Raw genomic sequence first — 72,089 nt, 5'->3', positions numbered from 1 at the left:
ACAGAAATTTCTCTCTTCAGAAAACTGAGCCTTCCTCACTCTCTACCTTGGCCGAAACCTCTCTCCCTCTTTTCCTTCATCTTTTTCGTGACCCTAGTGAAAGAGTAAGTGCCCACACACAAAGAAGCGCAACTCAATCATAGATTGGAAGACCGTGAAGGATCAAAGCTTGAAGAAGAAGGAGATTCGGGCTCGATCTTGATTATACTCGCTACGTAAAGGAATCAAGGGTTAGAGATCTGAGTGGAAGGAGACATTTATTCCGCTGCATCAATGTAAGGTTTTCTTAACTTTATATGTGTTTATTTTATCGTTTTAGAAAGTTCATATTTAGGGTGTTAATAAACATACTTGTGAGTAGATCTAAGATCCTGGTAAAATAATTCCCAACAACTGGCCTTAGAGTCATGGTAATTGATTTACTTGCATGTAATTTGGACTTTAAAACGATTGTTTGTATGTTCTTTGGATGGTATCATGTTGTATTGAGTGTTATTTGATGATTGATTGATGATTATGAAATTTTCGTGAAAAATAATTGTTATTTCGGTTCTGGAATTATTTTTATTGGATAGTATGGAAAAAATTAAGCAAGTTAGCCTTTTACAGAACTCAATTTGGATTTTATTTGAATTAGTTATGATTTTTTGAAGATTTGACAAAATCGAGTACATTGTCGATAGTTTCATGATCGCAGAACTGTCCGTACAGTTTCGAATTTTTTCAATTTTCTTCAATTTTTCATACTTTTTCATGGAATTAACTTCCAATTTTTTGTATGGTTTTATATATATACTATTACTATTCCTAATTCAATTCTAATTATCATTTTGAATTAATTTAATTTTTTTTTAATTTAATTCAAGATATTAGTGTAATTTGAATTTGAATAGAACTACTATTTATCTTTTTGCTTAAAAATCTATCTTATTTTTAAATTTGATTATATTTTTTTAAAATTTAAGGTCAGATTTTTTTTTTATATTTAAAATATCTTTTAAGATATTTATAATATCTTTTAAGATATTTAAAAATATCTTATCTTTTAAGATATTTATAATATCTTTTAAAGATATTTATAATATCTTTTAAGATATTTAAAAATATCCTATCTTTTAAGATATTTTAAAAATATCTTATCTATTAAGATTTTTTAAATCTTTTTAGATATTTTGACCTTATTTAAATTTAAAATAAGATATTTATAATCATGTAATTTTAAATAGATATAAGATATTTTGCTAATTTTTAAATTTTGTTATTTTATTTATTTAAATTAAATTTAAAATCTGAAAAGATATTTTATTTATCTTTTCTAATTTTTATTTAATTTTTATTTTTAAAATAACATTTAATTTTTAAAAGTAGTTAGCAAATTTTGAAATGATATTTAGGTTGGTTGAAACCTAATTTTTCAAATAGTAGGTTTAATTTTAAATATTTATTTTTAAATAATTTCGAAATTTAAATTTATTTTTTTTTATTTTCGAAATTAATTAAATTTTTTTTTATTTTTCGAAATTAATTTAAATTTTTTTTTAATTATTTATTTTTCGAAATTATTTATTTAAAATTAAATAAATCCTACTTCCAACTATCCAGCTAACCTTGTTGCAGGAGTATGTGTTTTTAGCTTGTGTGTAAGTTTTAAAAACCTATTATTACTTGATTGCAAATAGCCATGGTTACTTTTTGCCAGATCTAATGATCTGATGGCTCCCTTGGTCAAGTAAATAATTTGTAACAGGTAAATTTTACAATCTTCTTTCATCTGTGTATGACCTAGCAACATGATAGGATCCATCCAAAGTGTGCCTGTGTGAGCCTATATGTTTATTTTATTATATAGATGCATATAGGTTGTTGCTAAATAAAATGTCACACCATGATAGATTTTATTTAGGTCCATTTAGTTTTTTGGACCTATTCAATTAATAACAGTTATTCATTTTAAGGTTAAATTCCTCTCTTTTGGGCCTTGTGTGAGAGTTGGGTGCCATAGAAGTGGGTACGACATACTGAACCCAGCACCCCCTCACATGAACTACCCCAATTGTGAAGGCCCATTTGCCTGATTTGAATAACTGTACTAGGTTAATTATATTAGTTTGACCTAATAAAATTGAATTAGCAACATAATTAACTTTTAAAATATATGAAATTTTTTTTTCATTTTAATATTTTAAAGTTAATTTTAAGAAAAACACTTTTAGTTTAGATATTATTTCTAGACAAACTATTTGTATTTTTCTTGTATTTAATTAAATATAGAATTTTAACTAACTAGATTCTTTCTGGAGCTTATTTAATTAAATATTCCTATTTAAGTTATAAATTAGTTGTATCAACTGATTTTTCTTAACTAACTTAAATTTGAATATTTGATTTAAATTTTAAATCAAGTTGAGGAATCTTAGGCATTAGTTATTAAAGATTCTTAAGATATTTTTTAAGTTAATATCTTTTCAAATATTAACTTGAAATGGAATATCTTAGATATTTTTTTGTTAATATCTTTTCAAATATTAACTTTAAAAGATATCTTCAAATTAAGTGGTTACAACTTAATTTGTGATATTTAATTAAATCTAGACTTGAAATTATTTAAGTTTTAGATTTTTTCTATATAACTTAAATTAGATATTTTTCAAATTTTGAAAAGATACTTAGTCAAATAAGATATTTTCTAGATAGTAATTTCTAGACTACTTATTATTTCTAATACTTATATAGGAAAATATTATACTTTTGTGAAATTAATTATTTAAATAATTAATTTTGGTACAATTTTATTAAGTATATTTTTCCTAATATTAAATAGAAATTAATAATTAAGGCTTCTCTACACTTAATTATTTATTTCTTGAATTTAATACAATTAATTAAGTTGAAAAATCTAAATATCTAAGTTGATTTTCATCATGATACTTAAATATTTATTGATTTTTCATGACACTTAATTAAATAGAAAATTATTTTTAGGTTGAAATTTAATTTTTCAACTTAAATTTAAATAATTTTCAAAATATATATTTTTCTTTATTTTATTAATCAATTTCGAAAATTGCATTATGCAATATTTTCGAATTTTTTTGAAAAATAGATTGAGTTGTAAATTAATTAATTATTTTAATTAATTCATGGACCAACTCAAGTCAATGATTTTTTTCATTTAATAGATTAATTTAAAATAAGTGAATTTAAAATATATATATTATTAGAAATTGAATTAACTAGTCAAAAGAATATCTAGATAGGTGATATTTTTGCTTGAAGTATTTCTTTTCTATTTTTATTATTTTTCGAAAATTGTATATTTTTTTTATACTTAATTTTCGAACCCAATAAATATATTCTCAAAGGAAATTTTTAAGTTGCTAATTATTTATTTAATTCATCTTAAATTAATTTCCTTAATATTTATATTTAAGATTATTACTAAGATGGAAATAATTAATTTTATTTCAATCACCATCTAGTATAATTTTATAAATATTATATTAAATTTTTTTTGAATTTTAATTCTTAAATAGAATTTAATGAGATTTATTTATTAGAATAATAAGAAAATACATTTTAAACAATGAGCTTTATTATTATTAAGATATTCGATCTCCATTGTGGGTTTTACACCGCGTTTGTTTTAGTGAGTAATCCTCCCTAATGGAGGAACGTTCATTAGCAATTTCGCACCGTTTAATCTCGCATGATAAGTGGTTTGTAAGTGTTTTATATGGTATAGATCACCCTAATGGTGGCGACCATATTTGACTTGCAAATTGCGAAACAATGGTAGAAGCTCATAAGATAGAATAGCCTTGACTCTCGCCTAAACGGGACAACGCTGGATTCTGATCTTGATCGAATAAAAGGTTGCTAGAATGTTTAACATTTTAGATGAGCTGACAACTCTATTCAATGGATGATAGCTTTGACTCTCGCCTAAACGGGACACTGATATCAGTTTGTTGAAAACCTTGGAAATTATTTAGGATTGATTTTTTTTTAAGTATTTTCTCATATCATTCCTACTTGCTATGTGCTTATAATTTCTGAATTGATTTTGTGTGTTAAACCATTATTAATTTCTATTTGTTGATTTTTATTATTTTGTAGTATCCTGTTTGTCAAAATGAATCCCATGTTATCACTGTTGACTGAAAATAAGCTGAATGGATCTAACTTTAATAAATGGAATGAGAACATTAATATTGCTCTCATAGGAGAAAGTTCCTTGTTTGTTTTAACTGAGCCGTCACCTGAAGTGCACAGGGATAATGCATCCAAAGCCGTGAAAGAAAAGTATGAGCGTTGGCATAAAGCAAATGACAAAGCTCTATACTTTATGCTTTCTAGCATGGTTGACACCCTCAAAACTCGGTTTTCTAAAGGCGAGAAGGTCCGCCGAAGTTATGACGAAGTTAAATGAGCTATTCGGTAAGGCATCACTACAGTCACGCTTTGACGCGACTAAGAAGTACATTAACGCACGGATGGAACCTCATCAAAACGTGTGTGATCATGTTCTCCTCATGTCCAGTTATTTCCAAGAAGCCCAGGATCATGGTGCTGAAATGGACAGTGCTACTCAAGTAAGTCTTATCTTGAACAGCCTGACTCCAGCATTTCTACCATACACATCAAATTATGTCATGAATAAGAAGGAAATTGACTTTCATGAATTAGTCAATGACCTTCAAACTTATGAAAATTTGATTGGAGGACCCAAGAAGAAAGGGAGTAAACCTCACAATCCTGGGAATGGTAATGGGACGATAAAACCTGAAGCAAATGTTGCCTCTGCTTCAAAGCCCAAATCGAAGAAGAAGTGGAAGAACACCAAGAAGCGAACAAAAGCCAATAAAAAGGCTGTTCCTTCTGGTGATGCTACACTAAAAGGAAAGTGTTTCTACTGCAATGAGAAAGGTCATTGGAAACCCCAATGTCCTAAACTTCTTGCAAAGAAACAAGGTATTTCCATTAATAAACTTTAAGAGTTTTAGTGAATTATTATCCAATTGGATTTATGATTCTGGACTAAACTTTGTTTATTTTCTTCTTCTGATAGGCCAAGCTACTTGAACTCAATTGAGTTGGATCAGAAAGCTGGACCAAGGGTGAAATCGTCCAGATGAAGATGAAGCTCTACAATTTATTTTTGAATTAATTGTTTTAGTTTAAAGACAATTTGGATTTCAAATTTTAGTTAGGGATATTTATCCCTGTTTCTCTCATATTGTTGCAATATTTTTTTTTTAATATTAATAAAGTTTTTTTTCGAAATTCCCTATTGCAATTTATGAGATTGAGCTTCATTTAATTTATCTTCATCAATTATTACCACATTATATTTATATGTTTGTATGTGTAAGTGTTTTTATTATTGATGCAAATTCTATAATATTTACAACTCTTCATAGAGTTATATTATATAAACACTAGAAATTATTTCTATGTTTATCAATAATTGTTAATTCTCATACAATTATTAAGAATTTGTTTAATAAAAGGATCTTATGATCTGATAGGGGTGGAGAAAAGTTAAGAAAACTATGCAGTTCAACGATCTTTTATATCTAATGAACTCTGGATAGTATTCAACTCCACATAAACTCTATCACACAGAGAATCATGATCTTTACAACCTTTAGGGGTGGATCATAATCTCTATATACTTAGGGGTGGAGATTTTCCATAGTACCCTATATGTATATTCTTAGGGGTGGAGTCTATTCCACAATTCCCTATGATACACATATCTTGTTTAAACATAGAAGTAATATAATGAGTCAGCTATTGTCAATATAAATTCTTGATCTTGATTGTATGTTCCATTTCGTTTTTACTGTTGTAAGTAAAAGTATGATACCTTTGAAAGTTCTTTGTTAAAGTTTCACACTACCTTAATTGAGTGGGAGAATTTTAAAGTTCTATACCCATCTTCATTAGGTTGATAATTGTGATAGGTACTTAAGAACACTACTGAAAAGCAAATCTATCCATTCACATGGATAGATATAGCTTATCAGAATTATGAGAATAAGATAAAGAACTCTAGTTCAGTCCGTTCGAATGACTTGAACCAAGAATTCTTAATCCTCATAAAATTTTATGGTATCTTAATTTTGATTACTTTAATCTCTGGCATGTATTTTTCACTTCAAATACTAGTCTGCTAAGTTGATGACTTAGTCTTGACTTAAAGTTTCAGACTAATACAAAAGTCACAACTAGGTAACTCTCTAAACAATCAGAGGTTAAAAGTATTATTTAACCAGACATCTGCTATTGAGTGGGAGCTATCTGAGATGTAATCAAATAGGGAACATTAGAAGATATTCAAGAAGGATTTATGAAAGTGATCTATATGTCAGATATTAAGGAACTGTGTATCAGTTGTCTTTGTATCACACCATCTAATTTCGAAATTCTTAAGATGGTGCTTACTTTGGGGGTGGAGGAATTATTGTATAATAATTCAAGCTCTACTCGCAGAAGAACTATAACTTGGTCTATTCGAAAATACCAGAAAGTTATATCACTGAAGAAAAGTCTACACTGTATTATCTCAATTACATATTTTAAAATATGAGAGATATGTCCTCTGTTAATTCAGATGTACTTTTAAAACAGTAAAGATTTCAGTATCCCTTGATGAGTAAAGCATATAGTAAAGGATGTTTCATAAGAGTATTTATGAACTAGTTTCCAGAAGTTTGGGTGGATTCAAATATACTACACTTGATCTGAAGATCAAGACATCAGATTGACCTATTTGCGCAGTTTGTTTTATATTAGTGCAAGTGGGAGTTTGTTAGGTTTTATGCCCTAAATAAAACTCTTTACAATCTGATTAGTTATCAATATAAGAAATTTGAAGTGATTGATGTTTGCATGAATTTTACATGCTAATGGTTTAATATGTTTAATATGTTTATTACATTCATACACACAAAATCGCTTAAATCCGGATCATATGTTTATTCACAATTACAGTATCGTCAACACAGTGGAATGTGATTGTGATCATATGAATCAAAAGTTTTGGTCCTGTTTCATCAGTGTTATTGGATTTACACTAATGTGATAATCAGCGATGATGTGTACTTACACTTGGAGTAAGTGTTATGTTCTTTCCAGGACATTAGTAAAGTATACTAGTTTCGAATGTATGGAGTATACATTGGACTGGACCGATATTGCAACTAAGTTAAGATATTACAAACTTACCGTTATACATATCTTTCCAAGTCAATATCAGTAGTTGATCTTAAGATTGAAAAGAATCTAAATCCTGATATGCTTGGGCTCAACTCAGGAGTGCTATTCATGTTCTTTGATTTATTAGTTAAGCCTACTTTTGGGTCAGGGTGATACGTATATTTTGGGAACATGATAGTATGATTGAGTGGGAGTGCTGAACATAAATATGGAATCTATAGCTTCTACTGGTGTATAGAAGTTAAGTGATGATTCCCTTCGAGCTTAGCAAATAGAAGTAAATGGATGAGCTCTTGTTTAACTGACTAATTATTAGATCACTAAACACCATTTACAGGTAGCTAAGTGTTTTAAGGGGCAAAATACATTGAGGGGTGAGAACGGTAAAGAAATCCCATCTCGATGTAAATCATCTATATAGAGGATCTTTAAATCACAATAAGATTATAACAATGGTTAAATGAGATAGTATATTGGTATCGTGAAACATACAATATGCTCTATATAAGTCTGAGAGTGCAATTCTAAGTTCTAAGAGTGGATTCAACGAAGAATTAATAAGTAGGAATTTACTTGGTAAATTTGGTTCACTTATTGGAAGCTCAGCATATAGATCCATGGTCCCCATTCTAGTTGAGAACATTCTGCTTGTAAGACTCATTAATTGATTCGTGATTGATCAATTATAATTCTAAAGTTAGACTATGTCTGATTTTATGAATTTTCACTAAGCAGGGGTGAAATTGTAAGGAAAAGAGTTTTCTAGGTTTATTTATTTATTAATAGACTTTATATGTCTAATTAATAATTAAATTAAATGACAATATTATTTAATAATGTATTTTAATTATTAAATAATTAGTTTTGGCATTTAAAAGGTTAGAATTGGAAAATTGGTATTTTTGAGAAAATAGAGATAAAATTTGATAAAATTGCAAAATTAAGTGGGGCCCATTACAACACCTATGGCCGGCCACTTATAAGGCTTTTTCAAATTATTATTTTCATTATTTTAATGCCAAATAATTCTAAACTTAAACCTAGTAAGTTGCCTATAAATAGAAAGTGATGGCTCAGTCAAAACACAAGTTTTCAATAAGCCTTTCTGACAGAAATTTCTCTCTTCAGAAAACTGAGCCTTCCTCACTCTCTACCTTGGCCGAAACCTCTCTCCCTCTTTTCCTTCATCTTTTTCGTGACCCTAGTGAAAGAGTAAGTGCCCACACACAGCAAGCAGTAACTCAATCATAGATTGGAAGACTGTGAAGGATCAAAGCTTGAAGAAGAAGGAGATTCGGGCTCAGATCTTGATTATACTCTGCTACAGAAAGGAATCAAGGGTTAGAGATCTGAGTGGAAGGAGACATTTATTCCGCTGCATCAATGTAAGGTTTTCTTAACTTTATATGTGTTTATTTTATCGTTTTAGAAAGTTCATATTTAGGGTGTTAATAAACATACTTGTGAGTAGATCTAAGATCCTGGTAAAATAATTCCCAACAAAAATATCATTAGATTTAATTTTAACTTTAATTGTTTAAAGAGGGGTAAAATAGTCTTTTGTGCGGTTGGATTTTTTCTTATATGGTATTGATTTAGGCTAAAATGAAATTAATAAAAGGTTTATATTATTTTATATAATTATAGAAATTGAAAGATTAACCTAGAAACTAAGAAATCACAAAATATCACTCTCTCATTTCCTTCATCCCCTTCGAACCCTGGAGCCAGTAGCTACAAGAAAGATTTCTTCATCAAATTCTTCAATTTCTAGCATAATTTAACCTAATCTAAGGATTATTTAAGCTTTGATCATAACATATTTAATCATAATTGAATCTCTGAAGTGGTTCTATATAGGTACCTATAAATGATAAACATATTTAAAAAAATATGTAATTTAAAAAGATGTCAATATGGGAGAAAATTATCATATATTAAATTTTTTATCAATAATAGATGTTGAATGTGTGCATATGCAATAAACTAACATGAGATAACTGTTGGAAATATTTTACCAGGATCTAGATTTACTACCATGTATGTTTCATTAACATCCTAATATGAATTCTAAAACAATGAAATAAACACATATAAAATTTAGGAAACCTTACATTGGGTGCAGCGGAATATAATGACTCCTTCCGTTCAGATCTCTAGCCCTTGATTCCTTTTTGTAGCAGAGCATCACCAAGATCTAAACCTAGATCTCTTTCTCTCCTTCCTTTGATGTTGATTCTCCTTCTTGTTGATTGGATTCTTCACAATCTTCCACACTATGATTGAGATACCACTTGATGTGTGTGGACACTCACTCATTCACTCAAGGTTCGAAATTGAAGAGGAAAAGAGAAGGAAAGTGGTTCGGCCTATAGAGAAAAGAATAGGAGGCTTAAATTTCATCTGACAAAGCTGAGTGTGAATGAGAGCCATCACTATCTATTTATAGGTAACCACCTAGGTTTATGTTAGAATTATTTGGCATTAAAATAATAGAAAATTAAATGATAGCAGCCATTAAGTGTGGCCGGCCATGGGCTTTCGATATTGGGCCTCACTTATGCAATTTTGCTGTTTTATCATTTCTGCATCACATTTTCTCAAAAATGTCAATTTTTCAAATCAACCATTTAAATGCCAATTCTAATTATTTAATAACTAAAAATAATTATTAAATAATATTGTCATTTAATATATTTATTAATTAGACATATAAAGTCTCTTAATTAACAAATAAAACCTAGAATCTCTTTTCTTCACAATTTTGCCCTTGCTTAGTGAAAATTCATAAAGTAGACATAGTCTAACTTTAATATTATAATTGATTAATTAAAATCAATTAACTGAGTCTTACAAGTAGTATGGTCTCAACTAGTATAGGGACCATGGGCCTATATAACCGAGCTTCCAATAAGCCGAACTGAATTTACCAAGTAAATTCCCTAACTTATTACTTCCTTATTGAATCCACACTTAAAACTTGCAATTGCACTCTCAGTTATATAGAACGCTCTATATGTTCCACGATATAGATACGCTATTAATTATCCATTATTATAACCCTAATTTGATCATTGACCCTATAATAGATGATCTACATTGAATAGGGACTAAATTACCGTTACACCTTCAACGTATTTTATCCTTAAAACACATAGCTTCGTATAAATATTTCAGCGAAGTGAAATGAGATCTCAACCATTTATCTCTGTTTAGCCAAGCTCGAAGGATATCATCGTTTCACTTCTAAATTCCTATAGAAGTTATAGATTCCATATTTATGTTAGCGCTCCCACTCAATTATACTATCATGTTCCCAAAATATACGTATCACCCTGACCCAAAAGTAGGCTTAACTAACAAATCAAAGAACATGTATAATACTCTTGAGATCGAACCTAACCATATCAGGATTAAGATCATTTGATCTAGGATCAACGGGTGATATTGAATTGAATAGATATTATGGTAAATTTTAATATATCTAATCAAAATTCAATATCGGTCCCTTCCGATGTATACTCCATACATCCGATACTGGTAAATTTTGCCAATGCCCTGGAAAGGACATACCACTTATCCAAGGTGTAAGAATACCTATCGCTGATTATCATGTCAGTCTAAATCCAGTGAACTGACAAATCAGGGAATAAACTTTCGAACATATAATTAAGATTATATTCCACTGTGCTGACAACACTATAATCATTAACAAATTCATATGTTATGGACTTAAATAGAATTCATACATTATATGTATATAATCATGAAATAAATCATGTGAAGCATGCAACATAAAATGTTATTTCTGATCTTTATTAATAAGTAAATCTGATTATATTGAAATGAGTTTTATTTAGGGCACAAAACCCAACAAACTCCCACTTGCACTAATATAAAACAAAATGTGCATTTGAAATAATCTCAACACCTTGATATACAAATCAAGTGTAGTAGTAGTATACTCCTCGTAATAGGATCTGACAGGTTGAATTAAACACAACCTTTTCTCCACCATTACTCTTCCTTAGTCACAAAATCCTTGATATTGTGAAATTCCTCTCTATATGTCTACTCTCTTGTGATACTGGATTCTATACTTTCGGCAACTACTTTTTTGGTTAATCAGGAAGTAACACTAGTAGTTAAGAAATGTTGGAACGGTGCCAAAAATGTATAGAACTTTCCTTAGACTGAATAAGTACCTTTCCTGCAACTTTAACATTCAGTCTCTCTCTGGTAGACTTAGAGACTTCAGATAGGTTTTTACACTTCTCCAAAATCACTACTCCACCCCCAGAGTAATCACCATCTTATCAGCAGACTTTCTAGCACTAAGGCAAGTCTAGAAATCTGATTTGGTGTAGTCTAAGAGTATTAAATTCACCCTTATCGACTAACATATAGTTCCTCTTCTTGATCTTAAGATTTACTTGATTGTCTTCCAATGTTCCTTTCCTGGATTAATCTGATACCTACTCATTACTCCTACTCAACAGCAGGTGTCTGGTCTAAGGCATACTAAAGCATATCTGAGACCTCTCACTGTTGACTTAAGAAATTCTTTCATGGCTTTATCTTTTCTGGAATAGTTGAGACTTTTCCTTAGATAAATAAAATCTGTGTCTAGAAGTTGAGAAGCTTCTATAGATTGCCATTAGAAAAGAAAATGCTTCAGCATCTAAAGTAAGTTGTTTGCATTAGAGTAAGTAATTACCAGGTATACCACAAGCCATAGGTTTGGATAAACTCAAACCTATAATACTAGGAACAAGAAATTTTGTTAAGTCCATTGAATAGACTTATTAACAAGAATTTCCTTTCATGTCCTTGTAATAAAAAAAATTTAGGTTACTCCATGTGAATGGATTAAACCATAGTTCTCTTGGCTTTTCTTCTTAGTTTATTATATTGACAATCCATTACTTGTTTAAACTTACAATGGATTTTAATCACTGGTGTCTTCCAAGTCATAAGAAGGTGAGTTCCTAGAAACCCTCCCACTACGACAAGGTACCGTGAATTATGTCTAAGAAAACTAAATGGTATTGAGCTCTTCGGTTGTGTTAAAACAACAGAGGCAGTGGGATCATCATATTTCGAATAAGATGACAGAACACTTTTGGAATCAAGATAAAAATATCTCTTTTATTTGCTACTTTATTTTTAGACTTAGTCATTTTCTTAGAAAAGTAGTATTTGTTTAAACAAACACTTTTTTCTCTAATGACTATGGGATGCTCCACCCCTAATCACTTAGAATAGCTAACAAACATGCAAATCATGGTTAACAGTTCTAGCTTTTCTTAAGATTTCGATTAGGTCATCCATGAATCTAGTAATGGTTCACACTAAGTACCCAACCATTGCATCATTCTGAAATTTTTCTTTCACTAGGGTATTACCTTAGTAGGACTTAGGCAACGACTAGTAACTAATCATCAATATGCAAATCGAATTTCTAGGGAGGTAAGTTTGGATATAATTCAAAAATCAATTTAATGATCTTTGAACTGCATATCTACTAACTATTTCTCCACCCCTATCAGTTCACAAGATCTTTAACCACTTACCTTAATAGTTTTTCACCATTTCTAGAAATTCATGAAATTTTTCAAACATTTCAAATTTCTTTTGCATAAGGTAAAATCTAGAGTGATCGTCTTAAGAATATAACGAAAAACTCATATCCACCCCTCAATGTACATCCAGTTGCGAATGAGATGAACTTACTTTCAATGGATATAGGCATATTGTCTCTTTGCAGAGAATGATCTTGTCAAAACCACTATGAACAAGATACAAATGCCATAGATTTAGAAAATGTGGTTGTAGTCTTTTGATGACTTGAGTTTAGTTACATCATAGAGTTCTTAGAATAGTGCAAGTGGATCCTTGTCACAGAATACTAAACTCATATTCCATACAGTTTGAATCCATTAATAGAAAATGGTTATTAAACACTTGTGAAAGTGTAACTGTATTGTATTCTGGAAATAGAAATATAAAATCTCTATTTGGAATCTAAAATTTAAAGTCAAAGACTTAAATTTATACCAAATATAATGAGTAATTCTTTCTTGGACCACCACTACTAATTTAACTCTAAGTCTGATTTGCCCATACAAGTAGGAGATTTCTAAGATTGAGGATTTATATCAATTCGGGATAGAATTTCGGGAATATAATCAAAAGCGTCATTCAATTTCTAAGAAAAAATAGAATGACATTATATGATTTATAAACCATTCATCCAATGATATATTATGAGCTAATTCGAAATGAATAAGCTAAGAGAAATTATGATAATTTTGTATTTAAATAAGAATCCAACGATGCTCCGAATAGCGAGAGTCAAAGTTAATGTTATTTATACAATCTTCTTGTTTCATATTGTAAATACTAGTCTAAGGTGTCATCAATTGATGAACAGCTAGTTGTTGCATTTATAATATTTATCTTGCGAGGTCTAACACTATTATGTTTGTCTAATGGTTGACAATCCATTAGGGATTTATCCCATTAGAACAACAAACCAAGATAGACCAACAATGGAGATTCGAAATTAAACTACAATTTAATAACAGAAAATAACATGGTTCAATATAAATTCATACACATTTAAGAAATTAATAAACATATAGCAAGTAGGAATGACAAGTGAAAATACTAAAACATACAATCCTAAATAATTTCCAAGGTCTTCAACAAACTGATATTAGCGTCCCGTTTAGGCAAGAATCAAAGCTACCATCCATTGAATAGAGTTGTCAGCTCATCTAAAATGATAAACATTCTAGCAACTTTTTATTCGATCAAGATTGGAATCCAGCGTTGTCCCGTTTAGGCGAGAGTCAAGGCTATTCTATCTTATGAGCTTCCACCATTGTTTCATACTTATGTAAGTCTTATACAGTCACCACCATTAGGGTGATCAATACTAATATAAAAAACTTACAAAAATACTTATCTTTCGAGATTTTACGGCGCTAACTTGCTAATGAACGTTCCTCCATTAGGGAGGATTACTCACTAAAACAATAGCTATGTAAAACCAACAATGGAGATCGAATATCCTAATAATAATAAAGCTCATTATTTAAAGTGTATTTTCTTCTATTATTTATTTTAATCAATTTATTTTAAACATATATTTATTTAATTAAAATTTCCAATTTAGAATGAAAAATTCTAAATATAAATTTTAATTTAATATTTATAAAATTATACTTAGATGGATATGAAAATAAAATGAATTATTTCCATCTTAGTAATAATTTCCAATAAATATTTAGAAAATTATTCAATTTAAGTTGTTTCAAAATTACTTTAAATTAATTTACAACTCAAATTCAATTTTCTATGATATATTGCATTTCGAAAAAAAAAAATTGAAGTATTTTAGAATACAATTTTCGAAATTGCTTTAAAATAAAATAAAATAAATCAAACATTACTAGAAAAATACTTCAAGCAAAAATAATATCTATCTAGACCTTCCTTGACTAATTAATTCATTTTCTAATTATAATATATTTTAGTCCATTTATTAATCATTAAATGAAAAAATCATTGATTTAAGTTGGTCCAAAATTAAAATAAATAATTTTCAACTTTAATCTATTTTTCAAATAAAATTTGAAATTTCTATATTTAAGAAATGAAATTTCGAAATTGTGGGAAAAAGATTAATAAAATAAAATAGTTTTTTTTTTTTTTTGAAAATTATTCAAATTTAAGTTATTCTGAAATAAGATTTCAAACCTAAAATAATTTTCAATTTTAATTAAATAACATGAAAATAATAATATTTAAGTATCATGATGAAAATCAACTTAGATATTTAATTTTCAATTTAATTAAATGTATTAAATTCAAGAAATAAATAATTAAGTATAGAGGAGACTTAATTATTAATTCTAGTTTAATACTAGGAAAATATACTTAACTTAGATTGTACCAAAATTAATTATTAAACAATTAATTTTACAATCTAAAATATTTTCCTAATTTAATATTAGAAAAAAATAACTAGTTCTAGAAATAACTATCTAGAATATATTTCAATAACTAAGTGTTTTTCTAAAATTTGAAAAAATATCTAATTTAAGTAGTTATAGAAAAAAATTTAAAATATCCAACTTAAATATTTTTTAAATAAAATTTAATTAAATATCAAAATTAAGTTGTAACCACCTAATTTGAAAAATATTCCATTTTAAGTTGATGTATATTTAAAAAAATATCAACTTAAAAAATATCTTAAGAATCTTCAATAACCAATTCCTAGATTTCTTCAACTTAATTTTGAAATTCAAAAGATATTCAAATTTAAGTTGATAGATAAAAATTAGTTAGAAATAACTAATTTACAACTTAAATAGGAATATTTAATGAAATAATTAAAATAAGCATTAGAAAGAATCTAATTAGTTATAATTCTATATTTAATTAAATACAAGAAAAATACAATAGTTTATCAAGAAATTAATTCATTAAACTAAGTGTGTTTTTCTTAAATTAATTTTAAAAAAAAAAAACTTTGAAATTAATTATGTTGCTAATCAATTTTATTAGGTTAAACTAATTGAATTAACCTAGCACACTTATCCAAATCAGGCAAATGGGCCTTCACAATTGGGGTAGTTCATGTGAAGGGGAGCTGGGTTCAGTGTGTCGTACCCACTACTATTGGCCCCCAACTCTCACACAAGGCCCAAAAGAGAGGAATTTAACCTTAAAATGAACAACTGTTATTAATTGAATAGGCCCAAAAAACTAAATGGGCCTAAATAAAATCTATCATGGTGTGACATTTTATTTAGGAACAACCTATATGCATCTAAACATAAAGTAAACATATAGGCTCACACAGGTACACAGATTTGGATGGATCCTATCATGTTACTAGGTCATACACGATGAAAGAAGAATGTAAAATTTACCTGTTACTAATTATTTACTTGACCTATTGACAATTGAACCATGGGTTAAAATCATATCATTGGATCTGTCAACAAGTTAACCATGGCAATTTAGATCAAGCAATAATAAGTTTTAGAAAACTTACAAACAAGCTAAAACACATACTCCTACAACAAGTTGAATTGGATAATAAGATGAAGGATTTATTTAATTTTAAATTAATTAATTTATTAAATAAAAATTTCGAAAAATAAATAAATAATTAAAAAATATCTTTCAGTTTTTTTTAAAAAAAATTAAATAAAAAATGTAAAATTAAACCTAAAATTTTAAAAAATTAAGTTTCAACTAACCTAAATATCATTTCAAAAAAAAAAAATTGCTAACCATCTTTTAAATTTCATGTTATTTTATAAATTAAATATTCAATAAAATAAAAAAAAAATGATAATTAAATATCCTTTTCTGATTTTATAATTTAATTTAAATAAAAAAAATAACAAAATTTAAAAATCAGCAAAATATCTTATATCTATTCAAAATATCATGATTATAATTATCTTATTTTAAATTTAAATAAGGTCAAATAATTTAAAAATAGAATAATTTTTTAAAAAAATAATATCTCACCTCAAATTTAAAAATAAGATAAAATAATCAAATTTAAAAATAAGATAGATAATTAAGCAAAAAAAATAGATATTTACCTATTTTCAAGTTCAAATTACACTAATATCATAAATTAATTTTAAAAAATCCAATTAATTTAATTATGATAATTAAAATTGAAATAGGAATAGTAAATATTTAAATACAAAACTACACAAAAAATCGAAAGTTAATTCCATGAAATAGCATGAAAAATCGAAGAAAACGAAAAAAATTTGCAAGTGGTACGAACAGTATTCATTGCATACTGTCCGCGCGCGCTCGAGGGGCATCATGGCCGAGATTTCTTGGCGTTGGAGGCTGCAAGCAGCCATTCCGCGCGCGCATGAGGCCATCTTCAGACAGCATCGCCTGTCCTGACCGAGAGAACTCGGACAAGGCGTGTCTGAATGCACACACGTCCGAGGAAAATGGGGTGATCCGCGCGCGTGTGGGGTTGATGCAACCCTGATATTTTCCGATTTTCAAAAATTCATAACTAATTCAAATAAATCGAAATTGAGTTCTGTAAAAAAGTAAATTGCTTAATTTTTCCAAACTATCCAATGAAAATAATTCCAGAAACAAAAATTCAATTATTTTTCACAAAATTTCACAAGCATCAATCAATCATCATATAACACACAGATCAACATGAAACCATCCAAATCAACATATATCATCGTTTTAATTCATATTTCATGAAAGTAAATCATTACCATGGCTCTGAGGCCAGTTGTTGAAAATATTTTACCAGGATCTAGATTTACTACCATTTATGTTTCATTAACATCCTAATATGAATTCTAAATTAATGAAATAAACACATATAAAGTTTAGGAAACCTTACATTGGGTGCAGCGGAATATAATGACTCCTTCCGTTCAGATCTCTAGCCCTTGATTCCTTTCTGTAGCAGAGCATCACCAAGATCTGAACCTGGATCTCTTTCTCTCCTTCCTTTGATGCTGATTCTCCTTCTTGTTGATTGGATTCTTCACAATCTTCCACACTATGATTGAGATACCACTTGATCTGTGTGGGCACTCACTCATTCACTCAAGGTTCGAAATTGAAGAGGAAAAGAGAAGGAAAGTGGTTCGGCCTATAGAGAAAAAAATAGGAGGCTCAAATTTCATCTGGCAAAGTTGAGTGTGAATGAGAGCCATCACTATCTATTTATAGGTAACCACCTAGGTGTTGGGAATTATTTTACCAGGATCTTAGATCTACTCACAAGTATGTTTATTAACATCCTAAATATGAACTTTCTAAAACGATATAATAAACACATATAAAGTTAAGAAAACCTTACATTGATGCAGCGGAATAAATGTCTCCTTCCACTCAGATCTCTAACCCTTGATTCCTTTCTGTAGCAGAGTATAATCAAGATCTGAGCCCGAATCTCCTTCTTCTTCAAGCTTTGATCCTTCACAGTCTTCCAATCTATGATTGAGTTACTGCTTGCTGTGTGTGGGCACTTACTCTTTCACTAGGGTCACGAAAAAGATGAAGGAAAAGAGGGAGAGAGGTTTCGGCCAAGGTAGAGAGTGAGGAAGGCTCAGTTTTCTGAAGAGAGAAATTTCTGTCAGAAAGGCTTATTGAAAACTTGTGTTTTGACTGAGCCATCACTTTCTATTTATAGGCAACTTACTAGGTTTAAGTTTAGAATTATTTGGCATTAAAATAATGAAAATAATAATTTGAAAAATCCTTATAAGTGGCCGGTCATAGGTGTTGTAATGGGCCCCACTTAATTTTGCAATTTTATCAAATTTTATCTCTATTTTCTCAAAAATGCCAATTTTCCAATTCTAACCTTTTAAATGCCAAAACTAATTATTTAATAATTAAAATACATTATTAAATAATATTGTCATTTAATTTAATTATTAATTAGACATATAAAGTCTATTAATAAATAAATAAACCTAGAAAACTCTTTTCCTTACAATTTCACCCCTGCTTAGTGAAAATTCATAAAATCAGACATAGTCTAACTTTAGAATTATAATTGATCAATCACGAATCAATTAATGAGTCTTACAAGCAGAATGTTCTCAACTAGAATGGGGACCATGGATCTATATGCTGAGCTTCCAATAAGTGAACCAAATTTACCAAGTAAATTCCTACTTATTAATTCTTCGTTGAATCCACTCTTAGAACTTAGAATTGCACTCTCAGACTTATATAGAGCATATTGTATGTTTCACGATACCAATATACTATCTCATTTAACCATTGTTATAATCTTATTGTGATTTAAAGATCCTCTATATAGATGATTTACATCGAGATGGGATTTCTTTACCGTTCTCACCCCTCAATGTATTTTGCCCCTTAAAACACTTAGCTACCTGTAAATGGTGTTTAGTGATCTAATAATTAGTCAGTTAAACAAGAGCTCATCCATTTACTTCTATTTGCTAAGCTCGAAGGGAATCATCACTTAACTTCTATACACCAGTAGAAGCTATAGATTCCATATTTATGTTCAGCACTCCCACTCAATCATACTATCATGTTCCCAAAATATACGTATCACCCTGACCCAAAAGTAGGCTTAACTAATAAATCAAAGAACATGAATAGCACTCCTGAGTTGAGCCCAAGCATATCAGGATTTAGATTCTTTTCAATCTTAAGATCAACTACTGATATTGACTTGGAAAGATATGTATAACGATAAGTTTGTAATATCTTAACTTAGTTGCAATATCGGTCCAGTCCAATGTATACTCCATACATTCGAAACTAGTATACTTTACTAATGTCCTGGAAAGAACATAACACTTACTCCAAGTGTAAGTACACATCATCGCTGATTATCACATTAGTGTAAATCCAATAACACTGATGAAACAGGGACCAAAACTTTTTGATTCATATGATCACAATCACATTCCACTGTGTTGACGATACTGTAATTGTGAATAAACATATGATCTGGATTTAACTGATTTTGTGTGTATGAATGTAATAAACATATTAAACATATTAAACCATTAGCATGTAAAATTCATGCAAACATCAATCACTTCAAATTTCTTATATTGATAACTAATCAGATTGTAAAGAGTTTTATTTAGGGCATAAAACCTAACACTAGGTTTATGTTATTATTTGACATTAAAATAATAGAAAATTAAATGATAACAGCCATTAAGTGTGGCCGGCCTTGGGCTTTGGATATTGGGCCTCACTTATGCAATTTTGCTATTTTATCATTTCTGCATCACATTTTCTCAAAAACACCAATTTTTCAATTCAACCATTTAAATGTCAATTCTAATTATTTAATAACTAAAAATAATTATTAAATAATATTGTCATTTAATATATTTATTAATTAGACATATAAAGTCTCTTATTTAACAAATAAAACCTAGAATCTCTTTTCTTTACAATTTTGTCATTGCTTAGTGAAAATACATAAAGTAGACATAGTCTAACTTTAGAATTATAATTGATTAATTAAAATCAATTAACTGAGTCTTACAAGCAGTATAGTCTCAACTAGTATGGGGACCATGAGCCTATATAACCGAGTTTCCAATAAGCCGAACCGAATTTACGAACCTAACTTATTAATTCCTTATTGAATCCACACTTAAAATTTTTTATATATATTTTGCTTCTTTTTTCTTTACTCACCATAATCTCTAAAATTTAACTTCCAAATATAGCAAATTTAAGATTTGTTTTTCGGTAAGAGCAAATTTAAGAGCTTGAAAGGAAACATTAAATTTTCCTTTTTTTTTTTTTTGTTATTTTAGGACACCTGATTTGCCAAAAATAGATTTTATTTTATTGGACATGATTTAATTATATTTATTTATTTATTTATTTATTAAATGAAGGTTCATTATTCAAAAAAAAAATTGTTGAGCTGAGGGACAGCAGTCATTATCGGACACATAAAAATGGCTCTTTTCTATGGCGTCCGTACCTCTGTAACCATCAAAATTAAAATCAACCCATTAATTGTTTCTCCAATGACCTCCATAATTTATATCAATTCTCTCCTTCAAGCTCCACAATCTCCAATCTCCATCTTCCTTCAGCCATTGGAGGAGAGAAGACGAAGAAGAAGGAGAGACCTTGTTCTTTCTCCATTGACAAAAAGACCATCATGACTTGGCCACTCGTCAGTTGGCTTTTATCTTCTTCTTCGTCTTCGTCCACATCCTCCTCCGAATACGACAACGAAGACATATTTGACGAACCAGACATTAATGACCCCAAATCAACAAACGACGACGACGATCATGATCACAATCAAGAAGACGATTACGACGGCGTTGATTCCGTTACCGTAGCCGTTACAAGAAACGCTGATCCTTCTTTCTCCACTTCGAAACGACGCCGTACCGACGACGACGACGACGATTACTACCCAAACGCGGCGGCCGCTAAGAAAGTTAATTTGCAAAAGAGAGTTTGGAGCGAAGAGGACGAAATCGAGCTCTTACAGAGCTTCCTCGACTACACCGTAACTCGGAAACTCGGTCCGCACCGGAGAACGGCTAACTCGTTCTACAATGACCGGGTTAAGCCCGAGTTAAGGGGCCGATTCAACCAGAACCAACTGGCTGATAAGCTGAGGAGAATGAGGAGAAAGTACCAAATAACCTTTAGCAAGTTGAAGAACTCGGGTGTGGATTTCCGGTTCAGGAATCCGCACGAGAGGGGCATTTTCGAGATTTCACAGAAGATATGGAGTTGCAGAGGTGGTGGCGGTAGTGGTAGTAATGATCAGATGCTGAGTCAACAGGATTATGAGATAGAGAAATGGATATTGAAAACGGCGTCGTTTGAAGAAGAAGAAGAAGAAATGGGAGATGAGAAATGGAGGGAAGAGAAGATTAGGGGTTTGGAGATTTATTCAAAACGGCTTGAGTCGATTCAGACTCATATTAAGGCTGCTTTGGAAAAGTTAAGAAAAGGACCAACCATAAACATTGTTGATGAGGCTGCTCCTGCTGACGTGTGATGACTATTTGTTAATTTTATAATGATTAGATTGTGGTTGGTTGGTCAACGGTTAGGTTGGGTTGGGTGATTAATATTAATAATAGAGAGTAGAGAGAAGAAAGTTGTGAATAGAATTATCATTAATTCATTATTATTATTATTATTGTTAATTACCGTTATAGTCTTACAGAGCATAAAGAAAGAAACAAAGTCAAGTGTACTTGTTGTTATGCTGTTTGATTATCTATGCTATGTTTCAAGCAGGGGTTGTGATTCCTGACAAAATGTCAGCTGAATGTTTTGATTCGTAGTGCTAAAAGGCAATACCAGTTGTCAATATTATTAGTCCAATTAAGTATACTTCTATATAATTTATAATAATTTTTAAGGAATATGCTAGTCAATCCAAAGGTAATATGTCTAAAAGTGTTAAATAACACTGATGTCCAATAATAATACTCTGCTTTCACTTTTTATTATAGTTAATCACTAATATAATTGTTTCTTCTATGATCCTCAAAGTTAAAAGTTATTTTTTGAAAAAATTGTGATACCAAAATATTTGGTAAAAAATTTAAAAACAATTTATAAAAAAATTTATGAAGAAACTACACTAAAAGCTAAAAACTCTATAATAAATTTATTTGTACAAAAAAATATATTTATCTACTTAAAATAAATAATATTTAAATATCTTATTATAACTCTAGAAGGCTTGTGGTTTATATTTTAAAAAATGAGTAGTTTGCATTAGAAGAAGACTTGTAGTTTAGTTTCCATTTTGTTAAGAGTGATTTACATTTCATAACTAAGTGCTAGAAAGATAAAATGGGGATATCAAGTATAAAAATTGTTAGTAAACCGAAAAAAAAAAAGTATAAAAATTGTTAGAAATGAAAGAAAATTAAGAATTTGTTAAAATAAGTTGCTACCCATTATAAGTGTATATTACAAACTTCATTAGATAAAAAGTAGGATGGTAACTTTCAAAACGATCCTGTAAAATAGAAAACAATTAACAAAAATATTGTGATACTAACACAGATTTTTTTTATATTTTTACTGTAGCAATTTTACAAAATACTGTGTTTATTAAAATTTCAAAATTATAAAAAAATTAAAAAAAAAAATAACTCAAAAACAACTAAAAAATAAACTTAGAACAATTTAACAAACAACTATAAAATGACAAAAATATAACTATAAAGCAACAGAAAAAAAACAAAATATTGACCTAACTGTAATAAGTAAAATAATATCAATTTCTCAATATTCTTTTATATTACGATTTTTTTGAACAACTTAATTTATTTTTTTGTACTATTATAATATTTATTTTATAGAATTTGTTGTTACAACTTTATTCTTTCAACTTTTTTTTCTTTTCCTTTTTGACTTAATAATAGTTAAAAAAAAATAATTCAAAAACAATATAAAAATAACAAAACAAATGCACACATATAAAACAAAAATATTGTATGGAATAAACCAAAAATATATACAATAAAATGCACATAAAATAAATAACAATTGTACAAAAAAAAACATACAAAAATAACAGAAAACCAACTATACAACACCTAAATAACAACATAAAAATAATTATAAAATAACAAAAAAATAACTATAAATCAACAGAAAAATAACAAGACATCAATCTTGTTAAAATATACAAATCATTCATAAATTAACTCTGAATAAACTACAAAACATCCAAAAAGAAATTGTATTGAGAAGTAATGTGTATGGAACGCTCGAGACATCAATTTGTGGTAATAGTCCTAGATAGGTAATTGCTCAAGATATCATCTTATCATCTTCGGTAGAAATTGTTAATAATACACAACATGTAGCTAACCTAGCATAATTAATTAATTTGTGTATTGAATTATAAATTGAGAGGAATCGCGGATATCGTATAAAAACGCCAAATAACTTTCAAAACGGGAGTTATCTCTTCTATTTTTGATAGTATTAAAAAAATGGTTGTTTTTGATAAAAATTCTATGAACAAATAAAAAGTAAAATATTCATTTTTTTACTTTGACTTATATCTTTTAATGTAAAAGATAAAAAATATTAAAAAAAAAAGTGTTCTTAATTTAATTTTTAAGAGAGAAAAAAAATATTAAAAAAAGAAGATATAAAAATATCCTATAATGAAGAAATTTTTTTTTTTTTTTTGAAGTTTTAATAAGTAAAAAGTAGTATAAAAGAAAAAATTAAATATAGAAAGTATAGATATAAAAAAAAAAAAATTGTTAAAGTATAAATGTAAAGTTGAAAAAAAATTAGTATTTAGTGTATTTTTTTTAATTATAATTTTACAGTAGTATAAAAACAACATAAACATAAATACAATAAAAAAATACTATAAAAACACAACAATATGAATCAAGTCATAATTTTTGAATAAAAAAATAAATTATAAGCGGTAAAAATATTTAAAATTTTGTATAATTTTATTTTTGTTTTTAATATTTTTCACTTTTTATTTAGTTAATTATAAAAAAAATCCTTTAATTTTTCTGAGGTAAAATGGGCAATGCATCTGTGAAGTGAACTAGGCTAGCTCAAGTGGCTATAGGTGAGTGCGTGTGTGTTGGAGGTCCTGGTTCGAGTTCCAAATTATACATGATTGTAATATATAAACGATTAAATATATAAAAAAAAATTAAAAAAGAAAAAAAAAGAGAGAGAAAAGAAGAAGTGAAGTAGTAGTAGTTGGGTTAGACAAGTGTTGTAGGAGAGATGTAACCCAACAAAGGAAGCAAAGCCCAATCAACATAATCCACAAAGCAATCTTACAAAACTTTCCCCACCACCACCTTATCCAACAATCTTCCACGACAGGACACGCAGCATATGCTCTTCCATGGATCCCATTTCTTTCTCCTCCACCCAGATGCAAACAACCACCTAAACATAATCAAAAGAATCAACTAATTTCACCCCAAAAAACATAAAACAAAAAAACAACACTTTTCTACACAGCTGAAAACTTTGAAAAACAAACTACGATCATTATATGTGAAGAAGAAGAAGAAAGACCATTCATGGCTTCTGCAACGACAAGAGCTACCTTTTCTTTCCACATCTCAACCTCATTCTCTCAACCTTCACCTCCAAAATTCAAAACCCATCTCACTCTTCTCCCCAAAATCCCACCTTTCTCGCTTTCACTTCCCCACAAGCCCCTTAAACCCTTCAAATTCATTCCAAACTCCATTGATGTCTCAAAAGAAGACAAACCCACTTCAGACCAACCCACTTCAGCTCCTCTACCCCCACCGACTCCGGCGCTTGAACCTGAACCTGAAACAGAACCTGAACTGTCACTGGAGGAGCAAGAGAGCTTCGACAAACGCCGGCTTGAAGAGAAGTTCGCAGTGTTGAATACTGGAATCTTCGAATGCAGGTCTTGTGGCTACACATATGATGAATCAGTAGGGGACCCATCTTATCCTATACCGCCAGGACTGCCATTTGACAAGTTGCCTGATGATTGGAGGTGCTCAACTTGTGGAGCTTCTAAGAGCTTTTTTGTGAGTAAGAGTGTGGAAATAGCTGGTTTTGCTCAGAACCAGCAGTTTGGCCTTGGTGGGAATACACTCACTTCTGGGCAGAAAGCTATTCTTATATATGGAACTTTGTTGTTCTTCTTTGTACTTTTCTTGTCTGGTTACTTCCTTCAATAGTGGATGATGAGGTACGGTTCTTGTTTTCTTCTTCTACGTGTGAAGTATAAAGAATTCTGGTTGATCATCTGAGTAATAGGAAGATTATTTAGTACAAATTTTATGCTTTTTAACATTTTGTTCATTAATTTATGGCATGCTCTCGATACCATGTAAGCAATAAGGTTGGTTCCATGAATATAAAAACGAAGATTTGATTGGAGATCTGTGATTGAGTTTGGATTATTATTTGTTTTATAGGCAAGTATGGTGAACGATTTAAGAATAAGTATTTAAATTGCATAATTACATTACAAAGTCAAATGATGACAATATTGATCCTCCTTAGCCTTGGAGTCTACCTCCCCAATTTTCCCATTTACTAAATTATCTTTTCCCTTTTTGGAATTAAGGCCTTGCAATAATTGGGGTCAGGAAGAAACTATAACAATTGTTGTTATATAGGTACTAAGGACAAAGGAGAGACTGAAATGAAACCTCAGACTCTGTGGGAGCTGACCGTTTGAGCTACTTAGATTAGGTATCTTTTAGTTTTTACTATATGTTCAAATAGAATGTGCATACTTGTATGATTCTCTAAGGAAGTATACAACTTGTATAAGTTCTCAACATTGTATCGTCTTCCACTCTGTCCAATAAAACAGAAACAGTATCATCTCCATTTATCTGTGCAAAGCCAGCCATATCTATCATCATTTTATTTGTTTTGTAAATTTGGTTCATGCCTTTTATGGTGAGTAATGTGATTAATCTAGAAGTGTTTATATTGTTCAAGGTACTACTCCAGAAATTATAGTATATGAGGTACCCCAATACTTAATACTTATTCTATAATCTATTGCATTGCATGTGCTGGACTTTGACGTTTTGTAAGCAGTTGCCAAATTTTAGTATCAGATTGATCTGGTAGAGGAAGACTGCCAGCTAATAATACTAAGTTGTAAATTAATAGTCGAACAGCAGCTTCAGAATATTGTTCACTGTAAATATGAACCACGTTCACTCTACTGAGAGCTGATATCAATAAAGAGGGGAATGACATGCTCTAAAGTTAAAAGATTACCAATTCAAAACAAAGAGGGTTTGGCAAAATTTCCACGGCTTATTGTCACTACTTATTCAAAATAAAACATCAGCAACAAAAGCAACGCCTAAGAATTCCAGTCGAAGTAATTTGCAAAGGCAATAATTGTAAATTAAGGAGTAAACAGTAAAACAATAAATAACAATCTTTGATTACAAGTGGGATTCCATATTCGTTAAGCAAGATGAGCATTTTTATTTCTTTTTTTTTTCCCTTTCGAAGGCAAGATCTAAGTATTTTTACTACAATTTCCCTATGAAATACTTATTTGTATAAAATGACTGACTACACCATACACCTCTCAAATTGACCCTTGTCCAACTGGGAAAGAAGTATAAATCATCCAGGGACAAAAGGTTGCAATTCTCAACAATGCTTCGGACAATAGCAGCATCGATCAGTAAACCACATACATAATTTGGAAAAGCATTGCCTATTTACCATGCAAACTCCCAACAAATAAATCTGTTTCTGTTTCATCAAACTGGCTGAAGCTTCTTGTTACACAGGTCCCTGTCATTGGAACGGTTTGTTCGGTGAAATGTATTCAACAGGATAGGGACAACGGAGGGAAGATAACTGAACAAAATCCCCTACAAGCGCTCTTGGTCCCCAGAATTAGAAAAACCTTGACCACCTTGTGTTTTAACCTGATAAGTCATCTTCCCCTGCTTCTCATGTGTAGTGCCTGGGATGTATTCCTGTTGCCTATAATTATACATTCCACCATTTGTGGTCTTGTCAATCCAGTTCGGGGGTGGTGCTGGGAGTACACCCATGTTCGGCATGAATTGGTGAGACATATTTGCTAAATTTGCTGAATTTGGCATTCTCGGTGTCATTACACCAGGCGATCTGTTTCTCGCGTTATCTTCCACTGTCAAAGTAGCCATTCCATTCCTCAAGTTGCGGTGTTGTTCTTGACTATGCATTCTACCATTTGAGACTGGATATCTAGGCCTACTCATTATTCCCTGAGGATTATAAGAATTATCATAGTAAGAATTTGGGTCTTGCCGGAAGCCCCTTTCATACCCAGAAGGTCCAGCTGGTCTTGATCTGGCTGTTCCTTGGTAGTGGCCAGGGAAGTTTCTAGATGGTGACTGATCCCAAGACCCAGAGGATGAATCATTAGATTTTAGATTGAGGGAGTTCTTAACAAGACGGTGTGCTGCTTCTCCCAACTGAAGGCCAGCGATTGCCCCATACACTTGTTGTCTGCAAAATAGAATTAATCACAATTAAAAATAAGGATACATTTTATAAATCCCCAGGGATTGCAATATCAAATGTGCCCCCTGAATTTCAAAATGGGAAATTAATTTGGGAATTGGGGGCAATGTTGACACATTGACCATAGTTCAAGGGGAGATTATAAAATTAATGCTAAAAATAATTCCTTCATCCAGAGAAATAGATAGAGTAAGACATGAAGATTTGGACAAAGGCTTCACCAGTTTTCTTGAAGGATCAACTTCAAGGCCAGAAATAAAATTGAAGGTACTCAACTTATTTTAGTAATTTTTAATTTATCTATTTGTCACTGCACTTTGAAGGTGAAAGATTCCCAGCAGTACAAATCAAACAGAGAGATGGTTCTAATTCAATCCACTCATAAATACTTTCTCACCTTTCCCTGTATTGATGCCGCCGGTTAGCGTTGTCTTCATGCCATAACACAGGGGATGGCTTAATGTCAGTAGGATCTATCATCTGCAAATAAATAAATCATAAGTTTATCAAATCTTAGCATAGTTTGAAAAAAAAAAACAGCTTTAAGAGCATGGAAATAAGAAAATTAAACAAATCACAATAGATGATTACTGTCTTTGGTCATGCACAAGGAACCTGACCAACTTCACTTTTACTGCTTACCCTGAAGTGGAACAAGTACTTTTACAAGGCTACCTTTGCACAAGTTTAACTAGACGCACTTCACAATTCAACTACCAATATCTTATTTGATGTGTGGCCGTAAGTTAGTCTTGATATGGTTGATTAGATTTCAAGTCCAATTTTATGTAAGTGCGGTATTTGGAATAGAAGCTTCTTGTAAAATGACCAAAACTGTTTTGTTATTTGATGTACTTGACAGAAGGAAATACACAACTAGTACACCAGACTAGAAGGTTTAACTTGTAAACCATCCAGAAACAATAATCAAACCAGGAGCTTTTCAAAGTCACAAAAGTTTAATACCTTTTCAGGAATTACCACACCCTTGGGAGGTTCTGGGATGTGTCTATGTGCTACAGGGTTAAGGTATGAGACACTTCTGCAAGAAAGGAATGCCGAACATGAGATTTTCAAGGCTTTATTTTATCAAACAAGCATAGTAGAAGTACTTACAAAACTTGGTTATTCTCTATGTCTGGAAACCCACTGACAGGGGAAAAGACTACATTTCTTGTCCCACTCCTCTCGCATAACCATAGATATCCATTCATTCCACCGCTGTGAAAGATCAACAGAGAATAGGGTAGTCAGTATGCAGTCACGATCATAAACCAAGTCTAACGGATATAAAGACTATACAACCTAGCATTTGTGTCAATTTGATAAGCAAATCTTGCATATGGTGGCATCTGATGATAAAGTTGGTAGTACATGTACATTTGTGAAGCCAAAGGATGAGCACGATATACATAAAGCAAATCGTGCATCACACTATTTCGAATCTGTTCTTCCTCCTGCATATACAGATATTGACAGTGTTCATGATTAAGCGTCAGATGCTGAAAATATTGCGTAAATGCAGACATGAGCTTGTTTTTGCATCTAACAACACCCCTAATAGTAAACTTCAGCAAGAAATTACTGAAGGTGGATGTCAGTTCTTTTATCTTAACCTATTCCCCTTCCACCTTCAGTAATTTGTGAAAAACTTCATAAATTACGACTAGATCGCATCAATATAAAAGAGGTCCCGCAAACATAGACTAATCAGAATATTAAGAATCTTGCAAACAAACAAAAACAAACTGCCCGGCCAAAAGGAATTTAAATCTCTAAGCTGAGAGCAACTTTCCTCAGCCCTCATCGAGGCTACAAAGAGTGACACTAACATTATTTCCAAAGTGCATAAGTCTTTTGTCTTATTTTTTAATGTTCAATTTTATCTTCAATTGTCTCCAAATTCCAGCTCAACCACCATAAAAACCTAGGTGATCTTTGATTAACTGGCTTACTAAAGAGGAAATTTGAAACAAACATTCAACAATTTTCTTGTAAAAAATTAATAACTAGACTTCATTTCAGACCGTTAAAGTGCTTTCAAGTTTCCTGGTTGCAGTGAGCAACTTCTTCTCATCAATGAATGGCAATTTCGCAATTCCCTGATTCACGTAAAAAGAATTTAGTACAATCTTCCATAGATTTCCAAATAACATTACAAAAATGACAGGATATACTTTTAATCACATTACCTGCCATGCAAACCGCTTGCCATTCATGTCAATCTCAAATTCTGCAAGGGAAAAAGGAACACATTAAAATTACTATAGAAATGAAAGTTGAACAACGCCCACACACGTGCGCATACATATATACATACATAAATATTAGCTGAACCAAATTTTACCAGATGGATAAAATGCATTAATAGGTGATGAAGGATCAATCATCAAGTTTCTGTACTTCTCTGGTAGAGCATTTGAACTGTAACAGGAATTTGGCAATGATCACTACAGCTAGTGGATATAACCAGATGGATATTTCCTAATCATTAAATTTATATTAATTTCAAATGAGTAAAGCATGGACACCTTGCAGCTGGTAAAGTTCCCATAAGCTGATCAAATGGTTTGAATGGTTCTCCCAAGAAAAATGTTATTTCTAGTTCAGGGAGATCCTTGAGATCAGAAGCAAATGGCGCATAGTGGTATGGATAATACCTAAAACAGTATTGAAGAATAAATGTTTGTTTAGATCATTAATGCTGATTGAGAATATTCACTTAAGCAGCAAAATGAAGAGTATAAAAAAGGGAGCTTAAAACAATTTATCAGCTGTTCTCACAATAAACTAACCATTGCCAAGAGCAAACACCTTGGTAGTAATACCGACAAACCCAACATAAGCCTTCTACATACTTCAATACCTGTAAGAAAATGAAATTCATCAAAATAATGAGCACAAAGCAATTAAGATAACCTTTCGCTCTAACAGAATAATGATTAACTGCCACTTCTAGCTTTTCAATAACATGAAATAAATGAATTGAACTTTTCAAGTATGTCCAGGATATGAATGAACTATGAAATCTCATTTACTTCAAAACAGGAAGAACACCAAAATTATGTCATGCTAATGACATATAAATACTAACGTAATGTAGCAGAATTTTTTGGGATGCAAGCCAAACCAAAGGAATATGCGTAAAAGGTATCCAAGCATGATAATAAATTATTCACAACAAATAAAAGGTCATGTTAAAAAAACAATTACAAGAAATGCAAGTATTGACAAAAAGTGCTCTTATGTTATTGAATAAAATTCTTGCACATGAACTAACAGAGCTTACCGTGTCCCTTTTCACTTTTTCAATCTCCTCAGGTGTTGATACATTAAACTTCTCAGCATAATACCTTTCCTTGTATCCAGGTTCACCTAATTTTACCTGTAAAATAGAATAGTGAAACCCTAAAGCATCTCTTTTTATTTTTCAAAAAAACAAAACAAAGTATAATAATAATAATAATAATTCAGCTAACAGATTCGTAAGTATTAAGTCCAATCGACCTGACCTCGGCCTTACTAAGCCACTATTTCAGAAGTCCACAATCAAGCAGAGCCTCACAAACCCAAACAGTTAAGGATATATTGCAAATTGCAATCAACTTGAAGCGCAGTAAAAAGGAACAGAATAGAGCACCTGATGCGTTCATTCTTTGAAACAATAAAAATTCCAAGACCAAAATAACTAGAGTTGGCGTTCCAAAAGATTACTGTCAATATTATTCATATATAATTTCAAGCTACTAAAGAAAAGGAGAAAAAAATTATTTGAGGCACCACACAGCACAACTATCTAAACCATTAGAGAAAAGAAAACCAAACCATTTACAGGGAAGACCAAAAAAAAATGGAAAGGATTCTTGAAAGATCAATTCTCTAATTTTTATGAAATGTTAAGAAAGGGTCACACATCCGAATTAACCTGTAAGATAAATTTATGAGAAATATGTAATTTGGAGTTTCAAGAATCCTAGGAAACTTGCTACCAATGAAAAGCCAAAAGTTTTACCAATTCAGAAGATAAAAACCAGCTAAATTTCATCAATTGTTTTGCTCTTTTTGGATATATTTTTCTGTGGGTTTGGATTACGTATCCCAATACTTTTCTCTTTTCATGAATAACTTAATACATCCTGGGTCTTCTCAGTACACGAACGAAATAAATAATTTTTGCTGATCATTTGGATCTACTCGGATTTGTCTTTCATTTTTTTTTTTCATGGTTTGTCTTGTTTACGTATAAATTAATGTGTCCTAGGTCTTCCCAGTATGTGAATCAAACTAGAATAATAAATTATATGAGAGTTCATTCAGGATTGTCATAAATCTCAAAATAATTCCATTTATGAAGACAACAGAAATATGCACATACAAACTACAGTGAGATATTCAATCACAGGATGAAGCTTAACAACGAACCTTGTCTACCACTGGAGCCACCGGGGCCTGTTGAACACCTGTTGCATCTCTTTTGTTCCTCTGCCTCATCTCCTCATTGTTCTCATAAGCCTGCCATCATAAAAAAAATGTATATGTATTAACAAAAGAAAACACACAAACAGCAGCAGGGATACACAAACAGCTTAAGTAAATTATTATATCTTACACAATATGTCAATAGAATAACTAAGAATGTATGAAAATGGTGTTAGAGAAAAGAAGTATAAAACAAGATCAAATTGTTTGGGGAAAAAGATTAAATAGATCAGGTACCTGCTGAATTCGAGTCCGTTTTTGAAAGATTTGGTCTTCATAAACAGCAACGGCCTGAATAAAATGCTCTACTCTGTCCAACAACACCTACAGAGTACAGTAGTCAATATGAAAACATCTATATTAAGTCCTGAAAACATATGCCTAATTCATAGCTATAGATTCAAATTTCGGAAAGCATTAACGAACTCAAGAAACCTCAAAGCTAAAATGAATATTGATATTCTATGCATGAGAAAAAACCCAAGTTATTTGACAATTTTCTTTAGCCTGTGATCTTTAAAATTGACAAATTGGCCTTGTGGCTTCCTTCTTTTTGGCAGTGTTTTTTCCGTAGCTTCCTAATAGTTTGTCCTTTATAAGATATAGACATATAACCTAAAATACTGTGTCAAATAAACCAATGCTCAATTTTAACAGCTAGAAACTTAGTACAACATTACACAATATATAAAGTTGTTCTTATATGAAATGGACAAATTAAATCTCACTGAAGGAATAGCGATGTAAGCACCGACACAATTGCTACTTTCATAAGTTAAAAAGAAAACACAGAGAACTAAATAAGTATGTAAACAACCTTTAAATAATAAAAATAATTACCTCACCCGCATCAGTAAGATAACCGCCCATAGCAGCAAACTCTCTTTTATACACATGCATCAACAAGTTAATGGCACCCTGGCAGAGTAAACGTTCAGTTTAGCATACTAAACATGATTATAAATGGTATTCAGAAGAAAAAATATATTTCTTTTTTGCTGCTAGCATGGAAGATGACATGAAAATCTATACAATCAGCTTTCTTAAACATATAGATTACAGAATAAGGATTAAACTAATTATGTTAGAAACTATTGACTCAGAAGATGCAGAAAATGAAGAAGAATATATAACTCAAAACTACAACAGCAAACCTGACACCACGTACCTCCCTGATCTCCAATGTAGGCATATGTGGTAGAAAGTCATTGCCAACAAAAAAACATAGAAAGACAAAATCGTCCAGTAGTCTTTCAAAATTAATAGCAAAGGGAGGGTTTGGAATATCCAGTTCATATTGCAAATATTCTCGTAATACCCAAATGTATAGAAACTGCAAATGGAAAATTGTATCAGAATAGTAAAAAAAAACCAAAATTATGCGGCAAAAGTTGACGGTTAGATTTCCAACCTGATATTTCTTCTTGTGAATTGGAGTTTCATCTACCACTGGCGTTTGTTTATCCAGTTTACCACTACACTCAGCTGCCAGATGACCAACTTGGCCGCAGGCAAAACACTTTTCCTGTTGCCCAGGCAGTGTAATAACCTACTTGGTGCATACAAAGAATAAGAAAATGATACCAACTCCTAGAATAAAAGGGCTTTATATTGTAAAGGCTGTTGAGAATACAGTATCAGCTGACCTCTCTTAGTATACAGAAATGAATTTCATGTGTTGCTAGAGACAGCATAATGAGATCTGCATCCTGATTAAGAATTACACAGATTTTAATCAAACAATTAACAATCAGTCATTGTAAAAACATAAAGAAAGTGACAAATAACATACAAAACACTCACCAGACCATATAGACAATGGCGTGTATTAGGATTAAATCCAGGAAGGTTCCGCTGCAATCGAATGTATGACATGATTTTGTGTTCTCCCTCACCAGGAACATTTGAATCAGAAAGAATAACCTTCAAACACCCAATTGCAGCCCCATAAATAAACTTAGAGAGACAAAAGTATCCTGAAAGCCAGTATACCGACAAAATGTACACAGAGGATTACTCCACAGGAAAGGAATCATCCGACCTAGAAGACACAGGGAGATTGGGAAAGAGGACTGAATAGGATATTGTTGAACAAACCTTTGTAGACCACCAACCAGGGTTGCGGTTCAACCTACTGTGTATGTAATACTGAAGTGCCACAGAGAGCACTGCCATAAATTGAGTTCCAGGAGTAATAACATTGGAGTCAGAAGTTTCACGCTTCTCTTTAAGTGTCAAGCTTCTTTCCTCAGCCTCAAATTCATTCCTCAATCTTTCTTCTTCAGCTTCCTAACAAGCAAGTGGAGAAAATGCAATAAGTCCCATAAACAATAATGGTCAACCACTAGAACAACATGAAAAAGATCTTACTGCCTCTGCTGCATCTTTAGCAGCTCTAAATCGTCTAGACCGTTGCTGATTCATTTTAGCTCTAGGTGCAACACCATCTGTAAATTAAAGGTTAAAATAATTATTATTAAAACCAGCCATTTAATATTCCAATAGGCACACAATTATATTGAGTCAGCTGGTTTACCCTATAGCCACTACAAAGACTAAAATTAACCCTTACCGATTGCCATATACAGAAGTTTTCGAGGGCGAACCAAGGTGAAGAGATGATCAATATATTCAAATATGGATTTGAACACATCATTGTAGGTAGCAGGCGCAGGCTACATGACAGCCAACAACAAAAAATGGGTAAAACCCAAATACTGAAGTTTTAGGATCCTAGTTTCAACAAAGCAAACACATGATATTCAACAAACAACAACACAAAATACAGGGAAAAGGTCTGTATAGCATTTTTCCCAGAGAGCACTGAACTCCACAATTTCATCCCTTCCTTTTCTACAATCAGATCACAAAGCAATGATACAGACAACAAAATACAACAATTACCGATTAGTCTTAATGACCCCGCCCCGCGCCCCCCAATCCCCCTCCCCCCGGGGACATTTCTATCCTGAAAAACAAAAGTTAATAGTCTGAACCAAAACCTATTTCGCTTCTAGCCCAATACGGTAGTCCTAACTTGTCTAACGAATTTAACCAAAGCTAGTACTTTGAGTGTCAACTTTGCAAACTTCAAAGGAAATCACACACTATTCGATTCTCTTACGCAGCTAGTTGAAGAGAAAATCCAAATGAAAGCCCTTGATAAATTGGAAAACTTCTTTCTCAGTAACTTTCCCTCTCAAGATTCAAACTTGTCGTTCTACCTCTCCAGCTATACTGAATTCTTGCTTAATGACAGAATTTGAAGAAGAAGAAAGAAAGAAAGAAAGAAAGAAAGAAGAAGAAAAAAAGATCAAACCTTGCCGTCAGGATGAAAACAAGGGTGGATAATGCCATTCATGTCGAGGTATAAATTGTCGAATTCCATGCCATTGGGATTAGGTCTGGAGACGTCGATAGGTCTGGCGACGCCATTGGAGTCCTCGTTCGGCTCTTCCTCCACCACATCCACGATCGAGAGTGGGTACCGATCCGCCAGCCAGCGGTAAAACGCAGGAACGCCCATTAAAACGACGTGTCGTTTTGAGTTGGTACAGTTGGATCTAGCTCTGTTGCTGGGCTGCGGAGCCTTGGAAGTTAGAAAGGGAGAAGAGAAGGGTACCTAAAAATAATGACTCAAAGAAGAAGATGACCCGAGATTTGCTTGAGTATATGCTATTATGAATAATAGAGCAAGAGAAGCAAGAGAACGGGGTGGAATTGGAAATGTGGTAGGACCATAATGCCCTTTTCTTGAATTTAACTTTTCATTGACTCCCTGTTTGGATAACATAAATATTAGGGAGTTGTATGTCCTTTCCCATTAATGACGTGTCTTAAGAAGTTAAATCCTTTGTATTGTATGTAGCTCACAAATGTGTCCTAATTAGTGACAAGTTTTGTTATTGGTATTGTTATATGAGGAGATTACCTTTTTTCTCTTTGTACCACTTGCGAATTTGAAATCGTGGTTGCTAACCTTTGAGTCTCTCTGGGAGACTCTGAGTCGGTTCTTCGCAGGACTATGAAGGTTTTTCGGTGTCTTCTCAAGGGTCGTCATACAGCTTCTGGCCTCCTTTGGTTGTCTACCATCTAGGCAATTACAATACTTGAGATGTTATCAGTTCATACAGTTCAGTCTGATGGGGGTTCTGTTGGGCTTCCCTATCTCTATCTAGTGCCACTCTGCCTCAGCTTAGGTTTTTTTTAGTGCAGTCAAAGTGTGTTTTTCCTTGATTTGGATTGTTTCTTTCTTAGCTTCTTTGTTGGAGTTTTTGTTGGAAATATTTTACTAAGATCTAGATTTACTACCATGTATATTTCATTAACATCCTAATATGAATTCTAAAACAATGAAAATAAACACATATAAAGTTTAGAAAACCTTACATTGGGTGCAGCGGTATATAATGACTCCTTCCGTTCAGATCTCTAGCCCTTGATTCTTTTCTGTAGCAGAGCATTACCAAGATCTGAACCTGGATCTCTTTCTCTCCTTCCTTTGATGTTGAATCTCCTTCTTGTTGTTTGGAATCTGCTACAGTCTTACACACTATGATTGAGATACTACTTGATGTGTGTGGGCACTCACTCATTCACTAATGGCTGAAAATATTTAGTGTGAAGAAAGGCTTGGTGTTTCGAATTGAAGAAGAAAGAAGAAGGAAGAGGTCTCATCTAGGTTTTTAGCTTTGGAGGCATTAGTTAGATAATGAGACCATAACCTTCCTTTTATACTATTCTTCAATAGGGTTAGGGTTGAATTAAATGGATTAAAAAAGAATGAAATATTGGGCAATAAATCACTCTTGGTCGTACACTTAAGTGAGCCAATCTCTAGTTACAGTTTTGCCACTTTATTTCAACCACTTATTCTTATTTTCAATAATACCATATTTTTCAATTCAAACCTATAAATGCCAAACTATTTATTTAATAATTAAAATAATTATCAAATAAAATTGTTATTTATGATATTTATTAATTAGACTTCATAAAGTCTCTTAATTAACAAATAAACTCCAAAACACTATTTCTTCACAATCAAGCCATAACATAGTGAAAATTCATAAACTAGACATAGTCTAATTTTAGAATTATAATTGATTAATCAAAATCAATTAACTGAGTCTTACAAGCAGTATGGTCTCAACTAGTATGGGGACCATGGGCCTATATTTCTGAGCTTCCAATAAGTCAAACCGAATTTACCAAGTAAATTTCCTAACTTATTAATTCCTTATTAAATCCACACTTAGAACTTGGAATTGTACTACCAGTCATATAGAATGCTCTATATGTTCCACGATATAGATACGCCATTAGTTATCCATTGTTATAATCCTAATTTGATCAATGACCCTCTAATAAATGATCTACATTGAATAGGCACTAAATTACCGCTACACCTTCAATGTATTTTATCCTTAAAACACTTAGCTCCGTATAAATGATATTTGAGCGAAGTGAAATGAGATCTCCACCATTTATCTCTGTTTAGCCAAGCTCGAAGGATATCATCGTTTCACTTCTAAATTCCTATAGAAGTTATAGACTCCATATTTATGTTAGCGCTCCCACTCAATTATACTATCATGTTCCCAAAATGTACGTATCACCCTGACCCAAAAGTAGGCTTAACTAACAAATCAAAGAACATGTATAATACTCTTGAGATCTAACATAAACATATCAGGATTAAGATCATTTGATATGGGATCAACAGGTGATATTGAATTGAATAGATATTACGGTAAATTTTAATATATCTAATCAAAGTTCAATATCGGTCCCTTCCGATGTATACTCCATACATCCGATACTGGTAAACTTTGCCAATGCCCTGGAAAGGACATAACACTTATCCAAGGTGTAAGAATACCAATCGCTGATTATACCATGCCAGTCTAAATCCAGTGTTCTGACAAATCAGGGAATAAACTTTCGAACATATAATTTAGATTATATTCCACTGTGTTGACAACACTATAATCATTAACAAATTCATATGTTCTGGACTTACATAGAATTCATACATTATATAGATAATCATCAAATAAATCATGTGAACCATGCAACATAAAATGTTATTTCTGATCTTTATTAATAAGTAAATCTGATTATATTGAAATGAGTTTTATTTAGGGCACAAAACCCAACAGTTTTATGCTCTAAATAAAATTTATTTCAATATAATCTTATTTACTAATTAATAAAAGACCGAAAATCATTTTATGTTGTTCGTTTCCCTTGTTACTTTCATGAGTATATGTTTAATATATATAAATCTTATTAAATCTCGAATATATAGTTACTCGTGATTATAGTGTTTTCAACACAGTGGAAAATATTCATGATTATATGCTTCGAAATATTAGTCCCACGATACACTGGATTTACACTAACGTGATAATCAGTGATGTGGTTTGCTTATAATTGGATAAGTGGAATGCCTTTTTCAGAGCATTAGTAAAGTTAACTTGTATCAGATGTATCGGTTATACATCGAATTGGATCGATATTGACGGTGGAAAATATATGATAAACTTATTATTATATCTTTTCTAAGCTAGTGTCACTTAGTTGATCTTAGATTAATTAATCTCAATCATAAGATGGTTAAGCTTTACCTTAATTGTATTATACGGGTTTTTAAACTTGTTCGTTACTAGCTTACCTGTAGGTTTAGCCCATACTTACATGTTGGGAGCTCGATGGTACAGTTAAGTGGGAGCGGTAATCATAGATATGGAATTTATAGCTTTTATGACTATTTAAAAATAAAAATATGGTTTCCTTAGAGCTTGGCTAAACGATATAAATGGAAGAGCTCTTATTTTAGTAATTATATCAGTTTACTAAAATATCATTTATAAGGAGCTAAGTATTTTAATAATAATATACATTGAAGGGTAAACGGTAAATTTATCCCTATTCGATGTAAACCGTCTATAGAGGATCATTGATTATTTGAATTGAAATAATAAATAATTCATAGTGTATCTATATTTGGTATATAAAGTCACGAGCCTTAGTTGTTGGCTCCATCATAGGTTTCTTCCCCTTCTCTTGGGCGACCTTCTGTTGCTTCTTGGATAAATCGAGGATCGAAGGATCGACAGCTTCACTCTTCCTCTTCTGGAGAGGATTTGCAGAAGAAAGAGTCGCAAGCTCCTAGTTAGTCTTTGACTTGCGGTTAAGAATTGGGGCACTCTTCAGAAAAGTCATACTTGCAAAAGATATGTTGGGTTTTGTGCCCTAAATAAAACTCATTAAAATCTGATTAGATATCAATTTAAGAGAATAGAAGTGGTTTATGTTAACATGTATTTTTCATGTTCATGGTGTAATATATATGCACAAAATCAGTTAAGTCCGGAACATATATTCATTCACAATTACAATATTGTCAACACAGTGGAATGTGATTGTGATTATATGATTCAAAAGACTAAGTCCCTGTTCATCAGTGTTTTGGATTTACACTGATGTGATAATCAGTGATGAAGTATACTTACACTTGGAGTAAGTGTTATGTTCTTTCCAAGACATTGGTAAAGTATACTAGCTTCGAATGTATGGAGTATACATTGGACTGGACCGATATTGAACTTTGTCAAGATATTATAAACTTACTGTTGTATCTTTCCAAGTCAATATCAGTAGTTGATCTTAAATTAAAAGAATCTAAATCATGATATGCTTAGGATCAATCTCAGGAGTGTTATTCATGTTCTTTGATTTATTAGTTAAGCCTACTTTTGGGTCAGGGTGATACGTATATTTTGGGAACATGATAGCATGACTGAGTGGGAGTGCTGAACATAAATATGGAATCTATAACTTCTACTGGTGTATAGAAGTCAAGTGATGATTCTCTTCGAGCTTAGTTAAATAGAAGTAAATGGATGAGCTCTTGTTTCAGTGACTATATCTTAGATCACTAAAACATCATTTACAGGTAGCTAAGTGTTTTAAGGGGCCAAATACATTGAGGGGTGAAAATGGTAAATTTATCCCATCTCGATGTAAATCATCTATATAGAGGATCTTTGATCACATTGAGATTATAACAATGGTTAAATGAGATAGCATGCCTATATCGTAGAACATATAGAATGCTCTATATAAGTCTGAGAGTGCAATTCCAAGTTCTAAGAGTGCAATGCTCTATAGATCCATGGTCCCCATTCTAGTTGAGACCATACTATTTGTAAGACTCAGTAATTGATTTATGCTTAATCAATTATAATTCTAAAAGTTAGACTATGTCTAATTTGTGAATTTTCACTAAGCAGGGATGAAATTGTAAAGAAAAGAGATTCTAGGTTTAATTATTAATTAAGAGACTCTATATGTCTTTTTAATAATTATATTAAATGACAATATTATTTAATAATCTATTTTAGTTATTAAATAATTAGTTTTGGCATTTAAATGGTTAGAATTGGAAAATTGACATTTTTGGGAAAATAGAAATAAAATTGTGGAAACTGCAAAATCCAAGTGAGGCCCATTACACCTATGGTCGCCCACTTATTTGTGTTTCCCAATTATTATTTTCAATTTTTTAATTGCCAAGTAATTACTAACCTAAATCTAGCAGCTATCTATTAAAGAAAAGTGGTGGATCACACCAAATAAGACAGTTAATCAATTACTCAGTAATTAAGGAAATTGTTTATTTTAGAAAGTTGAGCTTCCCTTTTCTCTATATATAGCTACCCTCTTCTCTTCCTCTTGTACCACACGATCAACACAATACACAAGAGAGAGAGAGAGAGAGAGAGAGAGAGAGAGAGAGAGAGAGAGAGAGAGAGAGAGAGAGAAAGAGAGAGAGAATTTCGAATTCCTTAGTGAGAGAGTAGTGCCCACACACAGCAAACAGTACCTCAATCATAGATTGGAAGACTGTGAAGGATCACATCCAACTGAAGGACATTCGGGCTCAGATCTTGATTATACTCTACAATAGAAAGGAATCAAGGGTTAGAGATCTGAGTGGAAGGAGACACATTATTCCGTTGCACCCACTGTAAGGTTTCTTGACTTTATATGTGTTTAATTTATTATCGTTTTAGAAGTTCATATTTAGGTTGTTAAATCAACATACTTCTGAGTAGATCTAAGATCATGGTAAAATAATTCCAACAACTGGTATCAGAGCCATGGTAATTGATTTGCTTGCAAGAAATTTGGACTTAAAACGATTTGTTTGTAAAATTCTGGAAAAAAATAATTGATTATCTGTTTCTGGAATTATTTTTATTGGATAGTTTGGAAAAAATTAAGCAATTTACGTTTTTACAGAACTCGATTTCGATTTTATTTGAATTAGTTATGATTTTTTGAAAATCGGGAAAAATCAAAGTGGTTATCACCTTTCCCACGCCCGCGGAAGGGCTGCTTGCAGCCTCCCAGCACCGTGGAAACACGGCAGATCACTCCCCATGCGCGCGCGGGTGGTATGCTGTGCATACCATCCGTACAGCGTGCAATTTTCTTCGTTTTCTTCGATTTTTCATGCTATTTCATGGAATTAACTTCCGATTTTTTGTGTAGTTTTGTATTTTGATTTTTATTTTTCATATTTCAAATCTAATTATCAGAAATAAATTAATTTGAATTTTCAAAATTAATTTTAGATATTAGTGTAATTTGAATTTGAAAATAGGTAAAAATCAATTTTTGCTTACTTTTTTTTTCTTATTTTCTTTAAAATTTGATTATTTTATCTTATTTTTAAATCTAAGGTCAGATATTAAATTCCTTTTATAAAATATTTTTTTTTTTAAGTAATTTGACCTTATTTAGAATAAGATTACTATAATCATGGTATTTTAAAAAGGGAAATAAGATATTTTTGTTAACTTTTAAATTTTGTTATTTTTACTTAAATTAAATTATAAAATCAGAAAAGGGTATATATTTATCTTTTTCTTATTGAATATTTAAATTTAAAATAACATGAGATTTAAAAGGTAAGTTAGCAAATTTATTTTTGAAATGATATTTATGTTACTTAAAACTTAATTTTTCAAAATTGTAGGTTCAATTTTAAATATTATTTTACTTCATTTTAAAAACCGAAAATATTTTTTTTATTTTATTATTTTCGAAATATAATTAATTATTTAAAATTAAATAAATCCTACATCCAACTATCCAAATCTAACTTGTTGCAGGAGTATGTGTTTTAGAATGTTTGTAAATTTTTTCTAAAACCTATTATTGCTTGATCTAAATTGCCATGGTTAACTTGTTGACAGATCGATCTGATTTTAACCCATGGTTCAATTGTCAATAGGTCAAGTAAATAATTTGTAACAGGTAAACTTTACATTCTTCTTTCATCTATGTATGACCTAGTAACATAATAGGGTCCATCCAAATCTGTGTGCCTGTATGAGCCTATATGTTTATTTGATTATAGATGCATATAGGTTGTTGCTAAATAAAATGTCACACCCTGATAGATTTTATTTAGGTCCACTTAGTTTTTGAACCTATTCAATTAATAACAGTTATTCATTTTAAGGTTAAATTTCTCTCTTTTGGGCCTTGTGTGAGAGATGGGGGCCAATAGAAGTGGGTACGACATACTGAACTCAGCTCCCCCTCACATGAACTACCCCAATTGTGAAAGCCCATTTGCCAGATTTGAATAACTGTACTAGGTTAATTAAATTAGTTTAACCTAATAAAATTGATTAGCAACATAATTAACTTTTAAAATATATGAAATTAATTTTCATTTTAATATTTTAAAGTTAATTTTAAGAAAAACACTCTTATTTTGAGATATTATTTCTAGATAAAATATTTGTATTTTTCTTGTATTTAATTAAATAAAGAATTTTAACTAACTAGATTCTTTCTGAAACTTACTTTTATTATTTCATTAAATATTCCTATTTAAGTTATAAATTAGTTATTACTAATTTTCCTTATTAACTTAAATTTGAATATCTTTGAATTTAATATTAAGTTGAAGAATTCTAGAAATTGGTTATTGAAGATTCTTAAGATATTTTTTAAGTTGATTTTAAACTTAAAATGGAATATTCTTAAATTAGGTAGTTACCACCTAATTTTGATATTTTCTAGATAGTTATTTCCATACTAGTTATTATTTCTAATATTAAAATAGGAAAATATCATTGATTGTGAAATTAATTTTGGTACAATTCAAGTTAAGAATATTCTTCCTAGTATTAAACTGGAAATTAATAATTAAGTCTTCTCTATACTTAATTATTTATTTCTTGAATTTAATACATTTAATTAAATTAAAAATTAAATATCTAAGTTGATTTTCATCATGATACTTAAATATTGTAATTTTCAAGACATTTAATTAAATAGAAAATTATTTTATGTTGATAATTTTTTTTAACAACTTAAATTTGAATAATTTTCAAAATATATTTTATTTATTTTATTAATCAATATTTTCAAAATTGCATTTGATTATGCAAGATGATTTTGAATTTCTCTTGAAAAATAGATTAAAATTGTAAATTAATTATTTATTTAATTAATTTTTGAATCAACTTAAATCAATTATTTTTTCATTTAATGATTAATAAAGGAACTAAAATATATTATTATTAGAAATAGAATTAATTAGTCAAAGAAAATCTAGATAGATAGTATTCTTGCTTGAAGTATTTTTCCTAGTAAAGATTAATTTATTTTTTTTTAATGTATTTCGAAAATTGTATAATTTTATACTTTAATTTTTTCGAAATACAATATATATATTTATAGAAAATTTAAATTTGAGTTGCAAATTAATTTAAATTAATACAACTTAAATCAAGTAATTTTCTTAATATTTATTGGAAAATTAATACTAAAATGGAAATAATTCATTTTATTTTCTTAACCATCTAAGTTTAATTTTAGAAATATTAAATTCAATTTCATTTAGAACTTTATTCTAAATTTAAAATTTAACTAAATAAATATATATTTTTAAAATAAATAAATAATAGAAGAAAATACATTTTAAATAATGAGCTTTATTATTGTTAAGATATTCGATCTCCATTGTTGGTTTTACATAGCTTTTGTTTTAGTGAGTAATCCTCTCTAATGGAGGAACGTTCATTAGCAAGTTAGCGCCGTTTAATCTCGAAAGATAAGTATATTTGTAAGTGTTTTATATTAGTATTGATCACCCTAATGGTGGCGACTGTATAAGACTTACAAACGTATGAAACAATGGTGGAAGCTCATGAAATAAGAATGACATTGACTCTCGCCTAAACGGGACAACGTCGGATTCTCTTTTCGATCGAATAAAAGGTTGCTAGAATGTTTGTCATTTTAGATGAGCTGACAACTCTATTCAATGGATGATAGCTTTGACTCTCGCCTAAACGGGACATTGATATAACTGTCTGTATGCAATGCATACTGCCCGTACAGCTCGCAAATTTTTCGTTTTTCTTCGTTTTTTCATGCTTTTTCATGGAATTAACTTCCGATTTTTTGTGTAGTTCTGTATTTATACTATTACTATTCCTAATTCAATTATAATTATCATAATGAATTAATTTAATATTTTTTAAATTTAATTCAAGATATTAGTGTAATTTGAATTTAAAATAGTTAGTATTTATCTTTTTTTTTGCTTAATAGTCTATCTTATTTTTAAATTTGATTATATCTTATCTTATTTTTAAATTTAAGGTCAGATTTTAAATATTTTAAATTATTTTTTTTAAAATAATTTGACCTTATTTAAATTTAAAATAAGATAACTATAATCATATAATTTTAAATAGATGTAAGATATTTTGCTAACTTTTAAATTTTGTTATTTTATTTATTTAAATTACATTTAAAATCTGAAAAGATATTCATTTATCTTTTTTAATTTTTTATTTAATTTTTATTTATAAAATAACATTTAAATTTTAAAAGTAGTTAGCAAATTTTGAAATGATATTTAGGTTGGTTGAAACCTAATTTTTCAAAATTGTAGGTTTAATTTTAAATTTAAATTTTTTTATTTCGATTTTTTTTTTCAAAATTTTTTAAAATTTTCGATTTTTTTTATTTAATTAATTATTTTTCGAAATTATTTAATGTAAAATTAAATAAATCCTACATCCAACTATCCAACTAACCTTGTTGTAGGAGTATGTGTTTTAGCTTGTTTGTAAGTTTTCAAAACCTATTATTACTTGATTGCAAATAGCCATGGTTACTTTTTACCAGATCTAATGATCTGATGGCTCCCTTGGTCAAGTAAATAATTTGTAACAGGTATATTTACAATCTTCTTTCATCGGTGTATGACCTAGCAACATGATAGGACCCATCCAAAGTGTGCATGTGTGAGCCTATGTGTTTACTTTCATTATAGATGCATATAGGTTGTTGTTGCTAAATAAATTATCATAGTTCTTGATAGATTTTATTTAGGCCCATTTAGTTTTTGGGCGTATTCAATTAATAATAGTTGTTCATTTTAAGGTTAAATTCCTCTCTTTTGGGCCTTGTGTGAGAGGTTGGAGCCATAGTAGTGGGTACGACATACTGAACCCATCACCCCTTCACATGAACCACCCCAATTGTGAAGGCCCATTTGCCTGATTTGAATAACTGTACTAGGTTAATTACACTAGTTTAACATAATAAAATTGATTAGCAACATAATTAATTTCATTTATTTTGAAATTAATTTAAGAAAACTATAGTTTAAAGAATTTTATATTCTAAGCTAAACTATATGTATTTTCTTGTATTTAATTAAATATAGAATTATAACCATCTAGATTCTTTCTGAAGCTTAATTTAAATTTTTCATTAAATATTCCTATTTAAGTTGAAATTTAGTTATTTACAACTAACCAACTTAAATCTGAATATCTTTTGGATTTAAAATTTTAAAATTAAGTTGAGGAATTTTAGGCATTGGTTATTAAGATTCTTTAAGATATTTTTTTAAAGTTAATATCTTTTCGAATATTAATTTAAAATAGAATATTTTAGATATTTTTTAGGTTAATATCTTTTCGAATATTAACTTAAAATGGAATATCTTCAAATTAAGTGGTTTTAACTTAATTTTAATTTAATTAAATCTGATTTGAAAGATATTTAAGTTGATTTTTTTAGATTATTCTAAAACAACTTAAACAATATATTTTCAAATTTGTTCCATTTATTATTCGAATTTATTTTTCGAATTTAAATAATAATTGAAATTTAATTAAAATTGATTTTTTATTTAAATCAATTTTGATTTGTAATTTTTCATTATTATATTATGGAACTTGTTCGATATTTATTCGAATTTATTTTTTGAATTAAAAAAAATAATTGAAAATTAATTGAAGTTGTTTTTATTTAAACCAACATTAATTTGTAATTTTTCATTATTATAATATCGAATAAAATGATTATACAAAATACATATATTATTTTAAATAATGAGTTTTTAATCAAAAGATATTCGATCTCCATTGTTGGTCTTACAATAGTTAAATGTTTTCAATATAACCTTGTGACGCTAGACTTCGTCCCCATATGGATGGTTATTCGTTAAACACTTTTAACACCGTAAGATTTCAGTTGATAAGTGTTTTGTGAGTTTTCGTCTCTATTTAGACTCTCCCCTACGGTGACTACTTAGAGATAAACTCATAAAACATGAAACAATGGTGGAAGCTCATAAAATGAGAATAACCTTGACTCTCGCCTACCGGGACAACGTTAGATTCTCATTTTGATCGAATAAAAGGTTGCTAAAATGTTTTAATTTTAGATGAGCTGACAACTCTATTCAACTAATGTTATCTTTGACTCTCGCCTACCGGGACACTGTATTTCATTATGTTAGAAACCTTGGAAAATAAACTATGTTAGATTTAGTATTTCCATAACATATGTCATTACTTGTTATTTTCTGAACTTGTGTATGAATTTTGAACCAAAACCTTACTTCTGTTTTATTGATGTGTTGTAGTGTCTATAATCCTCTTCCCATTCCACTTCTTGTTAATATCTTAGCAATTGAACTTGAAGTTATAAACTCCTTATCAGAGTAATACTTCACATATGCTCATGATGAACTTTAAATTCCAAAAAGCAGGTAAGCTGGGAATTGTTCACTCTGAAGAGCAAATAGTTCATAACTCCATAAATCCTACTACTTCAAGCTTAGTTGAGAAGATAAGAGAAAGTGATTCCACTTCCTCAAGTTATACTTCACAACAAAATGAACCAGCAAGAACAACAATTAACAAACGAATAAGCAGTATTGCTTTAGTCTTCGAATCATGTGTGTTAGAGAATGATAAATCCATTTGGATTCTTGATTCTGGGTCTACAAATCATGTAAGTTTTTCATTGCAATTGCTTGAGAATTGGAATTATTTGAAATCCGGAGAGTTGAAACTTAAAGTTGGTAATGGCGAAATGGTTTCGGTTAGAGCTAGAGGAAAAGCCAAACTCAAGTTTCAAAATAGAATTTTGGAATTAGACAATGTCTTATACATTCCAAATTTCAGTAGAAACTTGGTTTCTGTTTCATGCTTACAATTGCAACAATACAAATTAGATTTTTCGAGTTCTGGTTCTACCATTTCTCGAAATGACATTCAAATTTGTGTTGCATCCATGGAACAGGGGCTTTATGTTCTTAGACCAGAAACACCATTTGCCCTACATAACGAACTTTTTAAAGTAGCTAAGCCTAGAAACCACAAAAAGCAAAAGATCGTTGATGATAATGAAACATATCTATGGCATTTACGTTTGGGTCACATTGGCTATGACAGACTAAACAGGCTAACCAAAGACGATCCATTGAAAAATATCGTCTTAGGTGAATTACCTGTTTGCGAATCTTGCCTAGAAGGAAAGATGACCAAATGTTCTTTCTCTATAAAGGGAGAGCGTGCCAAACAACCCCTAGGGTTAGTGCATTCCGATGTCTGCGGACCTTTGAATGTCAAAGCCCGAGGTGGTTATGAGTACTTTGTCACTTTCATTGACGATTACTCGAGATATGGACATATTTACCTTATGCATAAGAAATCTGAAACATTTGCAAAGTTTCAAGAATTTCATGCTTTGGCCCAAAACCAATTAGGTACATCATTAAAGATCTTGCGAACTGATAGGGGTGGAGAATATATGGATATGCAGTTCAAAGATCATTTAATTAACTTGGAATTGAATCCCAATTAACCGCCCCTAGCACTCCACAGAAAAATGGAGTTGCAGAAAGACGGAATCGCACGCTTTTGGAAATGGTTAGGTCTATTCTTAGTTTTTCAACTCTACCTACGTCCTTCTGGGGATATGCAATTCAGATGGCAACCCTCATTTTAAATGTTGTTCCATCTAAATCAATCCCTAAGACACCCTTAGAACAATGGATTGGTGATACACCTAGTTTACACCATTACCGAATTTGGGGGTGCCCTGCTCATGTCTTAAGAAAGAAAGACGACAAACTTGAGTCACGAACTTAAGTTTGCATGTTTGTCGGTAATTCTAAAGAGACTAGGGGTGGACTATTTTATAGTCGCAAGGATGATAAAGTGTTTGTTTCTACAAACGCAACTTTCCTTGAAGATGACTTTATTAAGAATTTCAAATCAGAAAGTAAAGTAGTATTGGAGGAAATGCTTTTAGATTTAAGTCCTTCCAATGTTTTGTCCTCTTCCACTCGTGAAGAAGACAATCCCACTCCCTTAGTTGAACAAACTGAGAAATCTACTACTAAAGTTTCTGTTCAGAAGATCACCGCACCTCGTCGTAGTGGGAGGGTTTCAACAAAACCTGCTCGTTATGGCTTGGATGGTGAAATCAATATGGTCGTAGGTGACGGTATTGATGACGATCCATTAACCTATAAACAGGCAATGGCTAGTCCGCAACGGAAACGATGGTCGGCCGGCATGGATTCAGAAATGGATTCCATGAAAAAGAACAAAGTCTGGGAATATGTAGACGCACCTGACGACTATCATCCGATAGGATGCAAGTGGGTTTACAAGAAGAAAAGAGGAGTTATAGGCGAAGTCGAAACTTTTAAAGCTAGACTTGTAGCCAAGGGTTATACCCAAAGAGAAGGCGTGGACTATGAGGAAACTTTTAGTCCTGTAGCCATGCTCAAATCCATCCGAATTCTTGTCTCCATAGCTGCTGCTTTCGATTATGAAATCTGGCAAATGGATGTCAAGACTGCCTTCCTTAATGGGGTACTTGAAGAAACCATCTATATGGAGCAACCAGAAGGTTATGTTCTTCCTGGGCAGGAAAAGAAAGTTTGCAAATTAAATAGGTCTATCTATGGACTTAAGCAAGCTTCTCGCTCATGGAACAAAAGGTTTGATGAAATTATCAAGACCTACGGCTTTCTTCAGAATGAAGATGAACCTTGTGTTTACCAACTCAAGGAAGACCAAATAGTAGTATTCCTGATCCTTTATGTTGATGACATTTTGATTATTGGAAACAATGTCAAGAAAATAACTCACATCAAGGAATGGCTCAACACTCAATTCGATATGAAAGATTTGGGTGAAGCAGCCTATGTTCTTGGTATTCAGATTATTAGAAATCGGAAGAACAGATCTCTTGCTCTCTCTCAAACAACCTACATAGACAAAGTCTTAGAGAGATTCTCCATGAATAACACCAATGGGGCAAACATGCCTTCTAGATATGGTGTTCGTCTATCTAAGGAACAGTCTCCGACTGATCCTCAAGAGATAGAGGACATGGCAAAAATTCCCTATGCCTCTGCAGTTGGAAGTTTAATGTATGCAATGCTATGCACTAGACCTGACATCTGTTATGCAGTTGGAATCGTGAGCAGGTATCAGTCTAATCCAGGACATGAACATTGGAATGCAGTTAAGTATATTCTGAAATACTTGAAGAGTACAAGGAATCTTGTGTTAGTTTACAAGGGTGGTGCTTTAAATCCCATAGGCTACACTGATTCAGATTTCCAGGCAAGTCTTGAAGACAAGAAATCTACATCTGGGATGGTGTTTACTCTTGGGGGTGGAGCAGTGGTTTGGAGAAGTGCTAAACAAACCGCGATATCAGACTCAACTATGGAAGCTGAATACATAGCAGCAGCCAAAGCTGCTAAAGAACTTGTCTGGCTAAGAAAGTTCTTCACCAGTATAGGTGTTGTTCCTGAAATGGAAAAAACTCTGGTCCTACTTTGTGATAACAATGGAGCAATAGCAAACAGTAAAGAACCTCGAACCCACAAGAGAAGCAAACACATTGAAAGGAAGTATCACATTATCAGAGAATACGTGGCAAGAGGGGATGTACTAGTTGAGAAAGTTGACACAGAGGACAACCTAGTTGATCCATTTACCAAAGTCTTGGTCGTGACAGCCTTTGAAAAGCACCGTCAGAATTTAGGATTAATTGATATGTACTGATTAGTTTTATATTAGTGCAAGTGGGAGTTTGTTGGGTTTTATGCCCTAAATAAAACTCCATTTCAATGTAATCTATTTTATTCAACATCAATAAAGAAACAGAAGTATTTTTCATTCATTTGTGTATCTTTTGGTTCACTTTATCAATTGCATGTCTATTTGATTTATAAATTCATCTTAAACCCTTTTCACATACTTGATCCTGTTTATTGTGTTGTCATCACATTGGAAAGTAAACATGACTATGTGAATAAAGTTTCCTAGATTTATCAAACACAGGGTTTTACTGATATGATAATCTACAACAAGAGTTTACTTGCATTTGGAGAAATACTATGTTATTTCCAGAACATTGGTTAAAGTAAAGCTCAGGTTGGATGCATGGAGTATGCATCGAAAGGGACCGATATTGAACTTTGACTTAGATTTAATTAAACTTACCGTAAAATCTATTCAAGTCAATATCGCCAAATTGATCCTAGATCAAATGTTCTTAATCCTGTTATGATTAGGCTCAATCTTGAAAGGCTATTCGTGTTCTTTAATTTGTTAGTTAAGCCTAATTTTAGGTCAGGGTGATACGTACATTTAGGGAACACGGTAGTGCAATTGAGTGGGAGCGCTAACATAAACATGGAATCTATAGCTTCTATCTGGCGAATAGTAAGCAAAGGATGATCTCCTTCGAGCTTGACCAAACGAACATAAATGGTGGAGTACTCATTTCACATAAGCTGAAATATCATTTATACAGGGTCAAGTGTTTTAAGGATAAAATACATAGTAGGGTGTTACGGTAATCTAATCCCTTTACAGTGTAGATCATTCATATAGAGGATCATTGATCAAATTAGGATTATAACAATGGATAACTTATGATGCGTCTATGTGGTGGAACATATAGAGCATTCTATATACTGAGAGTGCAATTCTAAGTTCTATGCGTGAATTCAACGAAGAATTAATAAGTTAGTGAATTTTAGTGCTAAATTCTTGATCTACTTATTGGAAGCTCGGCTATATAGACCCATGGTCCCCGCACTAGTTGAGATAATATTGTTTGTAAGACTCATGTAATTGGTTTTGATTAATCAATTATAATTCTCAAATTAGACTATGTCTATTTGTGAAATTTTCACTAAGTAAGGGCGAAATTGTAAAGAAAGAGTTATTAGGGGCACATTTGTTAAATATGATACTTTTTATGGTTCAATTAATAAATATGATAAATGACAATATTATTTAATAATTATTTATAGTTATGAAATAGTTAGAATTGGCATTTAAATGGCTGAATTAGAAAATTGGCGTTTTTGAGAAAATCAGATACAAAAGTGTTAAAATTGCAAAATTGCAAAAAGCAAGGCCCAAACCCAATAAGCCATGGCCGACCACTTTTGTAGGCAATTTAAACTGATATTTTCATTATTTTAATGCCAAATAATTCAAACCTAACCCTAGTGGAATGCTATAAATAGGTAGTGAAGGCTTCAGGAAAATTACACTTCTGATTCAGAAAAACCTAAGCCTTTCTCTCTCTACCTTGGCCGCCACCCTCTCTCTCTCTTCTTCCTTGATAATTTCGAAACGCCTTAGTGATTAGAGTAGTGCCCACACACAGCAAGCAACACCTTAATCATAGTGAGGAAGATCGTGAAGAAAGATCATCAGCAAAGGAGTTTCAGCATCAAAGATTCAGAGAAAGAGATCCCGGTTCAGATCTTGATAATACTCTGCTACAGAAAGGATACAAGGGTTAGAGATCTGAACGGAAGGAGTCATTTAATTCTGCTGCACCCAATATAAGGTTTCCTAAACTTTATATGTGTTTATTTCATCGTTTTAGAAAGTTCATATTTAGGGTGTTAATCAACATACTTGTGAGTAGATCTAAGATCCTGGTAAAATAATTTCAACTATCACTGTTGACTGAAAATAAGCTAAATGGATCTAACTTCCCTAAATGGAAAGAGAACATTAATATTGCTCTCATAGGTGAAAGTGCCATGTTTGTGTTGACTGAGCCGTCTCCTGAACAACCAGGTGACAATGCAACCAAAGCTGTTAAAGAGAAGTTCGATCGTTGGCAGAATGCTAACAATAAAGCTCGATACTTCATGCTTTCCAGCATGGTTGACACCTTGAAAACAAGGTTTGCTAACGCTGTCACGGCTGCAGAAATCATGACGCGGTTAACTGAGCTATTTGGTATGGCATCTATCCAGTCTCGCTTTGACGCGACTAAGAAATTTATCAATGCACGGATGGAACCCCATCAGAATGTGCGTGATCACCTTCTCCAAATGGCAGGTTATTTCCAAGAAGCCCAGAATCATGGTGCTGAAATGGATCAGACAACTCAAGTGAGTCTCATCTTGAATAGTCTGACTCCAGATTTCTACCCTATACATCAAATTATGTCATGAACAAGAAGGAACAAGACTTTCACACGTTAGTCAATGACCTTTAGACATATAAAAATTTGATTGGAGGACCCAAGAAGAATGGGAGTAAACCTCAGAATTCTGGAAATGGTAATAGGACGAATAATCCTGAGGCACACGTTGCCTCTACTTCCAAACCCAAGAATAAGAAGAAGTGGAAAAATGCCAAGAAGCGAGCTAAGAACAAAAAGGCTGCAGCTTGTGGTGATACACCAAAAGGAAAATGTTTCTACTGCAATGAGAAAGGCCATTGGAAACCCCAATGTCCTAAGCTTCTTGCAAAGAAACAAGGTATTTCTTTCAATAAACTGATGTGTTTTAGTGAATTATTATCCATTTTGATTATTAATTCTGGACTACTAACCTTGTTTATTTTTTTCTTACAGCTAAAGCTTCTTAAACTCAGGTGCTGTCTTAGCGAGTTGGATCTGAAAGCTGGATAAAGGGATGGAGTTCGTCAAAGATAAAGAAGAAGCTCATTTATTTATTTACTTTTGAATTAATTGTTTCATTTTTAAAACAATTTGGATTTCATGTTTGGGATTTTATTCCCTGTTCTTTTCTCATAATGTTGCAAACAATTTTTTTTATATAATTAAGTTTTTTTTTTAAAAAATAAAATGCAATTTATGAGTTGAGCTTCATTACTTTATCTTATAAATAAATTACCAATTATTCTATTCATTATGTTTGTATGTGTATGTGTTTTTATTATTGATACAAATTCTATAGTTATTTAAACTCTTTACAGAGTTATTACTACACAAACACTAGAAATTATTTCTATGTTTATGAATAATTGTTAATTCTAAAACAATTATTAAGAATTTGTTTAATAAAAAGATCTTTTGATCTGATAGGGGTGGAGAAAAAGTTAAGAATAATATGCAGTTCAACGATCTTTTATATCTAATGGACTCTGGATTATATTCAACTCCACATAATCTCTATTACACTTAGAGAATCATGATCTCTACAACCTTTAGGGGTGGATCATAATCTCTATATACTTAGGGGTGGACTTTATTCCACAGCACTCTTTATGACACATAATTTTAAACATGGAAGTAATATAATAAATTAGCTATTATCAGAATAAATCCTTGATCTTGATTATATTTAATAGTTTAGATTTACTGTTGTAATAGATAATGATACCAATAAAGTTCTTTGATAATGTATCACACTACCTTAATTGAGTGGGAGAATATTAAAATTCTTTACCCATTCTCATTTGGTTGGCACTTGTGATAGGAACTTAAGAACACCACTGATAAAACAAATCTAACCATTCACGTGGATAGAAATAACTTATCAGAATTATGAGAATAAGATAGAAGAATTCTTGCATAGTCTATTCGAATGACTTGAGTCAAGATTTCTAATCCTCATAACAATTTTATGGTATCTTAATTTGATTGCTTAATCTCTAGCAAGTATTTTACACTTCAAATACTAGACTGCTATGTTTTTTTTTTTTTTTGAACAAAAGGAACTTTTTATTCAAAAGGACAAACCAAATACAAAGGCAAGGCAGGAGGAACAAACCAACTACCACAAAAAGGACCACACCAGCCCCCAAGCTGTTACCAGCTGTTTACAACACTCATAACATACTGATCTTTCCTCTTTTGGCTTTTACAATGAACCCCAACAACTCTAGCCTTAACAATACACTTAATTTCCTTACTAAGGGAAGAAACAGTGTTACAAACATCATTAAAAAGGCAATCATTCCTGTTCTTCCACAACATGTAAAGCACGACAGCGATGACAACATTTAGGACTGCTGCAACAACTAGACTGCTATGTTGATGACCTAGTCTTAAAGAAACTTACAATTTCAGACTAAGACAATAAGTCACAACGAGATATCCCTCAAAATAATAATAAGAGGTTAAACGTATTATTTAACGAGACATCTACTATTGAGTGGGAGCCATCTGAGATGTAATCAAATAAGGAACATTAGGGGACAATGAAGAAAGATTTATGAAAGTGACCTATATGTTAGATATTAAGGAACTGTATATTAGTTATCCTAATATCCACACCAACTCATTAAGAATTAGAGATGGTGGTTACTCTGGGGGTGGAGGAGTTATTCTAGAAGAGTGTAAATATCCATCTATAATAATTCAAGCTCCATCAGAAAAAATATACATAACTTTGTAAATTCAAAATTACCAGAAAGTTATTTTATTGAAGAAAATTCTACACTACATTTTCTCAATTCCAAATTTTAAAATTTCAAAGATATGTCTTCTGTTTGTTCAGATGTACTTAATGGGCAGTAAGGATTTCAGTATCCCTTGATGAGTAAAGCATATAGTTAAGGATGTTTCATAATGTTTTATGAACCTGGTTCCAGAAATTTGGGTGGATTCAAATATACTACACTTGATCTGAAGATCAAGACAAAAGATTGATTGTAATGCACAACTTGTTTTATGTTAGTGCAAGTGGGAGTTTGTTGGGTTTTGTGCCCTAAATAAAACCCATTACAATCTGATTAGATATCAATTTAAGAGAATAAAAGTGGTTTATGTTAACATGTATTTTTCATGTTCATGGTTTAATATATATGCACAAAATCAGTTAAGTCCATAACATATATTCATTCACAATTACAATATTGTCAACACAATGGAATGTGATTATGATTATATGATTCAAAAGACTAAGTCCCTATTCATCAGTGTTTTGGATTTACACTGAGGTGATAATCAGCGATGAAGTATACTTACACTTGGAGTAAGTGTTATGTTCTTTCCAGGACATTGGTAAAGTATACTAGTTTAGAATGTATGGAGTATACATTGGACTGGACCGATATTGAACTTGGTCAAGATATTATAAACTTACCGTTGTATCTTTCCAAGTCAATATCAGTAGTTGATCTTAGATTAAAAGAATCTAAATCCTGATATGCTTAGGTTCAATCTCAGGAGTGCTATTCATGTTCTTTGATTTATTAGTTAAGCCTACTTTTGGGTCAGGGTGATACGTATATTTTGGGAACATGATAGCATGACTGAGTGGGAGTGCTGAACATAAATATGGAATCTATAGCTTCTACTGGTGTATAGAAGTCAAGTGATGATTCCCTTCGATCTTAGTTAAATAGAAGTAAATGGATGAACTCTTGTTTCAGTGACTATATCTTAGATCACTAAAACATCATTTACAGGTAGCTAAGTGTTTTAAGGGGCCAAATACATTGAGGGGTGAAAACAGTAAATTTATCCCATCTCGATGTAAATCATCTATATATAGGATCTTTGATCACATTAAGATTATAACAATGGTTAAATGAGATAGCATGTCTATATCGTGGAACATATAGAATGCTCTATATAAGTCTGAGAGTGCAATTCTAAGTTCTAAGAGTGGATTCAACAAGGAATTAATAAGTTAGGAATTTACTTGGTAAATTCGGTTCAACTTATTGGAAGCTCAGCAATATAGATCCATGGTCCCCATTCTAGTTGAGACCATACTGTTTGTAAGACTCAGTAATTGATTTATGCTTAATCAATTATAATTCTAAAAGTTAGACTATGTCTAATTTGTGAATTTTCACTAAGCAGGGATGAAATTGTAAGAAAAGAGATTCTAGGTTTAATTATTAATTAAGAGACTCTATATGTCTTTTTAATAACTATATTAAATGACAATATTATTTAATAATCTATTTTAGTTATTAAATAATTAGTTTTGACATTTAAATGGTTAGAATTGGAAAATTGGCATTTTTGGGAAAATAGAAATAGAATTGTGGAAACTGCAAAATCCAAGTGAGGCCCATTACACCTATGGTCGGCCACTTATTTGTGTTTTCCAATTATTATTTTCAATTTTTTAATTGCCAAGTAATTACTAACCTAAACCTAGCAGCTATCTATTAAAGGAAAGTGGTGGACCACACCAAATAAGACAGTTAATCAATTACTCAGTAATTAAGGAAACTGTTTATTTTGGAAAGTTGAGCTTCCCTTTTCTCTATATATAGCTGCCCTCTTCTCTTCCTCTTGTACCACACGATCAACACAATACACAAGAGAGAGAGAGAGAGAGAGAGAGAGAGAGAGAGAGAGAGAGAGAGAGAGAGAGAGAGAGAGAGAGAGAGAGAGAGAGAGAGAGAATTTTGAATTCCCTAGTGAGAAAGTAGTGCCCACACACAGCAAACAGTACCTCAATCATAGATTGGAAGACTGTGAAGGATCACATCCAACTGAAGGACATTCGGGCTCAGATCTTGATTATACTCTGCGACAGAAAGGAATCAAGGGTTAGAGATCTGAGTGGAAGGAGACACATTATTCCGCTGCACTCACTGTAAGGTTTCTTGACTTTATATGTGTTTTATTTATTATCGTTTTAGAAGTTCATATTTAGGTTGTTAAATCAACATACTTGTGAGTAGATCTAAGATCCTGGTAAAATAATTCCAACAAGATCCACCAAGTAATCATCACATGAAATCGCAGTGGAAAATTTGCTTTTAACCAAGTATAATAGAGGAACATTACCTGCGAGCTATCTCGGTGTTTACCTAGAAAGACGTTTTTTAATCTTTACTTTTTTATTTCTCAGAAGGTTACTTGTATACTGGTTCTCGCTAGAGTCTGGTGTCAGCTCAAATCAGTTTGTGTTCTCGCAATTTAGCAAAAGTACAAAGAAGGCGCCAATCTCGATCCTTGATTGAAAGACTACTCAAGACTTCTATTATTTTCACGTGATCCCTGATTGATTAACTGCCTTATTTAGTGTGATCCACCACTTTCCTATTATTGCTAGGCTTTAATTAGCAATTACATGGCAATTAAAATTGAAAATAATAATTGGGAAACAAGCAAAGAGGTGGCCGACCATGGTATGTTATGGGCCTCACTTGGATTTGCAGTTTCCTCAATTTTATTTCTATTTCTCCAAAAATGCCATTTTTCCAATTCTAACCATTTAAATGCCAAAACTAATTATTTAATAACTAAAATAGATTATTAAATAATATTGTCATTTAAAATAATTATTAATTAGACATACAAAGTCTCTTAATTAATAATTAAACCTAGAAACCCTTTTATTTACGATTTCATCCTTACTTAGTGAGAATTCATAAAGTAGACATAGTCTAACTTTTAGAATTATAATTGATTAATTAAAATCAATTAACTGAGTCTTACAAGCAGTATGGTCTCAACTAGTATGGGGACCATGGGTCTATATAACCGAGCTTCCAATAAGTCGAACCGAATTTACCACGTAAATTCCCTAACTTATTAATTCCTCATTGAATCCACACTTAGAACTTGGAATTGCACTCTCAGTCATATAGAACGCTCTATATGTTCCATGATATAGATACATCATTAGTTATCCATTGTTATAACCCTAATGTGATCAATGATCCTCTATATAGATGATTTACACTGAAAAGGCATTACTGTTACCGATACACCTTCAATGTATTTTATCCTTAAAACACTTAACCCTGTATAAATGGTATTTCAGCTAAGTGAAATGAGATCTCCACCATTTATCTTCGTTTGGTTAAGCTCGAAGGAAATCATCCTTTACTTTCTATTTGCCAAATAGAAGCTATAGCTTCCATATTTGTGTTAGCGCTCCCACTCAATTGCATTATCGTGTTCCCAAAATGTACATATCACCCTGACCCAAAAGTAGGCTTAACTAACAAATCAAAGAACACGAGTAACACTCTTGAGATTGAACCTAAACATATCAAGATTAAGATCATTTGATCTAGGATCAACAAGTGATATTGAATTGAATAGATATTACAGTAAATTTTAATATATCTAATCAAAGTTCAATATCGGTCCCTTCCGATGTATACTCCATACATCCGATACTGGTAAACTTTGCCAGTGTCCTGGAAAGGACATAACACTTTTCCAAGGTGTAAGAATACCTATCGCTGATTATACCATGTTAGTCTAAATCCAGTGTTCTGACAAATCAGGGAATAAACTTTTGAACATATAATTAAGATTATATTCCACTGTGCTGACAACACTATAATCTTAACAAATTCATATGTTCTGGACTTAAAAAGAATTCATACATTATATACATATAATCATGTGAACCATGCAACATGAAATGTTATTTATGATCTTTATTAATAAGTAAATCTGATTATATGAAATGAGTTTTATTTAGGGCATAAAACCCAACAAACTCACACTTGCACTAATATAAAACAAAAAGTGCATTTCAAATAATCATTAACACCTTGATATACAAATCAAGTGTAATAGTAGTAAACTCCTCGTAATATGATCTGATAGGTTAAATTAAACACAACCTCTTCTCCACCATTACTCTTCCTTAATCACAAAATCCTTGATAATGTGAAATTCCTCTCTATATGTCTACTCTCTTGGGATACTGGATTCTATACTTTTGGCAACTACTTCTTGGTTATTCAGGAAGTAACCCTAGTAGTTAAGGCTAGTTGGAACGGTGTCACAAGTGTATAGAACTTTCCTTAGACTGAATAAGTACCTTTCCTGCAATTTTAACATTCAGTCTCTTTCTGGTAGACTAAGAGATTTCAGATAGGTTTTTACACTTCTCCAAAATCACTACTCCGCCCCCAGAGTAATCACCATCTTATCAACAGACTTTCTTGCACAAAGGCAAGTCTCGAAATCTTATGTGGTGTAGTCTAAGAGTTTTAAACACACCCTTATCGACTAACATATAGTTCCTCTTCTTAATCTTAAGATTTACTTGATTGTCTTCCAATGTTCTTCTCCTGGATTAATCTGATACCTACTCAGTACTCCCACTCAACAGTAGGTGTCTGGTCTAAGTCATACTAAAGCATATCTGAGACCTCTTACTGTTGATTCAAGAAATTCTTTCATGGCTTTATCTTTTCTGGAATAGTTGAGACTTTTCCTTGGATAAATAAAATCTATGCTTAGAAGTTGTGAAGTTTCTATAGATTTCCATTGGAAACAAAATGCTTCAGCATCTTATGCTTGCATTAGAGTAAGTAATTACCAGGTATACCACAAGCCATAGGTTTAGATAAACTCAAACCTATAATACTAGGAACATGAGGTTTTGTTAAGTCCTTTGAATAGACTTATTAACGCAAATTTCCTTTTATGTCCTTGTAACAGAAAACTTTAGGTTACTATATGTGAATGGATCAAACCATAGTTCTATTGGCTTTCTTCTTAGTTTCTTATATTGACAATCCTTTACTTGTTTAAACTCACAATGGATTTTAATCACTAGTTTCTTCCAAGTCATGAGAAGGTAAAGTTCCTTGAAACTCTCCCACTACGACAAGTGTTGGGTTTTATGCCCTAAATAAAACTCCATTTCAATGTAATCTATTTTATTCAACATCAATAAAGAAACAGAAGTATTTTTCATTCATTTGTGTATGTTTTGGTTCACTTTATCAATTGCTTGTCTATTTGATTTATAAATTCATCTTAAACCCTTTTCACATACTTGATCCTGTTTATTGTGTTGTCATCACATTGGAAAGTAAACATGACTATGTGAATAAAGTTTTCTAGATTTATCAGACACAGGGTTTTACTGATATGATAATCTACAACAAGAGTTTACTTGCATTTGGAGAAATGCTATGTTCTTTCCAGAACATTGGTTAAAGTAAAGCTCAGGTTGGATGCATGGAGTATGCATCGGAAGGGAACGATATTGAACTTTGACTTAGATTAATTAAACTTACCGTAAAATCTATTCGAGTCAATATCGCCTAGTTGATCCTATATCAAATGTTCTTAATCCTATTATGATTAAGCTCAATCTTGAAAGGCTATTCGTGTTCTTTGATTTGTTAGTTAAGCCTACTTTTAGGTCAGGGTGATACGTACATTTTGGGAACACGGTAGTGCAATTGAGTGGGAGCGCTAGCATAAACATGGAATCTATAGCTTCTATCTGGCGAATAGTAAGCAAAGGATGATCTCCTTCGAGCTTGACCAAACGAACATAAATGGTGGAGTACTCATTTCACATAAGCTGAAATATCATTTATACGGGGTCAAGTGTTTTAAGGATAAAATACATAGTAGGGTGTTACGGTAATCTAATCCCTTTACAGTGTAGATCATTCATATAGAGGATCATTGATCACATTAGGATTATAACAATGGATAACTAATGATGCGTCTATATGGTGGAACATATAGAGCATTCTATATACTGAGAGTGCAATTTTAAGTTCTATGCGTGGATTCAACGAAGAATTAATAAGTTAGTGAATTTTAGTGTTAAATTCTTGATCTACTTATTGGAAGCTCGGTTATATAGACCCATGGTCCCCGCACTAGTTGAGATAATATTTTTTGTAAGACTCATGTAATTGGTTTTGATTAATCAATTATAATTCTCAAATTAGACTATGTCTATTTGTGAAATTTTCACTAAGTAAGGGCGAAATTGTAAAGAAAGAGTTATTAGGGGCATATTTGTTAATTATGATACTTTGTATGCTTCAATTAATAAATATGATAAATGACAATATTATTTAATAATTATTTATAGTTATTAAATAGTTAGAATTGGCATTTAAATGGTTGAATTAGAAAATTGGTGTTTTTGAGAAAATCAGATACAAAAGTGTTATAATTGCAAAATTACAAAAAGCAAGGCCCAAACCCAATAAGCCATGGCCGGCCACTTTTGTAGGCAATTTAAACTGATATTTTCATTATTTTAATGCCAAATAATTCAAACCTAACCCTAGTGGAATGCTATAAATAGGTAGTGAAGGCTTCAGGAAAATAACACTTTTGAATCAGAAAACCTGAGCCTTTCTCTCTCTACCCTTGCCGCCACCCTCTCTCTCTCTTCTTCCTTGATAATTTCAAAACACCTTAGTGATTAGAGTAGTACTCACACACAGCAAGCAATACCTCAATCATAGTGAGGAAGATCGTGAAGAAAGATCATCAGCAAAGGAGTTTCAGCATGAAAGATTCAGAGAAAGAGATCCAGGTTCAGATCTTGATAATACTCTGCTACAGAAAGGATACAAGGGTTAGAGATCTGAACGAAAGGAGTCATTTAATTTTGCTGCACCCAATGTAAGGTTCCTTAAACTTTATATGTGTTTATTTCATCGTTTTAGAAAGTTCATAATTAGGGTGTTAATAAACATACTTGTGAGTAGATCTAAGATCCTGGTAAAATAATTCCAACAACTGGTATCAGAACCATGGTAATTGATTTTCTTGCAAGAAATTTGGACTTTAAAATGATTGTTTGATGTTTTGGATGGTATCATGTTGTATTGAGTGTTATTTGATGATTGATTGATGTTTGTGAATTTTCGTAAAAAATAATTGAATATCTGTTTCTGGAATTATCTTTATTGGATAGTATGGAAAAAATTAAGCAAGTTACTTTTTTACAGAACTTAATTTTGATTTAATTTGAATTAGTTATGATTTTTTGAAGTTTCAAAAAATAACGGAGTCGTGCATCAGGGACACGCGCGCACGAGGCTTGTCCCTCGGACAGCACACGCGCAGACAAGGTTTTTGTCTGAATTCCTGGGCTCCGCGCGCGGAGAGGCTGCTGGCAGCCTCCTGCGCCGAGTTCTCTCGCCCATGCACCCCTAGCTGCGCGCGCGGACAGTATGCAATGCATACTGTCCGTACAGCTCGCAAATTTTTCGTTTTTCTTCGTTTTTTCATGCTTTTTCATGGAATTAACTTCTGATTTTTTGTGTAGTTCTGTATTTATACTATTACTATTCCTAATTCAATTCTAATTATCATAATGAATTAATTTAATATTTTTTAAATTTAATTCAAGATATTAGTGTAATTTGAATTTAAAAATAGTTAGTATCTATCTTTTTTGCTTAATAATATATCTTATTTTTAAATTTGATTATATCTTATCTTATTTTTAAATTTTTAAATTAATTTTTTTTAAATAATTTGACCTTATTTAAATTTAAAATAAGATAACTATAATCATGTAATTTTAAATAGATGTAAGATATTTTGCTAACTTTTAAATTTTGTTATTTTATTTATTTAAATTACATTTAAAATTTGAAAAAGATATTCATTTATCTTTTTTAATTTTTATTTATAAAATAACATTTAAATTTTAAAAGTAGTTAGCAAATTTTGAAATGATATTTAGGTTGGTTGAAACCTAATTTTTCAAACTTGTAGGTTTAATTTTAAATTTATTTTTTTTTTAAATTTTTGAATTTTTTTTTATTTTGTTTTAAATTTTCGAAAATAAATATTTTATTTAATTAATTAATTATTTCGAAATTATTTATTTATTTAAAATTAAATAAATCCTACATCCAACTATCCAACTAACCTTGTTGCAAGAGTATGTTGTTTAGCTTGTTTGTAAGTTTTCAAAACCTATTATTACTTGATTGCAAATAGCCATGGTTACTTTTTACCAGATCTAATGATCTGATGGCTCCCTTGGTCAAGTAAATAATTTGTAACAGGTAAATTTACAATCTTCTTTCATTTGTGTATGACCTAGCAACATGATAGGACCCATCCAAAGTGTGCATGTGTGAGCCTATGTGTTTAATTTCATTATAGATGCATATAGGTTGTTGTTGCTAAATAAATTATCATAGTTCTTGATAGATTTTATTTAGGCCCATTTAGTTTTTGGGCCTATTCAATTAATAAAAGTTGTTCATGTTAAGGTTAAATTCCTCTCTTTTGGGCCTTGTGTGAGAGTTGGGAGCCATAGAAGTGGGTACGACATACTGAACCCAGCACCGTCACATGAACCACCCCAATTGTGAAGGCCCATTTGCTTGATTTGAATAACTGTACTAGGTTAATTACACTAGTTTAACCTAATAAAATTGATTAGCAACATAATTAATTTCATTTATTTTGAAATTAATTTAGTTATCTACAACTAACCAACTTAAATTTGAATATCTTTTGGATTTAAAATTTCATTTATTAAGATTCTTTAGATATTTTTTAAGTTCATATCTTTTCGAATATTAACTTAAAATGGAATATTATAGATATTTTTTTAGGTTAATATCTTTTCGAATATTAACTTAAAATGGAATATCTTCAAATTAAGTGGTTACAACTTAATTTTAATTTAATTAAATCTGATTTGAAAGATATTTAAGTTGATTTTTTTTTAGATTCTTCTAAAACAACTTAAACAAGATATTTTCAAATTTGTTCCACTTATTATTCGAATTTATTTTTCGAATTTAAATAATAATTGAAATTTAATTAAAGTTGATTTTTTTTATTTAAACCAACTTTGATTTGTATTTTTTTCATTATTATAATATGGAACTTGTTCGATATTTATTCGATTTTTTTTCGAATTAAATAATAATTGAAAATTAATTGAAGTTGATTTTTTATTTAAACCAACTTTAGTTTGTAATTTTTCATTATTATAATATCGAATAAAATGATTATACAAAATACATATATTATTTTTTAAATAATGAACGTTTAATCAAAAGATATTCGATCTCCATTGTTGGTCTTACATGTTGGGAATTATTTTACCAGGATCTTAGATCTACTCACAAGTATGTTTATTAACATCCTAAATATGAACTTTCTAAAACGATAAAATAAACACATATAAAGTTAAGAAAACCTTACATTGATGCAGCGGAATAAATGTCTCCTTCCACTCAGATCTCTAACCCTTGATTCCTTTCTGTAGCAGAGTATAATCAAGATCTGAGCCCGAATCTCCTTCTTCTTCAAGCTTTGATCCTTCACAGTCTTCCAATCTATGATTGAGTTACTGCTTACTGTGTGTGGGCACTTACTCTTTCACTAGGGTCACGAAAAAGATGAAGGAAAAGAGGGAGAGAGGTTTCGGCCAAGGTAGAGAGTGAGGGAAGGCTCAGTTTTTCTGAAGAGAGAAATTTCTGTCAGAAAGGCTTATGAAAACTTGTTTTGTGAATGAGCCATCACTTTCTATTTATAGGCAACTTACTAGGTTTAGGTTAGGATTTATTTGGCATTAAAATAATGAAAATATTAATTTGAAAAATCATATTAAGTGGCCGGCCATAGGTGTTGTAATGGGCCCCACTTAATTTTGCAATTTTATCAAATTTTATCTCTATTTTCTCAAAAAATGCCAATTTTCCAATTCTAACCTTTTAAATGCCAAAACTAATTATTTAATAATTAAAATACATTATTAAATAATATTGTCATTTAATTTAATTATTAATTAGACATATAAAGTCCATTAATAAATAAATAAACCCAGAAAACTCTTTTCCTTACAATTTCACCCCTGAATAGTGAAAATTCATAAAATCAGACATAGTCTAACTTTAGAATTATAATTGATCAATCACGAATCAATTAATGAGTCTTATAAGCAGAATGTTCTCAACTAGAATGGGGACCATGGATCTATATGCTGAGCTTCCAATAAGTGAACCAAATTTACCAAGTAAATTCCTACTTATTAATTCTTCGTTGAATCCACTCTTAGAACTTAGAATTGCACTCTCAGACTTATATAGAGCATATTGTATGTTTCACGATACCAATATACTATCTCATTTAACCATTGTTATAATCTTATTGTGATTTAAAGATCCTCTATATAGATGATTTACATCGAGATGGGATTTCTTTACCGTTCTCACCCCTCAATGTATTTTGCCCCTTAAAACACTTAGCTACCTGTAAATGGTGTTTAATGATCTAATAATTAGTCAGTTAAACAAGAGCTCATCCATTTACTTCTATTTGCTAAGCTCGAAGGGAATCATCACTTAACTTCTATACACCGGTAGAAGCTATAGATTCCATATTTATGTTCAGCACTCCCACTCAATCATACTATCATGTTCCCAAAATATACGTATCACCCTGACCCAAAAGTAGGCTTAACTAATAAATCAAAGAACATGAATAGCACTCCTGAGTTGAGCCCAAGCATATCAGGATTTAGATTCTTTTCAATCTTAAGATCAACTACTGATATTGACTTGGAAAGATATGTATAACGGTAAGTTTGTAATATCTTAACTTAGTTGCAATATCGGTCCAGTCCAATGTATACTCCATACATTCGAAACTAGTATACTTTGCTAATGTCCTGGAAAGAACATAACACTTACTCCAAGTGTAAGTACACATCATCGCTGATTATCACATTAGTGTAAATCCAATAACACTGATGAAACGAGGGACCAAAACTTTTGATTCATATGATCACAATCACATTCCACCGTGTTGACGATACCGTAGTTGTGAATAAACATATGATCCGGATTTAACCGATTTTGTGTGTATGAATGTAATAAACATATTAAACATATTAAACCATTAGCATGTAAAATTCATGCAAACATCAATCACTTCAAATTTCTTATATTGATAACTAATCAGATTGTAAAGAGTTTTATTTAGGGCATAAAACCTAACAAACTCCCACTTGCACTAATATAAAACAAACTGTGCAAATAGGTCAATCTGATGTCTTGATCTTTAGATCAAGTGTAGTATATTTGAATCCACCCAAACTTCTGGAAACAAGTTCATAAATACTCTTATGAAACATCCTTTACTATATGCTTTACTCATCAAGGGATACTGAAATCTTTACTGTTTTAAAAGTACATCTGAATTAACAGAGGACATATCTCTCATATTTTAAAATATGTAATTGAGATAATACAGTGTAGACTTTTCTTCAAAGGTGATATAACTTTACGGTATTTTCGAATAGACCAAGTTATAGTTCTTCTGCGGTAGAGCTTGAATTATTATACAATAATTCCTCCACCCCCAAAGTAAGCACCATCTTAAGAATTTCGAAATTAGATGGTGTGATACAAAGACAACTGATACACAGTTCCTTAATATCTGACATATAGATCACTTTCATAAATCCTTCTTGAATATCTTCTAATGTTCCCTATTTGATTACATCTCGTATAGCTCCCACTCAATATGCAGATGTCCGGTTAAATAATACTTTTAACCTCTCGATTGTTTGGTGAGTTACCTAGTTATGACTTTTGTATTAGTACGAAACTTTAAGTTAAGACTAAGTCATCAACATAATGGAGACTAGTATTTGAAGTGAAAAATACATGCCAGAGATAAAGTAATCAAAATTAAGATACCATCAAATTTTATGAGGATTAAGAATTCTTGGCTCAAGTCATTTGAATGGACTGAACTAGAATTCTTTATCTTATTCTCATAATTCTGATAAGCTATACCTATCCATGTGAATGGTTAGATTTGCTTTTCAGTAGTGTTCTTAAGTACCTATCACAATTATCAACCTAATGAAGATGGGTATAGAACTTTAAAATTCTCCCACTCAATTAAGGTAGTGTGAAACTTTAACAAAGAACTTTCAAAGGTATCAAACTCTTACTTACAACAGTAAAATCGAAATGGAACATACAATCAAGATCAAGAATTTATATTGACAATAGCTGACTCATTATATTACTTTTATGTTTAAACAAGATATGTGTTTCATAGGGAATTTTGGAATAGACTCCACCCCTAAGAATATACATATAGGGTACTATGGATAACCTCCACCCCTAAGTATATAGAGATTATGATCCACCCCTAAAGGTTGTAAAGATCATGATTCTCTAAGTGTGATAGAGTTTTTGTGGAGTTGAATACTATCCAGAGTTCATTAGATATAAAAGATCGTTGAACTGCATAGTTTTCTTAACTTTTCTCCACCCCTATCAGATCATAAGATCCTTTTATTAAACAAATTCTTAATAATTGTATGAGAATGAACAATTATTGATAAACATAGAAATAATTTCTAGTGTTTATATAATATAACTCTATGAAGAGTTGTAAATATTATAGAATTTGCATCAATAATAAAAACACTTACACATACAAACATATAAATATAATGTGGTAATAATTGATGAAGATAGAATTAAATGAAGCTCAATCTCATAAATTGCAATAGGGAATTTCGAAAAAAAAATAAAACTTTATTAATGATAAAAAAAATATTGCAACAATATGAGAGAAACAGGGATAAATATCCCTAACTAAAATTTGAAATCCAAATTGTCTTTAAACTAAAACAATTAATTCAAAAAATAAATTGAAGAGCTTCATCTTCATCTGGACGATTTCACCCTTGGTCCAGCTTGCTGATCCAACTCAATTGAGTTCAAGTAGCTTGGCCTATAAGAAGAAGAAAACAAATAAACAAAGTTAGTCCAGAATTATAAATCCAATTGGATAATAATTCACTAAAACTCTTAAAGTTTATGAAAGGAAATACCTTGTTTCTTTGCAAGAAGTTTAGGACATTGGGGTTTCCAATGGCCTTTTTCATTGCAGTGGAAACACTTTCCTTTAAGTGTAGCATCACCAGAAGGAGCAGTCTTTTTCATGACTTTTGTTCGCTTCTTGGTGTTCTTCCACTTCTTCTTCGATTTGGGCTTTGAAGCAGAGGCGACATTTGCTTCAGGTTTCATCGTCCCATTACCATTACCAGGATGAGGTTTACTCCCTTTCTTCTTGGGTCCTCCAATCAAATTTTCATAAGTTTGAAGGTCATTGACTAATTCATGAAAGTCAATTTCCTTCTTATTCATGACATAATTTGATGTGTATGGTAGAAATGCTGGAGTCGTCGTTCAAGATAAGACTTACTTGAGTAGCCTCGTCCATTTCAAAGCACCATGATCCCGGGCTTCTTGGAAATAATCGGACATGAGGAGAACATGATCACGCACGTTTTGATGAGGTTCCATCCGTGCGTTAATGTACTTCTTAGTCGCGTCAAAGCGTGGACCGAAGTGATGCCTTACCGAATAGCTCATTTAACTTCGTCATAACTTCAAAGACCTTTCTCGGTTTAGAAAACCGAGTTTTGAGGGTGTCAACCATGCTAGAAAGCATAAAGTATAGAGCTTTGTCATTTGCCTTCTGCCAACGCTCATACTTTTCTTTCACGGCTTTGGATGCATTATCCCTGTGCACTTCGTGTGACGGCTCAGTTAAAACAAACAAGGCACTTTCTCCTATGAGAGCAATATTAATGTTCTCATTCCATTTATTAAAGTTAGATCCATTCAGCTTATTTTCAGTCAACAGTGATAACATGGGATTCATTTTGACAAACAGGATACTACAAAATAATAGAAATCAACAAATAGAAATTAATAATGGTTTAACACACAAAATCAATTCAGAAATTATAAGCACATAGCAAGTAGGAATGATATGAGAAAATACTTAAAAATTCAATCCTAAATAATTTCCAAGGTTTTCAACAAGGCGATATCGTTGTCCCGTTTAGGCGAGAGTCAAAGCTACCATCCATTGAATAGAGTTGTCGGCTCATCTAAAATGTTAAACATTCTAGCAACCTTTTATTCGATCAAGATCGAATCCGGCCGTTGTCCCGTTTAGGCGAGAGTCAAGGCTATTCTATCTCATGAGCTTCTACCATTGTTTCGCAATTTGCAAGTCAAATATGGTCGCCACCATTAGGGTGATCTATACCATATAAAACACTTACAAACCACTTATCATGCGAGATTAAACGGTGCGAAATTGCTAATGAACGTTCCTCCATTAGGGAGGATTACTCACTAAAACAAACGCGGTGTAAAACCCACAATGGAGATCGAATATCTTAATAATAATAAAGCTCATTGTTTAAAATGTATTTTCTTATTATTCTAATAAATAAATCTCATTAAATTCTATTTAAGAATTAAAATTCAAAAATAAGAATTTAATATAATATTTATAAAATTATACTAGATGGTGATTGAAATAAAATTAATTATTTCCATCTTAGTAATAATCTTAAATATAAATATTAAGGAAATTAATTTAAGATGAATTAAATAAATAATTAACAACTTAAAAATTTCCTTTGAGAATATATTTATTGGGTTCGAAAATTAAGTATAAAAAAACTATACAATTTTCGAAAATAATAAAAATAGAAAAGCAATACTTCAAGCAAAAATATCACCTATCTAGATATTCTTTTGACTAGTTAATTCAATTTCTAATAATATATATATTTTAAATTCACTTATTTTAAATTAATCTATTAAATGAAAAAATCATTGACTTGAGTTGGTCCAAGAATTAATTAAAATAAATAATTAATTTACAACTCAATCTATTTTTCAAAAAAATTCGAAAAATATTGCATAATTAAAATGCAATTTCGAAATTGATTAATAAAATAAAGAAAAATATATATTTTGAAAATTATTTAAATTTAAGTTGAAAAATTAAATTTCAACCTAAAATTAATTTTCTATTTAATTAAGTGTCATGAAAAATCAATAAATATTTAAGTATCATGATGAAAATCAACTTAGATATTTAGATTTTTCAACTTAATTAATTGTATTAAATTCAAGAAATAAATAATTAAGTGTAGAGAAGCCTTAATTATTAATTTCTATTTAATACTAGGAAAAATATACTTAATAAAATTGTACCAAAATTAATTATTTAAATAATTAATTTCACAAAAGTATAATATTTTCCTATATAAGTATTAGAAATAATAAGTAGTCTAGAAATTACTATCTAGAAAATATCTTATTTGACTAAGTATCTTTTCAAAAATTTGAAAAATATCTAATTTAAGTTATATAGAAAAAATCTTAAACTTAAATAATTTCAAATCTAGATTTAATTAAATATCACAAATTAAGTTGTAACCACTTAATTTGAAGATATCTTTTAAAGTTAATATTTGAAAAGATATTAACAAAAAAAAAAAATATCTAAGATATTCATTTCAAGTTAATATTTGAAAAGATATTAACTTAAAAAAAAAATATCTTAAGAATCTTTAATAACTAATGCCTAAGATTCCTCAACTTGATTTAAAATTTAAATCAAATATTCAAATTTAAGTTAGTTAAGAAAAATCAGTTGATACAACTAATTTATAACTTAAATAGGAATATTTAATTAAATAAGCTCCAGAAAGAATCTTAGTTAGTTAAAATTCTATATTTAATTAAATACAAGAAAAATACAAATAGTTTATCTAGAAATAATATCTAAACTAAAAGTGTTTTTCTTAAAATTAACTTTAAAATATTAAAATGAAAATAAATTTTCATATATTTTAAAAGTTAATTATGTTGCTAATTCAATTTTATTAGGTCAAACTATTATAATTAACCTAGTACAGTTATTCAAATCAGGCAAATGGGCCTTCACAATTGGGGTAGTTCATGTGAGGGGGTGCTGGGTTCAGTATGTCGTACCCACTTCTATGGCACCCAACTCTCACACAAGGCCCAAAAGAGAGGAATTTAACCTTAAAATGAATAACTGTTATTAATTGAATAGGTCCAATAACTAAATGGACCTAAATAAAATCTATCATGGTGTGACATTTTATTTAGCAACAACCTATATGCATCTATATAATAAAATAAACATATAGGCTCACACATGCACACTTTGGATGGATCCTATCATGTTGCTTTAGGTCATACACGGATGAAAGAAGATTGTAAAATTTTTGTTACAAATTATTTACTTGACCAAGGGAGCCATCAGATCATTAGATCTGGCAAAAAGTAACCATGGCTATTTGCAATCAAGTAATAATAGGTTTTTAAAACTTACATACAAGCTAAAAACACATACTCCTGCAACAAGGTTAGCTGGATAGTTGGAAGTAGGATTTATTTAATTTTAAATAAATAATTTCGAAAAATAAATAATTAAATAAAATATTTTAATTTCGAAAAAAAAAAAAAAAAAAAATTTAATTAATTTCGAAAAAATAAAAAAAAATAAAAAAATATTTAAAATTTCGAAATTATTTTTTAAAAAAAAATTTAAAATTAAACCTACTATTTGAAAAATTAGGTTTCAACCAACCTAAATATCATTTCAAAATTTGCTAACTACTTTTT

General features: G+C 30.9%; 3 protein-coding genes across 4 annotated transcripts; 2 read left to right on the top strand and 1 right to left on the bottom strand.

Moving 5' to 3' along the window:
- The first annotated feature begins 20,932 nt into the window (after window positions 1-20,932).
- LOC133034259 (probable transcription factor At5g28040) lies at window positions 20,933-21,793 on the top strand. Its single transcript, XM_061109311.1, has one exon. It carries the CDS (start codon window positions 20,933-20,935, stop codon window positions 21,791-21,793), a length of 861 nt encoding a protein of 286 aa, XP_060965294.1.
- A 2,741-nt stretch (window positions 21,794-24,534) lies between these two features.
- On the top strand, window positions 24,535-26,133 carry LOC133034929 (uncharacterized). The gene is made up of 2 exons (XM_061110474.1): window positions 24,535-25,483; window positions 25,917-26,133. The coding sequence occupies exon 1, from the start codon at window positions 24,831-24,833 to the stop codon at window positions 25,470-25,472; it is 642 nt and encodes a 213-aa protein (XP_060966457.1). The 5' UTR covers window positions 24,535-24,830; the 3' UTR covers window positions 25,473-25,483; window positions 25,917-26,133.
- Window positions 26,134-26,661: 528 nt separating this feature from the next.
- Window positions 26,662-35,931, bottom strand: LOC133034927 (5'-3' exoribonuclease 4-like). Of its 2 annotated transcripts, none has more exons than XM_061110473.1 (22): window positions 35,588-35,931; window positions 34,841-34,943; window positions 34,639-34,715; window positions 34,366-34,557; window positions 34,072-34,191; window positions 33,915-33,977; window positions 33,680-33,817; window positions 33,437-33,601; window positions 33,109-33,186; window positions 32,506-32,592; window positions 32,212-32,301; window positions 31,079-31,174; window positions 30,585-30,655; window positions 30,321-30,449; window positions 30,137-30,213; window positions 29,982-30,022; window positions 29,817-29,891; window positions 29,095-29,246; window positions 28,906-29,010; window positions 28,756-28,828; window positions 28,187-28,269; window positions 26,662-27,774 (listed from the first exon to the last, which is right to left on the bottom strand). In XM_061110473.1, the coding sequence occupies exons 1-22, from the start codon at window positions 35,792-35,794 to the stop codon at window positions 27,150-27,152; spliced, it is 2,847 nt and encodes a 948-aa protein (XP_060966456.1). In that variant the 5' UTR covers window positions 35,795-35,931; the 3' UTR covers window positions 26,662-27,149. The 2 variants fall into 2 exon arrangements, with proteins under 2 accessions (XP_060966456.1, XP_060966455.1); XM_061110472.1 differs by having other exon boundaries at window positions 28,756-28,831; window positions 35,588-35,930.
- Window positions 35,932-72,089: the final 36,158 nt, after the last annotated feature.

Source organism: Cannabis sativa, chromosome 2 (assembly GCF_029168945.1).
Source record: "Cannabis sativa cultivar Pink pepper isolate KNU-18-1 chromosome 2, ASM2916894v1, whole genome shotgun sequence".
Taxonomy (NCBI): domain Eukaryota; kingdom Viridiplantae; phylum Streptophyta; class Magnoliopsida; order Rosales; family Cannabaceae; genus Cannabis; species Cannabis sativa.
This window is presented reverse-complemented; position numbering and strand designations above follow the sequence as displayed.

Coding starts and splice junctions, on each gene's coding strand:
- LOC133034259 (XM_061109311.1), top strand. CDS start 20,933: ATGACTTGGCCACTCGTCAGTTGGCTTTTATCTTCTTCTTCGTCTTCG.
- LOC133034929 (XM_061110474.1), top strand. CDS start 24,831: ATGGCTTCTGCAACGACAAGAGCTACCTTTTCTTTCCACATCTCAACC.
- LOC133034927 (XM_061110472.1), bottom strand. CDS start 35,794: ATGGGCGTTCCTGCGTTTTACCGCTGGCTGGCGGATCGGTACCCACTC. Junction 34,716..34,840: donor ACTTCTGTATATGGCAATCG/GTAAGGGTTAAT, acceptor TTTAATTTACAG/ATGGTGTTGCACCTAGAGCT. Junction 30,023..30,136: donor TAATGCATTTTATCCATCTG/GTAAAATTTGGT, acceptor TTTCCCTTGCAG/AATTTGAGATTGACATGAAT.